General features: G+C 32.4%; 2 protein-coding genes across 2 annotated transcripts; both read left to right on the top strand.

Annotated features, from left to right (window-relative positions):
- Positions 1 to 15,719: 15,719 nt before the first annotated feature.
- On the top strand, positions 15,720 to 19,915 carry LOC131176666 (tetrahydroberberine oxidase-like). The gene is made up of 2 exons (XM_058141737.1): positions 15,720 to 16,210; positions 18,226 to 19,915. The coding sequence occupies exons 1-2, from the start codon at positions 16,113 to 16,115 to the stop codon at positions 19,721 to 19,723; spliced, it is 1,596 nt and encodes a 531-aa protein (XP_057997720.1). The 5' UTR covers positions 15,720 to 16,112; the 3' UTR covers positions 19,724 to 19,915.
- A 25,549-nt stretch (positions 19,916 to 45,464) lies between these two features.
- Positions 45,465 to 47,002, top strand: LOC110669687 (protein ALP1-like). The gene has a single exon (XM_058141735.1). It carries the CDS (start codon positions 45,576 to 45,578, stop codon positions 46,863 to 46,865), a length of 1,290 nt encoding a protein of 429 aa, XP_057997718.1. The 5' UTR covers positions 45,465 to 45,575; the 3' UTR covers positions 46,866 to 47,002.
- The last annotated feature ends 6,375 nt before the right edge of the window (positions 47,003 to 53,377 follow it).

Raw genomic sequence — 53,377 nt, 5'->3', positions numbered from 1 at the left:
ATGATAATGTTACGATAGTTAAGTTGGAAAAAAGGGGATACAAGAAAAAAAATTTTTCTATGGGTAATTATAAGTGTTACATAAGGTGAAGAATGTCTTTGGTAGGAGTAAATCATAGGGTTAGAATTCTTGAAGTAATGAAACTAGTATTCAAGATAAGACTAAGAAATAAAAGAAAGTTAAAGTTGATGATGGGATAGACATCTTTGAAGGAAAAGGTGTAAGGATGAGATAGGACTAAAATTAAGGAATAAGTACAGCAGGTTGTAATGATACCAAAAATAGGAAAAGGGAAGTGGATAAGATGCAAAGGATAGGAAGAGAGCTCGATAGAGTCAGTTATAATGATGAGGATAAGGAGTGTCTAACCACTGCCCCTGTGTTAACACTACCTATGAGCGGTGAAGGATACACCGTGTACTGTGACGCATCCAGAGTTGGCCTAGGGTGTGTTTTGATGCAGAATGGAAAAGTAGTGGCTTATGCTTCAAGGCGGTGAAGAGGCATGAGCGTAACTATCCCACCCATGATTTGGAAATGGCCATTGTAGTCTTTGCACTAAAGATCTGGAGACACTACCTATATGGTGAAGTGTGTTAGATATACACCGACCATAAGAGTTTGAAGTACATCTTCCAACAGAGGGATTTAAACTTGAGACAGAGGAGATGGATGGAGCTTCTGAAAGACTATGATTGCACCATCCAGTACCACCCTGGGAAGGCCAATGTAGTAGCAGATGCTTTAAGCAGAAAATCTTACAGCGATTTGGCGCACATTTCACAGAGAAGAGACGTTGATTCAGAGGTACATGAGTTGATGGATCAAGGTTTAATCCTAGATCTTTCGGATGAGGGTATTGTTGGCTCACTTTTGGTGAGGCGGACTTGAGGGACGAGTTAGAATTTCCCAAAGACAGAGACCAACAATTGATGAAAATCATAGAAAGAGTACTGACAAGGTGAAGGTGGTAAGTTTGGATTTGCCAATGATGGCGCCTTTAGTGCAAGGTTCTAGGATATGTGTGCCCGATGTGGACAACCTCAGAATGAAATCATGCGAGGCACACTACACATAATCAGACAGATTCACCTGTGTTCCACCAAGATGTACCATGATGTGAAAGATAGCTATTGGTGGAATGGCATGAAGAGAGACATAGCAGACTTTGTGTCCAAGTGCTTGACTTGTCAGAAGGTGAAGTTTGAACACTGAGACCGTCGTGAAGTCGCAAGAGCTCCCTATCCCGTAATGGAAGTGGGAAATGATCACTATGGATTTTGTGATCAAGGTTGCCTCGCATCACGCGAGGATATGATTCGATATGGGTAATTGTAGACCGCTTAACCAAATCAGCTCACTTCACCCGTGAAGACTACATATTCTGGGCACAAGATGCCCGCCTACATTCGAGAAATAGTCGATTGCATGGAGTTCCGGCTTCCATAATATCTGACAGAGGGCCCCAGTTCACTTCTCGATTTTGGAGAAAGTTGCAGGAGGCACTTGGCACACAGTTGAACTTCAGTACGGCTTTCCACCCTCAGACCGACGGACAGTCCGAAAAGACGATCCAAACACTGGAAGACATACTTTGCATGAGTGTCTTGGATTTTGGAGGTCAATGGGATGAGCAGCTAGCTTTGGTGGAGTTTGCCTACAACAACAGTTATCACTCCAGCATAGGGATGGCACCCTATGAGGCACTATATGGAAGAAAGTGTAGGTCTCCTCTGTGTTGGGCGTAAATGGGGAAGCAAGGGTGCATGATGTAGACCTAGTGCAAGACACTTGAGAGGTAGTTCCTTTAATCGGGAACGATCGAGGACACTTTTAGTAGATGTAAGAGTTATGCACCCAGACGGAGGGATGGAGTTTGCAATGGCTTACTATGTATTCCTGAAGGTATCTCCAATGAAGGGAGTCATGAGATTCAGAAAGAAGGGCAAGTTGGCACCTCGGTATATCGGACCTTTTGAGGTTACTGATAGAGTTGGAGCAGTTGCCTATCGGTTGGAGCTACCACCCAACCTTTCTCACGTTCATCCCGTGTTTCACATCTCCATGCTCAGAAATACATTCCCGATCCTTCTCATGCATCGCAATGGATGTGATAGAGCAAAAATAGAACTAGACATAATAGGATCAGACTGTAGCCATAGTGGACTACCAATAGAGACAGCTAAGATCCAAACAGATCCCTATGGTTAAGGTTTTGTGGATGAGTCAGTCAGTGGAAGAGTGCACCTGGGAGTCAGAGCGGGACATGCGTAGCAAGTACCCTTACTTGTTCAATGCATAATCATGTGTTTTATTCTGCCTTGTGTAAAAATTCGAGGACGAATTTTCTGTAAGGGGGGGAGAATGTAACACCCCAAATTTTATTATTTATGAGTATTTTTGATATTTTAATTTTATTTAAATTTTAGGAATTTTTGAGATTTTTCTGATTTTAAAAATCGTGTTCGATTTTCAAAATATAAACTTTGATGATTTTAAAAATTAATTTAAAGACCACGTGGCAAAACTAAAAATATATTTGGAGTCTACGATTTTTCTCGAGTTTTACTAATTTTTGAATTTTGGACCTCGTTTATTCCCGAGGCAGTAAAAATTCAAAATTTTGTATTTCGAATCGAACCGGCCGAATCGAATCGACCGGATCGACCGGTCGAATCGAACCGGCTCCCTTTCCTTTTTCTTCTCCCGCGCCGTCCTCTCTCTTTCTCTTTCTTTTCTCTCTCCTCCTCGCGCTGCCGCTCCAGCTTTCTCGCCAACCGCCGATCCGCCACCGATTGGACCGGGTCTTGTGTCTAAAATCATCTACTCGGCGAGAGCTTTCCATAGACACCAAGAACGCCAAATCCATCGAGCGGTTTGTCCGATTTTGCTCGGGAAGATTTTAGCCCATTTCGACTTTTGGGCTAGATTTCAAAACCGTGAATCCACGAGGAAACCGAGGCCACCAAAGACGCTCCATTCGTCGAGAGCTTCGCAAACGACATAAATTTCGAATTTTTCGGACACCGCTTTTTGGTGGGTCCCACTAACTTCGCAGTGTAATTTCGAGCATTAAATGAGCTTAGAAAATTCTGAAAATTTATGTGCTAACCACCGTGTTATGGGCTTCGTGGAGGTATCCTCTATTCGCAGAAATTCGGCTTGACCGATCCGCAAATTTCGGGCGAACGGACTGCGGACCTAAAAGTCTCCGAATTGGGCCGAGGTTTTGGCTAGCCCCATTGTCGACGCCCCGAGCGTCCTCAAGTCGGAATCGCAAAGGTAAACCCAACCTAGTTTTTACGTAATTTTCTAGTGCTTAAATAGGATTAAAATCCATAAAATATTCGTGGTAGCTTAGAAAATTACGATTCTTTTGCAATAGCTTAGTAATATTGCTAAGGACCGTGGGCAAAGTTTTATAATTTTTAGAGCTTGTTTGGGCATTTTTTTGCAAAAATGATCAATAATAAGGACTAAATTGAAATTTTGCGTATTGTGATGGATGATTGATTTGATGGGCCCAGGAGGGGCTGTGTGATATGATTGAACTGTTGATGTATGGATTGTGAGTATAGAAGTGCATTTTTAGCCCTTTTTCAGGTTGGGTAGGTCCTAGGTATAGGGGAGACTGCGGATTTTCGCACGACTTAGGACGTAATTGGTCTTTTTCTTTATTTGTATTGAGTCAGATTGTATTAAATAAATGTAATATGATTGTCAGGTGAGCCGGGACAGCCTTCTTCCTCCGCCCAGCCGCCACAGTAATTTATCGTCAAGTCTGTGAGTAAAATATTAATTTTAATTATAATTTCGATATTATTATATGTTCGATGCCCATGCATCACTTATATGCATATATTTATGTAGTTAAACTCTAGGCACGATTTATGTTGCATTCATAACTGTTGATGTACCATGGATGTTGTTGTGGTAATTTGGAGCAGTGTGCGTGCGTTGGCGTGCGTGTGATGTGGTGTGGACTATGGATAGACGGGGTAGTCACGCTTGAGTAATTGGCCGACCCGCCTTCGAGGGGTAGTCACGCTTGAGTAATTCTTGGGACCCTCGATTTGGTTATTAAGTGGAAGTCCGAGCTTGAGTAATTACCGGCACCAGTTGGATTTAAGAGAGTCAGATAGGGATCACTCCCATATGTTATGATTGATACTACAGGGTGTGTGAGTGCTCCAAATTACCTTTTTGATGTTATGATGTGAAAATGTTGTGTATGTTGCATTTCACTCTATAGGTTGCATTAGTTTCAGATAGTTATAGAGATTATAGTTAAGATTGATATTTTACTCTCTGAGTCGAACGCTCACTCCTGTTCAAAAATTTTTACAGGCCACAGGAGGATATTTTGTTCTGGGTTAACTTGCCTTTTTACCTCGCAGGTTGTTTATCAATATTGTGTAATTTTAATTACTCCTAGAATTTCCGCATGTGTTAGCAGTAATTATTTGAAATTGGTCTGTAATATTGTATTCATGTTGGACCTGTAAACTTAATATTTAAAGTCTGTTTGATGGATTGGATGAGGGAGCTGAGCTCCCATTTATTATTATGTTGATGAGTATGTGGAGGGTGAGCTGAGCTCCCCAATGGATTGTTTATTGTGTTTACATGTCGGGTGAGTCGAAAACTCCCCGTTGGAAAGTCCATTTTATGGCCGGACTCTGTCCGTTTGTTTTCTTGATATTGGGCCCAAATGGGCCTTAGAGTTGGGTTAATGAATAGTTAAGGCTTACTACGGGCCTCGGAGGCTTTAGGCTGGCCCAGGTCCTAGTGCCGGTTTGGCCCATAGGTTGGGTCGTGACATAAAAAATTTTTATCAGGCTTTCAACATTACAAATTTAATTTATATCTTTAATTCATATAGGCATACAAACACATTAATTAAATGATAAATACATTTCAAAATTGTTAACATCTTCAATGATAACAATTTAATTAATAAATAAAATAAAAACATTTTATAAATAAATAATTCTTTTATAAATAATTATCGTGTATTAATTATATACATTAAAAAAATAAATTAAAAAATTAAAGAAAAAGATGGATATTAGGAGGTATTTAGGTAATTTTAACTTTTAATAAACTGAAAAACCTACCATAACAGATAAAACAAGTATCAATGGATTTTTGTGATACTAAACTTTAAGTTTTAGGATTTTTTTTAATTATTATTATTATTATTATTATTATTATTTTACAAATTGAAATTAGATGACTGACATTAAACATCCCCTAAAATTTGAGGATAACAAGTGTAAATTATCCCCAAATGCTATTATTTTCCACAAGAAGCAAAACAAATTGCTAACTTGTTTAATTAAAGTCAGTATATTTACTAAGCATATGATCTGGTTTTAAAGCTCATTTTAAACCACAAAATCTTTCGCTTTTTTCATTCCGTATTCATTATTAAATATTATTATTTTTCATAAGAAGCATCACTTCTCTTGTATTTTTTTAACAATTTTAAATGATGATATCTTAAACATAGTAATAGACAAATAATAATATAAATAAATAAAATTCAATATTTTCATAATTCATTTTCAAATCGAATCGGCATTAAGACTTGGAAAAGTTTAATTAAGGTTATTGAAATTCATAGTAAATTTATTTTTATCATAAAGTTTAATTGAAAATTTTCTGTTCATAATGTTAAATAATAACAATAATAATATTTAAGTTAAATAAGTATTCAATTATCAAATCAATCACATCTAGGAGCGTGTTGCATTTATTTTGAGGGTAATGGGGGGAAAAATTGCTTGTGTAATGAGTTGCCTCTCGTTACCCTTATTTGATACGTCAAGGTTAACCGTTAACTCCCATTAATCATTCACTCATTTATACACAAATTTTGTAACAACCGGAAAAAAAAAAATGAAATGATTTGATCACATGCGTGACAAAGGTAAACCCACCACATCGCAACATTTAAAAAAAAAAAAAAACTGCAGAAACAAAGAAAAAACGCGGACTCCCCATTTCTCTCTCCCCGACTCTACTCTCCCCCTCACTCTCTCCCTCCCATTTTCGCCCGCCGGCGTCCAAGGTTTCTGAAGTACCGCGCCTCCCCGTGCGGAGCAACCACCAGCGGCTGCAAAGAATGAGCAGGGACAGCAGAAGGAGAGAGAAGGAGAGAGGAAAGAGAGGAGAGAGGGAGAACGCGCGACCGGGGGCCCGACTTCGCGGCGTCGCCCCGGCCAACTCCGACGACCATTTCTGGTGATTTCAAGTGCCACGGACTCCCAAGATGATGAACTTTCAGATGAGACCAGTGGCACCCCGTTTGATGGCCGGAGGAAAGAGAACCGGTGAGGGAAAGTTGGAAGAAAATCATATGGGTTTCTCAGTTTCCGGTCACTTTTCCGGCGATACGACCATCGGATCGGAAATCCGAGGCCACCGATGGATTCAGGACGACGAGATCTTCGAGATAGGACTGGTCCCGCTCCAATCGGACACTGTTTGAAAAAGGCGATAATCGGACGGTCCAGATCGCTTGGTGAGATTTTTGAACTTTTTCGATTTCTAAAATTTAAAAATAATTTTATGATAATTATTAACAAAATTTAGACTTAAATTAGGAGCGATCGGATCGAGGATAGCTCACCGGCGTCGGGACTGCATTTTCAGCCATATCTGGCTGCCTGATGGCCCGTCTCAGAACATGGTCGATATTATAGTCAATCCTAGCATTTTCAGACGTTCTGGACGCGTTCCAAGTGTCAGAATTGGCATAGGCAAACCCGAACTCCAAGTTGCTCATTTTCGACGAATATCGATTTAGAATAAAATTCATAAAATATTCGTGGATGATCGAAAAATTATAATTCCTTTTGCAATAGTCTTATAATATTATTAGGGACCGCGGAGCAAAATTTCAGAATTTTTAGAGCTTGTTTGAGTAGATTTTTGCAAAATGTTAATTATAGGGACTAAAACGTAATTTTTAAGATTTTGAGTATTGTCTGATTTGGAGGGCCCAGGAGGGGCCACGTGATATTGATGAGATGTGATTGTAGAAATTGAGAATTTAGAAGTGTTATTTGAGCCTTTTTGTAGGTTGGGTAGGTTCCAGGTATAGGGAAAACTCACTGGATTTAGGCATGAATTAGCCGTCTATTGCCTCTTTAGAGTTTTATATTAACTTAGTACTAATAAATTTATAATTTAATTATTAGGTGATCGAGGTCACCATTTTTCTCGCATCCAAAGCACCACAATAGTCATCTGTAATCGTGAGTAAAATATAAATTTAAAGTGTAATTTAGATATTCTTATATGATCACGCATGTCCATGCATCACTAATATGCATATATTTATGGATATAAACTCTAGGCACGATTTATGATGCATTCATAATCATAAAGTGCCATGGATGTTGTTGTGGTAATTTGGAGCAGCAGCGTATGCGTGGCGCGTGCGTGATGTGGTGTGGACTATGGACAGACGGTAGTCACGGCTTGAGATCTTCGCTGGGACTCGATCCTTCGGGGGTAGTCACGGCTTGAGTTCTTCGCTGGGACCCCGATTTGGTTTATTAAGCGAAAGTCCGGCTTGAGTTCTTCGCTGGCACCAAGTTGGATTTAAGAGAGCTGTATAGGGGATCAGCTCCCATATATTACGATTGATATTACTGGGTGTGTGAGTGCTCCAAATTACCTTTTTGATGTTATTATGTGAAATTATTGCTGGTGTTGCATTTCACTCTACAGGGTGCATTAGTTTTAGATAGTTATAGAGATTATGGTTAAAATTGATATTTTACTCTCTGAGTCGAACGCTCACTCCTGTTCAATATTTTTCCAGGCCATAGGAGGAGTTATTTTACAGAGCAACCTGTTTTCTTCCTCGCAGGTTTAACGTCGATTATTTAATTGTTTTACTATCTTTTCTAAATTTAAAATCTAGAACTCCGCATGTGTTTGTAATAGTGTGGACCTTGTTAGAAATTGTGTTAATTTAAATTTTTGAAATTAATAAATGAAGATTTGTACGGTACTTAAACGGTACTTAAACAGTTTGTAAATGAGATAACAGGGTTGAGCTGGGCTCCCCTGATTTTAGTTTCTGAAAATTTCTGGGTTAAGTTGGCTCAAAATATTATTATAACAGTTTAATTTAAATTATTTTATATGCATATTGGGCCTAAGTTGTGGGCCTGGTTATGGATTTGAGGAATAGTTAGGTTTACTATGGGCCTCGGGGGCTTTAAGCTGGCTCAGGTCCTAGTGCCGGTCCGGCCCATAGGTTGGGTCGTGACAAATTTGTTAGCCTAGAGAAGAGTGAAGTAATGGCTTGTAATAAAAAATCCCTTAGGGAGATGTTACTCTTATTACTGCTATAAATAATATATTATTTTAATAAACATATTATTATAAAAAATTATTATAATAAAAAATATTTTTTAAATATTATTGTAATAAAAAAATTTTATAAAGCTGTCAAAATTACAAATTTAATTTACATCTTTAATTCATATAGGCATACAAACACATTAATTAAATATGATAAATGCATTTCAAAATTGTTACCATCTTCAATGAAAGTGTATGTTTATTGAGCGTATTTTTTTGATTTTATAGCTATCATTTTGTGCCAAATATCTTTCTCTTCTTCTACTCTATATTTATTATCAAATGTTATTATTTTCTATAAAAACCAACACTTCTCTTTTACTTTATATTAATATTATTTATGAAATTAATTATAATTTTTTTCCCTTTTATGAGAGACCTTGACTTGAAGTTTATCAATTCATAATATATATTTTCTGTGTGTAAATTAAATATATAAATTACTTCTTAATTAAAAAAAGAATTAAAAAAGAAATAGACTATTCACTAAAATTCTCTTAAATAATTTTATATAAGTTAGTTCTTTGCATTAAGATTTTGAGAGTATAAATTCATTTGTAAAGCAAATTAATGATGGTCAATTGTATTAAATTGTGATACCACAAATTGATTTTTTTTTTAAATAAAAAAATTTTCATAATAAAAAATTATATAAAGTCTCGATTAAAAATTAATTGTATAAGGCGTGCTAAATGGTTTTGGTAGTCCATTCCACAAAATTATTCTTTCTTTTTCCGTAATAATCACAATGCAAGAAAAGTCTCCACGCGCCAAGATGACATTACTGAATCACAAATCATATTCATCATTTTAAGGGAGACTTCACTTGCCATTGTGTTGTTTGTTTTTTCTCTCATAACTATCATAATCAAAATATATAATTTTCTAATATTCATAATCATATATTTCATTATTTTTCACGAGTTGCAAGACTTCTCTTCCACGTAAATGAAATAATTTCATATCTATGAACCGTGTTATTTGGTTTTGAATGCTATCAAATATTAATCAAATGGCATACTTTCTCTTTCCTATTCCCTTGTCACAAATTGGAGAAGTCTTTATAACATTCACATTTCATTTTCCAACGGATTACTTGAATTTATGCAATAAGAAAATAACTATCACCAAATAATAAATAAGATTTACTTAACAATAATAACATCCCCTTAGAATACAATATTGAGCTGCGACTTCTCTTCTACTCAGATTAACATGATACATTAAGTAATCATATCAATTAGAGCTATAATGAATTATCCTATTCATTTATATTTTTAAGCTTCTATTGGCCAAACTGTACGTGTTGGATCTAAACTCTCTTCTCATGCTTTATCATTTCTTTTTGGGAATTCAAAAAGAAGGTTACTGCTACATACATAAATAATAAATCCTGCTCGATAATTAATTTTTGCTCAGAATAAAAATTTTTTACAAAATAGACCAAAAAAAAAAGGGTTCACCTTCCAAAGTTATAGAAGCATCTGCAGGTTCTAAGATTTTTATTATTATTATTTTAACATTTTGTTTGTGCTTTTTGTATGCATAACTATAATTATATATGACTTAAAATTTTAAATTTGCAACTATAATTACTTAATTTTTAACAAAATTTTATAGTTTATAATTGTTTTTTAAAATATTTTAAAAAACACAAAAGAAATCATTGTGAATTGCATTTTTTATGGTTAAAAATTTGAAAGAAATTAAATTATATATTTACAAAACGTAATTTTATTACATTGATAATTCAAAATTATAATTTAACAGATTAAATTAAGTGAAGTGGTAAAGTTTGAGAAATTTATTGCATAAAACTCTATTTGAATTTTAAAGTAATGAATAGAGACTTGAGATTTGTGATCCATATTTTACTAATATTTTATATTTTTATTTATTAATTAAGTTTTATTTTAATTTTTCAACTAATATTATTAATATATTTTTCTTGAAAGTAATATTATTAATATTCTATTGGGTCTTGGCTTTTCATGCATTTGCATCAAGTGGCTGCCGTGCTGTTTGTCTCAGTTTACATTTCATGATCATTCCATCCATTGATACAAACCTATAAGGAGGCTTTGGCTTTAAATATTCATAATTCATTTTGGAATTGATTTGGCATTAAGACTTGAAAAAATTTAATTTGATAGAGATATAAAATAATTCCCTTATCTATAAGTTTAAACTTTTAGGTTGATTAAGGCTATTGAAATTCATATCAAATCTATTTTTAACACAAAATTTAATTGAAAATTTTTTATACATATTGTTAAATAATAAAATAATATAAATTAAATTAAGGTCTTCTTAATTAAATGATGAGTACATCTCATCATTATTAACATCTTCAATAAAAGTCGTGGTGTATGTTTGTAAGCGTCTTATTTGGTTTTAACTTTTATAATAAATTAAAGCCATCATTTTCTATCACAAGTCTTCCTCTTATTCCACTCTATATTCATTATCAAATGAAGCAATATTTATTGGACTTGGCTCTCCCTTGATTGTCACTTGAATTACACGGTGGTCCATCTAGAGTTGTGGCACTGCTACCATACTTTTTTTTTTTTTTATCTTGGATTGTGGCCTATTTTGATTTTATGTGAAATTCTCTAATTCATATAGTACTAAAGACTATAAGTGAGGTCTAGTTGTTAAACTTTAGGTTATTTTTATCAAAATGACTTAAGTCAATTAGACTTAATTTCTCTTTTTTATATTCTATTTCAATTTTTTTGTAACTAACTAATGTGAGACTCCAAAACACTTCTTTTTTTACTTTACTTTCTTATTATTTATTTATTTATTTATTTTTATAATACTTGACTTGAAGTTAATCCATTGATTACCATATATATTTTCTGTGTAAATTAAATAATTTCATATAGATTACTTCTTAATTTAAAAAAAATTAAAAAAAGGTTATTCACTAAATTTCTCTTACAAAAATATCTATTAACAATAATATAAATTACTCAGTCAATTTCTCTAAAATAATTTCATATAAGTTAATTCACAGTATGTGGGATAACATTTTGAGAGTTTAAATTTATTTAATAAAATAATTTAATGATGATAAATTATATCAAATTGTGATATCACAATTGATTTATTTTTTAAAGTAAAAAATTTTCGTAATAAAAAAAATTATCTAAAGTCTGATTAAGAGGGATAAAAATAAAAAAAAAACAAATAAAAAATTCTACAAAATAGAGAGAAACTAAAGAAATTGGTTCACGTTTCAAATTTTTTTTCCTCTCACACTACTAAAACTGTAATTCAGCTTCACTTTGAAATCATAAAAATTGTTCAAATAAAGTTACATCAATTTATATATCATTGCTAATATTTAGGTATTTTTTAAGTAAAAAATAATTTTCATTCGTAGATTGTCATATAAAATCTACAATCAAATTCAATTTTTTCTCTCATACTATACTAAAACTGTAATTTAGCTTCACTTTGAAATCATAAAAATTGCTCAAATAACGTTACATCAATTTTTGTCTGGTTTAAAGCTCTATTATATTTCTGTATTTATTTGAAAAGTTTAATTTTACTTATTTTTAATTTTTTATCTAATTTAACTTAAAAGTTTTAATTTAAGTTCAATTTAGCTCAAAAATCAAGGAATTTGATAATGGTCAATTGTATCAAATTGTGACACCACAAATTGATTTATTTTTTAAAATAAAAAAATTTTCATAAAAAAAAATTATATAAAGTCTCATTAAAAATTAACTGTGTAAAGCGTGCTAGATGGTTTTGGTAGTCCATTCCACAAAGCTATTCCTTCTTTTTGCCCAATAATCACACGCAAGAAAAGTCTTCACGCACCAAGATGACATTTCTGAATCACAAATCATATTCATCATTTTAAGGGAGACTTGACTTGCCATTGTGTATTTTTTTTCCTCACTCATAACTATCATAATCAAAATCTATAATTTCTAATATTTATAATCATATATTTCATTATTTTCCACAAGTTGTAAGACTTCCCTTCTACGTAAATGAAATAATTTCATATCTATGAACCCCGTTATTGGTTTTGAAAGCTATCAAATATTAATCAAACTGCATACTTTTTCTTTCTTGTTCCCTTGTCACAAGTTGGAGTAGTCTTTACAACATTCACACTTCATTTTTCAAAAGATTACTTGAATTTATGCAATTCTGTCAACAAGAAAAAAATAATTATCACCAAATAATAAATAAAATTTACCAAACAATAACATCTCATTAGAATACAATATTGAGCTGCAACTTCTCTTCTACCAAGATTAACTTGATATACTGTGTAATTAAGCTGATTAGAGCTATAATGAATTATTCTATTCATTTACATTTTTAAGCTTCTGTTGTCCAAACTGTAAGTGCAAGATATAAACTCTCTTCCCATACTTTTATCATTTCTTTCTGGGAATTCGAAAAGAAGGCTACTGCTGCATATATAAATTATATGTTATTCTTTATTGTACAACGAAGCATTAAGAAAGAACCTGATGATAACATTAAAACTTTGAATAATTATATGCCAATAAATTGAAATTAAAATTTTTATTTTTAAATATTTATTAACTAGATTTTTAAATTTTTATAAGAATATAACAATATATTATCTTATATTTTTAATAACAGCTTATACAACTTTATATTTGATATATAGTATAAAATATGTATTATTTAATTTTAAATTTTCAAATAAGTTGATTAATATAAAAAATGTACCAGTTTATTATTTTTCAGGTGGGTGTGAGTCATGTCATTTTGAATTGCATTTTGCTTAAGAATTTCATGTCATATTTGGATGAATATATAAAGTATAGACCACTTTGAGTGAAAATGTTAACTTTATTCAGAAAAATTAACTCTTAATTTTGTTTTGAGCCTAAATTCAAATTTTTTTTTATTAATAATAACAATGTAATGTAAATTCAACTAAATAATTATTCAGTTCTATCTCAAGATATTAATGTTTTTTTTTCAATTATGAGTGCATTTTCACAATTGTTAACTTATTCAATCAAAGTCTATCGATGATGTTAGTGAGAGTGTTATTTGGTTTTAACTTTTATAATAAATTAAAGCTATCATTTTCTATCACAAGTCTTCCTCTTCTTTCGGTCTATATTCATTATCAAATGCCATTATTTTCCACCGCAAGCAAAACTTCTCTTTTATTTTGTTATGTCTATATTATTTATGAAAACTGTTATGAGAGAACCATTTCGATAATCTAAATTTAGTTGATAAAATAGATTAACGATAATAATTGTATATACAATAATTAATTTATTTCTCAAAATAAAAAATTTTTACAATAAAAAACTCTTATATAAAGTTTCATTAACAGAGATAAAAATTAAAAAATAAAATAAAAACTTCACGAAAAAGTTACAAAAAAATCAACCATGCATGTATAGGTTGTAAGATTTTTTTTTATTATTATAATTTTAGCATTTTTTTTTGTGCTTTTTGTATGCATAAATATAATAATATATGACTTAAAATTTTGAATTTGCAACTGTAATTACTAAATTTTGAACAAAATTTTATAGTTTATAATTGTTTTTTTAATATTTTAAATAAACACATTTTTATGGTTAAAAATTGTGAAAGAAATTAAATTATACATTTATTAAACGTCATATTATTAGATGGATTATTTAAAATCATAAATTAACAGATAAATAAAGTGAATTTATAAAATTTGAGAATTTTATTATATAAAACTCTATTTGAAATTTAAAATGAACAGAGAGATTTGAGTTACTAATATTTTATATTTTAATTTATTAATTAAGTATTTTTTAATTTTTAATTTATATTATTTTTAATGTTCTATTGGATGTTGGCTTTTTCCATGCATTGCATCAAGTGGCTGCCGTGCTGTTTGGTTCAGTTTACATATCATCATATTATCGATATGGATTGATCATTTCCTCTATTGATACAAAATACAAACCTAAAAGGAGACTTTGACTTTAAGTCAACTATATAAATTTTTAAATTTTTTATATCATTTTCCATAATAATTATGATATAATTTTTTTTTCTATTTTTTAGCAATTTAAAATGAAGATCTCTTTTTTTAGCAATTTCTGTGGTGCGTGTTGTTTGGTTTCTATCACAAGTCTTCCTTTTTTTCAGTCTATATTCATTATCAAATGCCATTATTTTCCACCACAAGCAAGACTTCTCTTTTATTTTATTATATCTTATTATTTAAGAAAACTGTTATGGGAGACCTTGAATTAAAAGTCAATCCCATCATCAATCATTTTAATAATAATAAAATATTAAAAATGGAAACATATACAATGAATATAGTTATATTTCTAATGTAATAATTAATAATTATATAAAAATATTAAATTAAAATTTCAAAAATATGTTAATTGGTTCAATCAAAACATAAAAATATAGGGAAAAAAATTTAAATAAAAAAAAATAAATAGAAATACTAAATAAAGAGTGGTTCATGTCCCCTTTACTCTTTATATATATATATATATATAATTTTCTATTAGCATTATTGATATTTTACTAGATCTTGGATTTTCGTGCATTGCATTAAATGACTGTCATGCTATTTGGCTTAGTTTACTTGACTATTAGTTTAATATGTTTCTTAAAAAAAAAATCTACTATCAAATAAATAAATAAATAAATAAAAATTAAATTTTATCACATTTTGTTCATTTTATTTAATCCTTTTAATTTTATTAGAATTGACTAAAATTTTTAAAGTAATTAAAATTTTATCTAATTTTCATTATTTGAATTTAAAATTTTATTTTTTAACTTTTTTATAATTATCATTGAAAATCCAATATTATTGTATTTATCCTTCTTCCATAATTTTTATTTTGATAATTATCTTTTCAATAAGCCTAAAAAAATATTAGTTGACATAATGGAGGAGAGTATATATATATATATTCAATGGAGGCATGAGGGATCAAATAATAACTAGCGGATTAATTTCAATCTTGTGTTGTATGTGTTGTATTCTAAAATTTCTCCCTACTACTACTATACTCATTTGACTACTAGCCAATGAGGTTGGCTGTTGTTTGTCATGTGATTTTGTCGAACGGCAAATATATGTGTACGTATCTGCATCAGAACAATCCGACGTATATTGGAGCTTTTTACAAAGAAGGGATTGAATATCTCTATAATTTTTATAACGTGAATTGGGTATAATATTCCACATGCTTAATTTTTAATTTTCAAGTTATTTTCAAAAACCATCGAGCTAGGCCTTTTCAATGTCACAAAACATCATCAAATAGCCTCAGAAATATTCCTCTCCTCACTCATGAAATACTAAATTTGCTCTCCATTATTAAAGCTGCATTACTAACAAAGAAACATATGCGTTGCTTTGCAATCAAATCAAACCTGAAGCTGCTGGTTGATTCTTGAATGGCACAAGGACCACCGCCTAAAGACATTTATCCTTATACCGACGATTACCCGAAGCATATTGTCAATGATTCCTGTTCCAACCATGGAGGAATTGAAATATTTGCTGATGATCTCAACAAGAAAATGTGTATATGCCAGTGGTTATCTAAGAATCTTTTCTAGATTTTCAACTTTGAATTTTCCATTCTTTCAATGTATAGAGATCATTCTTCAAACGGAAACTGGGTGTCTAATCGCTATAAAATATCAAACGTCTCTCATTGATCTCTCAGAAAGGAGACAGAGCAAAAATGGCAATGTCAATCTCTGTTATTCTTTCGTTACTTCTTACCCTTTTAGTCTCCTTTTCATCTGTGACTTCAGAATCAGTTGATGATAGCTGTTGTGTGTTGCAAAAATCTGATATGATTTTATGATTATCCATTATCCATTATATTTTTTTTTAGTTGTTGTTTGTGTTTGTTTTTTTATTTTTAAGAAGTTTTTTTTTTATCATCAATCTATATCATGATAATCAAGCCCTTGTTTTTTTTTTTTTTTTTTAATAGTTTTGTATTTAAACAAGTTGCTTTAATAATAAAAAAAATGACATTTGCGTACAAGTATTTTGTTTTCTTCATCGCTTTTACTGCCTAAAAACTACAATTATTGAGAGTCTGAGAGCTGAACCTCTCTCACTAAAATCAACCTTCAACCTTAACTGGCTGATGGAAATAATAGGTTCTCTCAAATTTCTCCACCACCTTTGATGGGGAAATTATCAAATATCCCCCTGGCCAACTCCATCACAAAGAAAGAAAAAAAAGAAAAGACAAAGGCAAAGGCCATTCTAGGCCATTCTCGTCTTCTCTTCTTTTTTTCACTAGAATCATGATAGAGAATCAAGAAATGCTATCCGAATTATACAAAGAAGGCTTATACGACAAGAAGGAATGAAAGAGCTTTATAAAGCAAGCACCAAACCAATGGAAAGGGAAAGAAAAAGAATAAGAAGAAGATGTGAGACAGTGAGACCCCGACCTGCTCTAATAAAAGCAACAACTTCAAAATGGGAAAATTTCCACCTTGTCAACATTGTGTCTCAAATGTTGGAGTATGCTAAATAAAATGTCAAGTGCCAACAAATGGGGGAGGCATGTAATAATATGCAAAAACTCAAAAACAAGCAAAGCAGAGGCACAAAATGCCGAGCAAGAGTACCAACCACATGACCTAACGACAAATCTGCTCAAAAAGAATGACGAGACCGAGGTCAAAAGGGTCAAACTGTGAAGGGAAAAGCACCGTAGTTTTAACAAGTTACTCAGTACAAAAACTCTCATTTCCATCATCGAAAATGATTACATGCAAGCAAAATCAACTAGTTCATGGTAAAAGTTGGAGAGGGCCACAAAAAAACTCAGCTTAGTTCACACCGATAAATACAAGTCGGTGGGGTACAAATGTTCCGATCAAAGGGCGTAACTCGAATATAAAGATTCAAAGGAGATTCAAAATCTCAATCCCCAACTAATACTAAGAAACGATGGATGATCCAGAGGAGGCCAAGAAGAACACAAAATGGATGGTCGCAATGCAAGAGGAGCTGTCCATGATTGAAATGATAGAAATGTCATAGGTATCAATTCGTAACCAAGTTAAATCACGATGGTTCCACAAAGCAAGGCTTGTAGTAAAAGGTTATGCACAAATATTTGGAGTTGATTAGATGGCAAGTGTTCCAAATGGATGTCACTTTGTAATCAAATGGTCAGCAGGCACCAAGAGTGTGATGATCATCTACTGACTTTAGGCTTTTTTAATTATTTCTTTATATGTTGATGATCTTTATTGAAGATTTAAATGATGAATGTCTTTCTTATGTCTTATTTCCTTGGAATGGAAATCATTCAAAAATTCTCAAAAGTTTCAACTTAATTACACTAAAAGCTGCAAAAGAATTGTAAGATACATGAACAAAATTTCAATTTATATGGTTATGTGTTCCAAAAGGTGAAGTTGTTGCTCAATCAACACAATGAAAGAGTTTAGTTAAACAAAATCGTAGTCACAACCAAGCTATTTGGTTGAAGAAAATTTTATCGAGCAAGGCACAAAATCTCCAAACATTTCAACATCAAATTGTTTTTCTAAGAGAAGTGCGTAAGAATGGAGATGGCATTTGAGGAAGAAACTTGGGTTTGCAGCTTCTAAATCCAAGGAGGAGGTTGGAATATGATTTCGTAAGATTATCCACCATATTTTTAGGACTTTGGTTGTTATCACTTTGTTTTAGATTTTCAATAAGAAGTTTAGTTTATCATGGTAATCTATCATGATAATCATAAATTTTTGTTTAATAGTTTTGTATTTAAACAAGTTGCTGCTGAATAAAATAAAATGACATTTTAAAAACTACAATAGCTTTTTGCGGTGCATTTCTTCTCATTCACAGAATCATTCCAAGCCAATTTCAGAATTTGTCCTCGCCAAAAATACCTCTGCTTACTCATCTGTCTTTCAATCCTCTGTTCGAAACCTCAGATTCTTGAACACTTCAACTACGAAACCTGAATTTATTATCACCCCATTTAATGAATCTCATATCCAGGCTGCCATTGTTTGTGCCAAGGCATATGATATGCAGATAAGGATACGAAGTCGAGGTCATGATTATGAGGGCCTGTCTTATGTTTCTGAAGAAAAATTTGTGCTGATTGATCTTGTCAATCTGAGATCCATCAGTATTGACATAGAAAAGGAGAGTGCATGGGTTGAATCTGGTGCAACTCTAGGAGAGTTCTATTATAAAATTGCAGAGAAAAGCAATGTCTATGGCTTCCCAGCTGGTAGCTGTCCGACTGTAGGTGTTGGGGGACACATTAGTGGAGGAGGATTCGGGACCATATTCCGAAAGTACGGATTAGCAGCTGATACTGTTATTGATGCGAAGATAGTTGATGTTAATGGAAGAATTCTGGACAGAAAATCCATGGGAGAAGATCTTTTCTGGGCCATTAGAGGAGGAGGAGGAGCGAGCTTTGGAGTCATTTTTTCATGGAAAGTGAGGTTGGTTCAAATTCCTCCATCCGTAACAGTTTTTAAAGTTGCAAAAACCTTGGAACAAGGTGCAAGCAAGCTTCTTCAGAAGTGGCAAAGAATAGGAGATAAGCTTCCTGAAGACCTTTTCCTCCATGCAGCTACAGAAGTTGTGAATGCTAGCTCCAACAACAATAAAACTATTCGAGTCTCATTCGATTCATTGTATCTTGGAGAGGCAGGAAAACTTGTTCCCGTGATGCAAGATAATTTCCCAGAACTGGGTTTAAAGCTCGAAAACTGCACTGAAATGAGTTGGATTCAATCTGTCCTCTACTTTGCAGGTTTCTCAACAAGCGAATCCTCAGAACTTCTGCTTAACAGGACAGCTCAATTCAAGGGCTTCTTCAAAGCAAAATCAGATTATGTTAAGGAACCCATTTCAGAAACCGGATTGGAAGGGCTATACAAAAAGCTTCTTGAAGCAGAGACATCAGAACTGATCTTGACACCTTATGGAGGAAAGATGAGCGAGATTCAGGACTCAGAAACACCATTCCCTCACAGAAGAGGAAATATATACAAAATCCAATACATGGTAACTTGGGATAAGGAAGAGGAAACGGAGCAGCACCTGCGGTGGATGAGAAGTCTGTACTCGTACATGGCACCATATGTGTCGAAGTCACCCAGAGCTGCCTACTTAAACTATAGGGATCTTGATCTTGGAAGGAACAAAAATGGCAACACCAGCTTTGCACAAGCCAGTGTTTGGGGTTTGAAGTATTTCAAGAACAACTTTAAGAGATTAGTAAAAGTAAAGACTGAAACAGATCCTTCCAATTTCTTCAGGAATGAACAAAGCATTCCTGTGTTTCCATAAAAGGAACTAATTTCACATCAGTGACTACTTCTAGTTGTGTATGACATATACATCCCCTCCCCAAACTGCAAGTTCTATCTTCCATGTGTTAGTATATGTGCATTGTAGTTAATGTGTTAGTTACAAGTATTATCACTTAATACGTGTATATATTTTGTTATTAATAAAGGCGGCTTTATCTTTAATGTTCAATTTAATTTTAATGAATATTAATTAATAAAGATAAAGTCCATTAGACCTATATGCATAGTAGTGAAAATTATAATATTGTTATCATTATAAGATTTTGACTGTATTATAACATTGTTCAAAAAATATTCCTAGTCAATGTTATATCGAGACTGAATATTGATATAACTATTGAAATCAGTATACGTTGCATTCTTTTTTTTTTTATGAAAGGAAGCAGTAATCCTCATTAAGCTGAGGTATATAAAATACCTAGAACCAATGTGTAGGTGTTTGTGATGATAAGTTTACTGAACTGACCCGCACTAGGATTCCATATGAAAGTTTACCTGTGTCTATCGAAAGACTCGCATGATAGTCGTGTAAGTGATCTTTAGACTTGAAATATTAAGTTATCTTATATAGGAATTATTATATTTTGATACTGCTTACATGTCATTCTACATAAGGAAAACAAATGTAGTAGCTGTTGGATACAGTATGAACTATATGGAGATATTTAATTGTCAAAATAGAATTCATCACCTTAGGTAATTAAGGAAAATATTTCAATTGTCCTTGGCCAGTATGGATTGTTAAATCCTTGTGCAAGGAAAAATAAGATTGAGATCTTATTTAATTAATCATTCACACTGGGAGGACATAAATGATTCATACATAGCAGACACATTCCATGCATCAATGTATAAATCAGAATATTATGATGAAGGGATATTATTACATTGACAAACTGATCACAGAAAGGTTAGTCAAACCACTTTGACAAATTTTAATATTTGAGTGGTCATTACACATTACTGGATATTAATAATGATATACAAATATAATTAATCAATTATAAATTGATGATAAAATTAAAGTGTTAATTTTATCTAATTATGTTTGTTGCCAACATATTAGGAACCTAATGGGCTATACGTATAAAGATTGTAAATGATGAATTAAATTAGGTTATGAAGTTGGACTTGATAAAAATAAAATAAAATAATTCTAGAGACCTATGGATTAAAGTATAAATTTTATTTTGACTGCTTAATGTCCTAATAATTAAGTATGGACTTAATTTAACAATTCAAGAATTGTAAAAATTAATTATATAAATTTTAATTCTTATAGGGGTCAATTTATAATTAATAAATTTAAAAGGTTAAATTTATAATTATAAAAAGTTACTACCTATAAAACGAAGCTTGTCTTCTATTCTCATTTAAGAGAGCTTCCTTTTAGCTAGCACTTATAATTTCAAATTCTCTAAAAAGAGTTTTGGAGAATTTTCTCGCAACAGGTCTGTATGAATGCCATCAGAGACCGGATATCTAGACGACTGATGGTTTGCTACAACTTGATTCGGTGGTTAGCAAATTCTCAAATTAATTAGAGTTAATTATCTAAGCAATAAAAAAAAATTCCACCATTCCATAATTTAATTAAAGTTAATTTTGAGTTTTATTTTTTACTCAAATAATTTGAGAATTAATGCTTCCTAACACTATGCATGCACAATTAATTGCAAATGATTAATAAAATTTATGTTAAAATCAGTCATTTTCTAACCATGCCATATATTTGTTAAATTAATTAATCAACCAATTATATTGTTTACACTGACTCTTAATAATACGTCTTTTTTTTAAGCCTTCCAATTATTTGTTTTTGGCCTTTTAAATTTTATTTAACGAGAACTTCAGCTAGGCTTAGGTATTGAGAAAAAGTTTTAAAATACAATTATTGTATATAAAATTATTTTATTATAATTATTGATTATTGATTATGTTACATCTAAGTCCCATCATAATTAACAATTAAATTTTATTTATTATATATACAATAATTATATAAAATAATTCCTCTGGACTGATATTTATCACCAATATCCAAATCTTTTCCTCTAATGAAAGGGGAAAATTTTTAAAAAATAATTAGGATTTTTTTTTAATTTCTGTCCAGTATTTATTAAGGAAAGGAAAAAAAATTATCTAGGTGAAATTTTATTTTATTTTATTATATTTTCTTAAAAAATATTTTATGTTAAACGTTATGGATTCTATTTTTATCAATGGTAGTTTCTTTACTATATACGTTTAGCTATGATTGATATGACATAATCATCAATCATAATTATATAGTATAGTTAATTATATTATTTGGTAATACAAAAAGATTTTAATGCAATGAAATGAAAATTAAATAATGTAACCAATTATTTTTAAAATAACGTAATGATAATTATATACAAAAATGAATATTATTACAAAATGAATAACGTGGAAATTGTGATTTATTTATCGAATCGTGTAAGCTAGTTTTTATATACATCGAGTAGCTAGGCGGAAAGAAAAGAAGAATTAGTTACAACAGTCAAAGTCAACAAAAGTTTGATAACGAATAAATAAAACTAATTTCTTAATTCTGCAGTAAGACCCCATAAGTCGGAGAATGTATATCTAACATTCTACTTGAGCACCAATGTTTGAAAGGGTGAGACTGCAAGAACCTTGGTGAAGATGTTAGCCAATTGAGTAGAAGAGGCCACAGGAAGCAAGTGAATCAATCCGGAAAGAACCTTCTCTCTAACAATATGACACCAAGTTCTATGTGTTTAGTTCTTTCATGAAAGGTGGGGTTAATGCAATATGAAGAGCTTATTGGTTGTCACAATAAATGCTAGCAGGCATAGGATGAGAGACATGAAGATCTTTTAATAAGTAAACAATCCACTGAATTTCACAAGTAGTAGCTGCAAGAGCTCTATACTCTACTCAAAATGATTTAGAGACAGTGGTTTGCTTTTTAGATTTCCAAGCGATGAGAGAATCACCAAGGTAAATCTGAATCAGAATAAACCTCCTCGTATCCACGCAACTCGCCTAATCTGAGTCACTAAAGGCTTTGAGATGGATAGTTGAAGCGAAGGAAAGAACAAGCCTTTACCAGAGAGAACTTTTAATGTACCTCAAGACCTGTAGAGCTTGAAGGTGTATCTCAAGAGGTTTAGAAAGAAATTGACCGAGTTCTGAATGGCAAAAGTAATATCAGTCCGATTGTAGTGAGATAAAGCAACTTGCCTACCAATCTCCTATAAGAGGAAGAGTCGTAATGGATCTCCTAAATTATTGCTAAGTTTAAGATGAGAATCCATTGGTGTTGTAGCGAGTTTGGCGACAAGTACCTGTATCAAAGAGAATTTCCAATGCATATTTTCTTTGATGATGGAAATTCCTACTTTAGATCTTGCAATATCTAATCCTAAGAAAAATTTTAAGTCACTTTAGTCCTTGATTTTGAAAGATTCATCAAGAAACTGCTTGATTCTATTAATTTCATCAATATCATTGCCTGCCAAGATAACATCATCAACATAAACTAAAATGGCAGTAAAAGAGCTGTCATGTTTATTAACAAAGAGAGAATAGTTTGATTTGGATTGACTATAACCACAGTTGATCAGCTTTTGAGATAACTTAGAATACCATTGTCTACTAGCCTGTTTAAGACCATATAAAGACTTTCAGAGCTTGCAGACTTGATTTGACTTTGAAGAATTGAGACCAGGAGGGACAACCATATAAACCTCCTCATCAAGCTCCCCATGTAGAAATGCATTATTGACATCTAGCTGTTGAAGATGCCAATGGTTAATAGAAGCTAAGGCAAGCAACAATCTGATAGTAGTGAGTTTAGCAACTGGGGAGAAAGTGTCAAAATAATCCAGCCCTTCTATTTGAGTATATCCTTTAGCCACAAGTCTGGCTTTATACCTCTCAATAGAGCCATCTGACTTGTAATTTATCCTATAAACCCATTTGCATCCAATTGGATTTTTCCTAGCAGGTAGATCAACAAGAGACCATGTATTATTTTGCTTAAGAGCAGCAATTTCATTAGCCATTGCCTCTCTCTAGTATTCACTCTTAACAGCTTGGTTATAGGTCTTAGGTTCAATATGAGAAGTTATATTGGGATTAAAATGAGAATGAGAAGGAGATAAATGTTCATATGAAAGAACAGAGGATAAAGGATACTTGATACTTGTAAATGAATGAGTTGATGTAGCTAATTGGGAAAGATTGCAATGGTAATCTTGAAGATAAGTAGGTTGTCTTCTCTGTCTAGTGGATTGTCTAGTGGAAACAGGAATTAAAGTGGATGAAAAGGAAAAAAGTATTTTCATGAAAAGAAGGAAAAGAATAATCTGTAAATGATGTATCATTAACCTGAGAAAATGGTTGAACAGACTGAGGTTGAGAAAATGGAAAAACAGATTCATGAAATTGAACATGTCTAGATATAAAAATTTCCCTAGAATTAATATCCACTAAAACATAGCCCTTAGTACCAGATTTGTAGCCCAAAAACACAGACTTTCGAGCCCTTGGATCCAATTTGGACTTGTGAGCAGAGATAGTAGAAGCAAAACAAAGAGAGCCAAAAACTTTAAAATTGGTATAATTAGGGATTTCATTATAAAGAATTTGGAAGGGGGATTTTTCTTGAAGAAGTGGAGTGGGAAGTCTGTTTATCAAGAATACTGAATGAAGAACAGCATAATTCCAAAAAGTTTTAGGCAACTTGGATTGAAAAATTAAATCTCTAGCTATGTTAAGGATATGTTGATGTTTTCTTTCAACAATTCCATTCTGTTGGGGTGTTTCTACACAACTAGTTTGATGAAGAATACCTTTGGAAGCATAAAAATAATTCATAAGAAATTCAGGACCATTATCACTTCTTATGGTCTTGACTTTAACATTGAATTGTGTTTCAATCATTTGAACAAAGGATTGTAGAAGAGACCTAACTTTAGATTTGGCTTTCATCAAGAAAATCCATGTATGTCTAGAAAAGTCATCAACTACAGTTAGAAAGAATTTGTGTCCATTTATTGAAGATATGGAGCAAGGACCCCAAATGTCTACATGAATGAGTTGAAACAAAGTAGTATTATGTTTCTCACTATGTGGAAAGGACAATTTTCTTTGCTTAGAAAAATGACAAATGTCATAAATTGTAACACCCCTCTGCCGTCTATAGTGTAGTCGAGTAAGGCGTGCTACATTCAGTGCCGGAACACCCTATCCTGTCTTATCATTTATAATATTAATTTAATGTCCATTTAATTTTATTATCTCACTTGTAGAAATTTTTTTTTATCCCATTTCATTTTTATGGAGACCCAGACAGAGTCCTCTCTGTTCTATTAGTACATGGTGGGTTTCATGTTACCTGTTAAAACAATTCATATCATTTACATCTATTCATTCATCATATTATTCCTCATGCTCATATCAATTTTCAAGAAAATAAAATACTACATTTCATTCATATAGAGTCAAGTACAATATTTACAATTTATATACAATCCAAAATTATTTACATCATTTAATTGCATACAATATAAAAATGCAAAATCTAATATGTACATGAGCCCTACCAAAAATAACTGATGAGGTGACAACCCACACTGTAGCAGATCTGGTCCAAGTCCGGTCTAGGCCCTACTGCTGCTGTTGCTCTCCAGTACCTACGCGTGGTAAGAACCAACGCGCTAAGCATATTGCTTAGTGGTGCATAAATTGAAATAAAAATATCAAAATAATTGAAATAATTATCCTGCGTATAACATTATAAAGAAATATACAATTATATGAATTTACAGTCTTTTACATGTTTATAAAACTTTGGAAGCAATTAAGTTAATCGGGATTTTTTTATTCATGTATATTATATTCGGTCTTATATAATTTATATTAATGGTTCTCTCATGTACTTGTTTGCCCAAGTAACCTATGACAGACTATAAAGACTGAATACTCAGGAGTATACTAGTTAGACATACAGAGTATACAACGGTCATATCAGGCATAAGGCCAGCGGGTAGGCATAAGCCAGTAATAATGAAAATTGGCACTATGGCCATCGGGCAGGCATAAAGCCAGTAAAACAATCATCTTAGACATATGTTGTCTGTCAATGATTATCCCTGTAGGCAGTACTGCAATATGTAGTCCCTAATTGGTATACCAATTGATCCAAGCTATATAATTGTTACACTCATTTCATATAGGCATTTTAGGGTAGTTTTGCATCCATTTTGCCCTTATATTTTAGTATATTTTATGTTTTTAGCTTTATTTTAGCTTATTTGTTAACTTTAGATACTTTATATTTGATTTTTGTAATTTTGTTGTTTTTGATAGGATTTTGTGGCAAATCGAAGATCAATGAGTGCATTAGGAAGTGATTTGAAGAAATTTGGAGTTCTTTAAGCATGGAGGAAGGCTGAAGAAATCAACCTTGAAAGAGCAAGTTAGCCGAAATTTGCTTGAAACTTTGCTTATGATGTTGCTTGGGGTATGTCATTTAAGCTTAACCTTAAGCCTGTTCAAGCTGAAAGTCAAGCATGGCTTAAATCCTACATATTCAAGCTTTTACTCCACAATCTGTCGAGAATTGCTTAGGATCCTGCTTAGGGTAAAGTGGCAATACTTAAGGTGCAGCACAAGTCAAGCTGGAAGTCAAGTATGAGCAGAAAAGTCCATTTTACTCCAAGTCTGTCGAGATTTGCTGAGGGCCGCAACCTTAAGCATAAAGGCAACCAGAGGCTGAAATTTGCTGAAGAAGCTTCTTAGGGTTAAGCAATACCCTAAGCAAACTGCCCAGAACGTGAATAATGCTGCTGACTTAGATAATTTTACAACTCATTTCCTATCCACTCCTTGACTCTTATTCACTTTTAGGGCAACTTTTTGGGACCATATAAACTCATCATTTCCTAGTTTTTGCCACAAGAGGAAACGGAAAGAAACAAAAGAAAAAAAATTATAAACAGAAAGTTGAGGAGGACGCCATTTTTCTAAGGGAGGAGCTGTTGCAACCATCTTTGGGAGCTCCAGAAATCAGAGTTTTGGGTTCTTCTACCTGGGTTTTTCTATTTTTAGTCATCTTATCATGTTTTTCTTTACTTTTCCATCAATCTTTCTTGCAAATACCAACATGAGTGAGTAAACTCTTTGGATTTCAGAGTTGGGAAATATGTTTTAGATTAATCTGTGGATTTGGACTGAGTATTTCCTTATTTTACATAAATATGAGTTTTGATTCCTTCCTTGTGTGCTTGATTTTCTTACCTAATATTGGTACCCATTGGGTATTGTGTTAATCTTTGATTGAAAGACCGAAAGGTAAAAGTCATTGATAGATAATCAAGGATTGGAACTTAAAATTACCTAGATTTAGAAATAAACTAGGATTTTAAGAGGAATTAATGATTGGTTACAAAACTTAATGGGTTTTAAAGTAATCAAATAACATACGAAAGTAGGTTTGGTTATTTTAGAACACGCTTTGGTTTGCTTGAAAAATATATCAAAGGAATTTAGAATCAATCGCCTTCAAACTCTATTTTTCCCTAAAAATTGGAATGCCCAAGATAAATTCCAATTAATTTATGCATAAACCCCCAACTCTGGAATCACTTTTAACATAATTAGACTTTGATTTAAATTACCCGTTATTAATTTAGTTTAATTGCAAACTCTGGGATTTCAGCTGCTGAACATGAAAAATTTTTAGATTCTCTGAGAAAATGCAAGCTTTGGCTGCTAAATGTCTAGCTTTCAGCAGCCAAGCCTGGGAATTTCTAAAATTTTTAAGTCTAAAACCTGCAAATTCATTCACCCCAAAAGCCTCAAAACTCATTTCAAGGTTCCAAAACATAATCTTATCATATATACACATTTCTATGGCCTAGAATAACTAGAAAACATGCTTAATACACACATACATTCATCAAAACTAAAATCCTAGGTTTTCCCTAAACCCAACATAGCATAAACTTTCAAAAACTTAACTTAAAACAACTTTTCATGAAATTAAAGCTTTAGAAATCTAATTCCTCATTAACTCTCTTAGATCTATCTATTAGATCAAAAAGAAAAGAAGGTTACCTTTTTTCTTGGAGCTTAGAGGCAGGAGAACCAAAGCTTTAAAACTTGAATCTACTCGTTCATACTTCTAAATGGAAGAATCTACCTCTAGATCTTTAAAATCTCAACTTCAAAGAGCCCTTTGTATGCCCTAAAGTTGAGAGAAAGAGAGAGGAAAGAAGAAAACCCTGAGTGTTTTGAGTAGGAAATGAACTAAGTTCCCTTTTATACCCTCTCTGTCAAGGGACTTTTGGCTGCTAGAGTTGGTTCTGCCCAAATGGACATTTGAACCATAAAAGGGACTTTAGTTGCCGAAAGTATGTCTTTCGATTACCGAAACTTCTTCTGCCCAAAACAACCATTTTAAAACTTTTAAGAAACAAAACCTTAAAACATTTTTTTCATTATTAAATATATTTTGAACATTTTAAACATACATATATGAACATATTTTTATATCTTACTGCCACTCTCTTATCAGTGAAGTATCAATTTTTATCAGAATATTCTATTAAGGACAAATATTTCAACATTGAAAAGTGGTAGATATTACACTAGTGGTCGTAGAATTGATGGATTTTGATGTCATTCTGGGGATGGATTGGCTTTCAGCCAATTATGCTACCTTAGACTGCAGGAATAAGGTGGTAAAATTTAAGGGACAGAATTAGTCAGAGGTAGCATTCTAAGGAGATCAAGTACCAGCTGTGAAGGGGATGATCTCTGCTATGTAAGCCAGAAGAATGCTCCGAAAGGGATGTAAAGGGTTTCTAACACATGTTAAAGAAGTTATTGAGAACAAAAGTGGACTGAGATTAGTTCCTGTTATAAGAGAGTTTCTAGATGTTTTTCCAAAGGTGCAACCTAGGTTGCCACCTGAGAAAGAGATAGATTTTAAAATTGATCTAGTGCCTAGTACTAGACCCATATCTATCCCTCCTTATAGGATGGTTCCTGCAAAGTTGATAAAGGAACAACTATAGGATCTAGTGGATAGGGGGTTCATTAGATCGAATACCTCTCTTTGGGGTGCTCTTATGTTATTTATGAAGAAGAAATATGGATCCTTGAGGTTGTTCATCGACTATAGATAGTTGAATAAAGTAACTATAAGGAATAATTACCCTTTGCCTTGCATTAATGACTTATTTGATCAACTAGCCGGAGCTAGTTGTTTTTCTAAGATAGGCTTGAGGTTTGGATACCACTAGTTGAGGATTAAGGAGTTAGACATTCTAGAGACTACCTTCTAGATTAAATATGGGCATTATGAGTTATTGATGATGCCATTTGAGTCAACCAATGCTCTAGCAACATTCATGGATCTCATGAATAGGGTATTTAGGCCTTATCTGAGTCGCCTTATGATTGTCTTTATTGATAACATATTAGTGTATTCCAGAGTTCCCAAAGAACATGCACAGCATCTAAGAGTAATCCTTTAGACCCTAAGAGAGCATTAGTTGTAAGCCAAGTTTTCGAAGTATGAGTTTTAGCTGAAGAGTATATCTTTCTTGGGGTATGTGGTATCCGAAAATGGTATTGAAGTGGACCCCAAAAAGGTGGAAGCTATAGCAGATTGGTTAAGGCAAACCATAATGATGAATATCAAGAGTTTCCTAAGCTTGGCTGATTATTATAGGAGATTTTTCCCTTATTTCTCTAAGATAGTTAATCCAATGACTAGGCTAACTTAGAAGAATAAGAAGTTTAAATGAAATGATCAATGTGAGGAGAGCTTCCAGAAGCTTAACGAATGTCTAATTACAACACTAATGCTAACTTTGCCTTCAGATAATGAAGATTTCACCATTTACTGCTATTCCTCTAGAGTGGGTTTAGGGTGTGCTCTCATGTAGATTGCGAGACTAATAGCTTATGCTTTGAGGCAATTAAAGAAGTATGAAGCTAGTTATGCCACTTATAACTTAGAGATAGCGACTGTAGTCTTTGCCTTAAAGATGGGGAAACACTATTTATATAAGGCTAAATGTGAAATCTTTATGGACCACAAGAGTCTCCAGTACACCTTCAATTAGAAAAAGCTAAATCTCAGACAGAAAAGATGGGTAGAATTATTCAATGATTATGATTGTACCAACCAGTACCATTCCGGGAAGGCAAATGTTGTTGTAGATGCCCTCAGTCGAAAATATTTGGCAATTTGGATTATATATCTATAGAAAGTTGGCCTATCTTGAAGGAGTTGTACCAGTTGACTAGAGAGGGGTAACAGCTAGAGTTATCAACTAAGAGTGCCTGAATAGCTCAGATGAAGTGCCACTAGTGCATTTAAGACAAGTGGCAGAGAGACAGCATGAAGACCTTGAGTTGGTAGATAGCTAAAGCAGTGCAGATGGGTGAGAACCCTAAGTTTCAATTTGATGGAAAAGGAGTGTTAAGATATGATAGTAGGTTATGTGTACCAAATGACATCGGGCTCAAGGGAGACATTATGAGAGAAGCTCATAATGCTAGGTATAGCATACATTTTGGTGCCACCAAAATGTTTTAATATCTAAAGAAGGTGTATTAGTGGCAAGAGATTGCATAGTTTGTGTCTGCTTGTGAAGTCTGTCAAAGAGTGAAGCTAAAACATTAGAGGCCGATAGGAATGGTTAACCCACTACCCATTCCAGAATTGAAATGGGAAAATATAGCAATGGACTTTATTATGGGATTACCAGTAGCCTCCAGCCTCCAATAGACATGACTCAATATGAGTTATAGTGGATAGGTTGACCAAGACTGCTCACTTCATTCCTGTTAGAGCTAACTATTCTATGGATAAGTTAGCTCAGGTGTACATGGTAGAGATAGTAAGGTTGCATGGAGCTCTAGTAATGATAGTCTCTGATAGAGGACTGCAGTTCACATTAAGGTTTTGGCATTATCTTCAGAATGAGTTAGGCACCAGGTTAAACTTTAGCACAACTTTCCATCCTTAGACAGATGGACAGTCAGAAAGGACCATACAGACCTTAGAAGATATGCTAAGAATGTGTGTACTTGACTTTGGAGGGTCATGAAAAAAGTACCTTCCTCTAGTTGAGTTCGCATACAACAACAACTATCACTCTAGCATTAGAATGGCATCATATAAAGCTCTGTATGGAAGGAAGTGTAGATCTCTTGTGTGTTGGGAAGAAGTAGGTGAAAGGGCCTTAACGGGGATGGAGTTGGTGGAAATCACCAATCAAGTTATGCCTCTAATCAAGGCAAGGTTAAAAATAGTAGTCAGTAGATAGAAGAGCTATGCAGATCTCCATAGAAGAGAAGTAGTTTTCCAAAAGAGAGATATGGTGCTTCTAAAGGTATCTCTAATGAAAGGTGTTATTCAATTTGGAAGGAGAAGCAAATTGGCTCCAAGATATATTAGACCATTTAAAGTACTGCAAAGGGTCAGAAATGTATCTTATAAGCTAGCTTTGCCACCATATATGGAGAGGATCCATTCGGTTTTTCATGTTTTTATATTATGAAAGTTTGTGTCAGATCCGAACAAGGTTATAAATGAACCAGACATGTAAATTTTAGAGGATCTTTCCCATGTCAAACAACCTATTAGGATTGTAGACACATAAATAAGGAGGCTGAGGAATAAGGAGATGCCTATGATCAAAGTTCTGTGGAATCACCATAACATGGAATAGTGCATGTGCGAGACTCGTGATTCTATGTTACAACAAAATGCTCACCTATTCTAGGTATGTTTTGCTATCTTTGTCTATGTTATGGTATATCTGTTCAAGTTGTTATGTGAGTGTTTTAACATTTGAGGACGTATGTTCCTAAGGGGGAGAGAATGTAACACTCACAATTTTCTAGTATCATAATTTCTATCATTGATGGAATATTCTGGCAAAATTCAAGATTTCACAAATAAGGGAATAGTGGTGGAAAGTGTATATATATGCATATATATGTATCTATGATGTGTTAAAAAAATGTATTTAAGAAATAAAATGTTTTAAATGATTTAACCAAGAAAAGTTTTAAGTGCTATTTTGGGCAGAAGGAAATTTGGCTGTTCAAATACCCTTTTGGATAGAATGGATTCCAACAGCTGAAAGTCTCCTCAACAGCAGGGGTATAAAACCCATTTTAGTAACAACAGGAGGAGCTTTAGGATTGCTTTTGTATATTTGATGTTGTTATATTGGACATGTAAAATGCTAATGGATGGATACTGTACTTGGTTATAAAAGTTTTGTATTAAGATGTTTAAGTAAAGCATGTATGTATGTTACCATAATTTTAAGCATACTTGTGTTTCCAAAGAATGAATGTAAAAGTCATACTTTGTTTCTTTTTGGAAGGTTCAAATTCAGAACCATTTTCCAAAGATTATGTGAGATGTTATGATGTAAGTTGCAGAATGTATATGACATGGGTTGCTTAGATTATGGTTATTATGAAAAATGTTGTATGTTTAACAGGTTTTTTAGCTTGCTATGGGTTTCAAAAGTTTTAAGCCGACCCCGATCCTTAGAGCTGGTAACGGCCTCTTGTTTGGGTCATTATAGTTCATTCACATCCCTCTACACCAAATGACTGTATTCTAGGCCTTCCCTATACAATTCATAACCACTTTCTCTACTTCTACCCTCTTTTAACCAAGTTAATCTCACTGTTACACTAAGCAGCTTGCCTATACCTCTATCCTCTCATGATGCCACATCATCATGCTCAAATCTATCCTCACCCATTGTAACTTGTAGTCCTCGACCAACACTCAATTCCTCTTCTGCCGACACTACTGTCTCCCTTTAGTTATTCATCTTACATCTTCTCCTCCATAGTTAACTCGTACTCACCCCATGACAACAAGGTCCCAAACTGGTAATCTTAAGTGGAAAGTTTATCTAGTCGTTACCTTTCTTCCCATAGTTCTTACAATTTATACTCAAGCTATAAAAATCAAAAAATGGAGGGAAGCTATGCAAGATGAATTTAATGCTCTTATCACAATAGGAATTTAGGACTTAGTCCTTCCCGCTTAAGCTCAAAATGTCATAGGCTGTAAATGGGTGTTTTGCATAAAACAAAAGCAAGATGGCCCTATTGATCGTTATAAAGCACATCTTGTTGCTAAGGGTTTTCATCAACGCCCTGACATAGATTTTGTGGAGACCTTTTCCCCAGTTGTCAAACCCACTACTATTAGACTTATTCTTTCCATTACAGTGCCAAAAGGATAGGATATACGGCAACTTGATGTTTCTAACGCCTTTCTACATGGTGATCTTGATCATGATGTGTACGTGATATAGCCCCATGGCTTTTTTGATATTGACAAATAGAATTATGTTTGTAAACTTCGCAGGTCACTATATGGACTTTGCCAAGCACCATAGCAATGGTACACATAACTTACTTCTAAATTGTTGCATATTGGCTTTAAAATGTCCAATTCTAATTCTTTAATATTTTACTACACCACGCCAACTTGTCAGGCTTACTACTTAGTGTATGTGGACGATATCATCTTAACTGGAAACTTTAGTTCACATTTGCAATAAGTCATTCATCTCCTCTAAAATGAGTTTATGTTAAAGGATTTAGGTGTTATGGATTACTTTCTTAGTATTAAAGCTACACACATATCTAATGGTTTGCTTCTAACTCAATCCAAGTATATTCTTGATATGTTAACTAACGCTAATATGGCACAATGCAATACTATCTCTATTCCAACAAACACCAATAAGAAACCAAGCCAGACAATCGATAAACCAGCTAAAGATCCACACTTATACAGAACAATAGTTAAAGGTTTGCAATACTTATCACTTACACATCCTAATATATCCTTCTCAGTATACAAAGTGTCCCAATTTGTTCATAGTCATATTGGAACTCACTAGCCAGCGATAAAAATGATTCTTTGCTATCTCAAAGCAATAATGCACCATAGGGATCTTCTTTCCAAGTCGGTTAGTTTCGTTTTAAATGTATATAGTGATGCTAATTGGGCATCCAACTTAAATGACTGGAGGTCTGCATCCGAATATGATATCTTTAAGGGCAGAAATCCTGTCTCTTGGTCCATCAGAAAGTAGAACATTAACGCCCATTCTTCTATTAAAGTTGAATATTGAGCAGTTGTACAACTACGACAGAAGTGATTTGGATCCAATCTTTACTTCAAGAGATATCACGAGTCTCTCCAAATGTTCCTATTTTGTGGTGTGACAACATTAGAGTGACATCCCTTTCTACCAACCCTTTATTTCATTCACGCATGAAACATATTGAAGTGCAGTTTCATTATGTTCATAATTTAGTCACCTCAAAATAACTTCAAGTCAGCTTCTCATCCTCGAAAGACTAGCTAGCTGATGTTCTTACCAAGTCTCTCACTTCACATCTAACAATTCAACCTAAACCAGGGTAGAATTGTGGGGCGTATTAGAGATAGTATGTAGATATTGCATTTATCATGTATAGTTATCTGATGTGTAGTTTAGTAGTTGTAATTGTACCAAACTCTCTCTCTCTCTCTCTCTCTCTCTCTCTGTGTGTGTGACATCCTTGTTTTAGGTAGTTCTGTACATTCTACTGTTCTGATGACTAATGTCTGATCGGATAGCCAGAATGTCTAGAACTATGCTTAAAATAGAGTGAAAAGCCATAAATAAGCTAAACAATAATTAAGCAAAGTTAAAGAGAAATCAAAGAATGAAATGCAAAGAGGTTAAGGAGCACAAGGTTCCGGCGATGGGTAACCCTAACAGGAAGCAACTGTGAGTTCAGATGCTAACCCCAGACTAATGAGGAACCTTGTGAAATAATTATTTGGGACTTAATTGAAGGATTAATGAGGATTAATGACAATAAAAATGTCAAGAAAATGTAAGAAACTTTAATGCTAATCGGTAAAGGCAATTATGATGTGATGAAAACTATGAAGGGCATTTTGGTCATTTCACCTTTAGAGATGAATTTTGACCTAAATGTCAATCAAAATGAGTGAGAAAAAAATTTAAAATAATTAAAAATCATGAATTGTGTAATAGAAAGAGGAAAAGAAAGAAAAGAAAATATAATTGAATTATGACATAAGCCTTACCACATGATGATATCATTAAAAATTAAAAATCTAATTAAAAGAACATAAATATGTAAATAAAGAGAAAATCCTTCATCTTCTTCCTTGGGTCTTCTTGGCCGAACTCCTCCATAACTTTTCTTCCTCCATTTTCTTTCATTTTCATCTCCAAATTTTTGCTTTTCTCACCATATTTTCCCAACCTCCAAACACAAAAACTTGATATTTAACCTAGCTAGAGAGATTAGAAGCAAAAGTAAGCTAAGAAATTGAAGTTTGGGAAGCTTGGAAATTGACATAAGAGAGGTAGGTACAAAGTAGCTTTAAATTTTTAAAGATTTCTTGAACTTAAGTTAGGATGTATAGAAATTTTGAAGAAAATGATGAAATATGTGTATGGAGGGTTAAGCATAAAATTTTGGCCAGCTTGCATGAAGGAGATTTGATGTGCTTAATTCAATTTAAACTTGAATCCTAGCTTAGTTATGGTGATATATATATAAAGTATACTTTAAATTGCATGAGTTGGGTGATATGGTGGATTGGGATGGTTAGGGTTTTGAATTTTGGGGGTTTTGGTGCTATGATACACAAATGATATTGTTGATGCCAAATAATGATCAATTTATATATTTTGATAGTGAATTGATGTTGTTGGTTGAGTTGAATTAAAGAATTGGAAGTATTGATTGTGTGCTGAAATTCTAGACCCTTGAGTCCAGTGGATTTATATTGCTATAAGTAGAGCTAGACAACTCCAATTGGTGTGAGGCCAATTGGAGATGAAACTTAAGACCTAATGTCACAATCTTCATGAAGAAACCTTGCCTAGAAACTGACCACAAATTGCCTTAAAATTTGCTTGAATCTGGAATAACTTAATCTGGACCTGTAGAAATGATCATATGAACAGTAAATGTTCAAATAGGCATAACTCATTGTAAAAAGCTCCAAATGACCTAATTTTTGAACCTATGGAAAGTTTAGACATAGTAGAACATTTTTTTTATTGGGATTAGGAACCTTAATTCTGATCCTAACCCAATCAATTTGCTAAGTAAAGTTATTTCAACAAACTTATCAGGACCAAACCTGACCTAGAAATTCTGGAATTTAGGCCATCTGACTAGTTGTGGCAAAAATGCCATAACTCAGCCTACAAAACTGCAAATGTAGTGATTCAAAAGCCAAAATCTTCATAAGATCTAGAACTACAACTTTGATGTTTTGACCAAAACCCAAAACCAACTGCAACTTAGGAAATTTGCTAGGAGAATTCAGGAATTCCCAATCTGGAAATTCCTACACCTGGATAGATTAGCCCTTTGATACCCGAGTAGTAAATGAGCCACAACTTCCAGTAGAAAACTCCAATTGGGATGAGCCCAATTGATCTAAAAACTTAAGAAATAGAGCTACAATTTTGGTTTAGAAACCTTACTCAAATTTTGAGTGTAAGGACCTCAAATATGAGTTGCAAATATTGACCTGAACCTGAAATCCTGCATGGACAGGGTTAGGAGTCCAGGTTGGTTAATTAGCCATAACTCACCCTATACAACCCCAAATTTAGTGATTCTTGAGCCTGTGTAACCATGAGACACAGGGGAACAACTCATATGAAGAACATTAGGCCAAATTATGGCTGTAACTAGTCCAAATAGCTTGACAAAGTTGAGTTTCAGAATCTGCCTTGTTCTGGAACAGTATTAGTCACTGGACTAGTACTTGGTAAATTGTCCATAACTAGAGCTAGAAAACTCCAAATTAGATGATTCAAAAAGGAAATTAAACTTAAGATAATAAGGAACAACTTTTATGAAGAAAGTATGGTCAAATTACTACTGTAGCTTGACCTAAAATGAGAGTGAAAACAAGACTGAAATTTTGGAATTTATGAAACATCACATAAATGACTTTGGAAATAGTTGGTATTCAATACCATTAGCTCATTGAGCTAATGGTATTGAGCTTGAATGTGAGAAGAATATGTATTTGGGACCCATGTTCCCAACATGATTAAAACCAAAAATGCTATGAAGCATGAAAATAAAATGTGATGAGAATATATGACCTATGAATGCTTAGAAACACTAAGTGCCCATGTAGGCCTAGACATATGTGCTTGGTTGGATAGATTGGCATGCCAAGAAGGGACCGATATGTTTAGCAGTATTGCTTATGGCTTTTATGTCATTCTGTTATATATGACTTGTGTGCCATTCTGTTACATTCGGCTTTATGCTGCTCGTTTATGACTTTTAAGTCATTCTGTTGATATTATGGCTTCTAGCCATTCTGCATACATGGTTGACATTCTGTGTCCCATGGTATGATGGCCCGAGACATTGCGATGTCCAGTGCTCAGTAACCCGTGTATCCAGTCCAGTCAGTCTGTTATAAGTTACTTGGGCATTGAAAAGTATTAATGAAATTAATTATGTATTGAAATGAAGTAAGGAAATTAAATATCAAGATAAAAGAAAAAGAAAGATCTCAATAGAATAAATGTTCCCAAAGATCAGCAAAATGAAAAATGATGTCTAAAGTCATTATAGGATCAACCAATAAAATACTAGAAAGAGTTGATATCATAAATTTTAATTAGCCTTCAACTAATCCATAATTTATTAAATATGCATTTTTCATTATAGGCACTACAACCATGAAATTATTATTTTTATTTGTATATTATATTTTCATTATATTATTGCACCACTAAGCAAAAATACTTAGTGCGTTGGATTATTTTCCACGCGTAGGGGCACTGGAGATAAGGATAAAGCCCATTAAACATCCGACTAGCATTTTGGGAGTTCAGATCTGCACTTGTGTCCAGTCTCACCTCCTTATTGCAGTGCATTTTGGTAGGGCTCGCATGTATCATATTAGTGTAGTTTGTTTTTGTTCATTGTAATGAATTTTGAAATTGTAATATGAATTATAAGTTTGTATAATTAATTTGTACATCATGTAAATTAATAAATTTGTAAATTCCATGTATAATATGAGTTGAAATTTGATATGGATGAATATGGAAATTTCATGGAAATGGATATGGATGAAAATGGATGATGTTATTTGATATTATGGAATGATGAAAATTGATATTGAGATGAGATATGAAATTATTTTAAACAGGTGAATAGTATAATGCGCCAAATATGAATAAAACGAGGGAAACTCCATCAGTTTTCCCAATGAAAATAAATCGAATAATTAATTAAAATGACAATAAAATTAATATGGAATAAAATAATATAAGAGAAGGTGCTCCAGCATAGAATGTGGCATACCTTGCTCGGCTACACTGTAGATCGAGTAAGGGTGTTATTCTCTCTCTCTCTCTCTCTCTCTCTCTCTCTCTCTCTCTCTCTCTCTCTCTATATATATATATATATATATATATATATATATATATATATATATATATATATATATATATATATATATATATATATATAAAAGCTTTATAACAGTCCAATCTAAGATTGGTTTTACCATATCAAGGTCAAGCGAATTGGGATTGGAAGCAAAAATGCTCATGTACTGGATGCCGACATGTTAGAGATTGAATTAAGGCTTCTTAGGCTTGACGACGAGAATAATGATAAGGAAGATGGTAAGAACAAGAAGAGTGAGGAAGGAGAAGAGGAGCAAGAGATAGCAACAACAACCTTTGAAGGAGGTTGAGTTGGAAGACGATGCCATTGTTGGTTATAATTAGTGATAAAGCTTTTATCCCCAATTGGAAAAGTATGAAGACTGAAAAGTGTTTAAAAATTCAGGAAAATTTGGAGGAAACTTCAAAATTGCCAAATAGAATTAGGCTTGACTATTAAGTAAATAATATGGTCAAAAGATGGCATTTGGGATTAATTCAAAAAATTAAATTAGTTTTTCCTTTTAATTTTTGTTTTATTAATTAATGGTTATTATTACAAAAAGCTGGGTTTTTTTTTTTTAATTTTAAGAATATTTCTATTTTGCTTAAAATATATTAATGTTCAAAAAACAATTAAATTTAATTCTTCATTATCATATTACCAAATTTAAACAATAATCATTTTTTATCTTATAAAATTTTTACATATAAAATATAAATTTTACAAAATATTATTAATTTTTCCGGCACGTATATAGGTTTGTACATATACGAAAATTTTTTTTATTGTTTGCCCATTTTAGCTCTTTAATATTAAATGAATTAGAATTTTTCTTGATATTTAAATAATTTTAATTAAACCTTTTGTATATTTAACTTTAGATAATAATCATATTCCGCACATGATATAAATTAATTTTTTAACTTTTAAACACTATTCAATTACATTTACAAATTAAATTTTGTAAAAGTAGATAGTAAAAAAATATTCAATTACTTTATTTAATCATAAGAGACATCACAAATGGAGTATTTATTATAATTAAGTTATAAATTTAATTATACAACTTTTTGTTCAATTCTTTTATATATATAAAAGTTGAGCCTTCTAAATGGTTTCAGCATATTGTGCCACCTATGTTAATGAGAAAGCTTAAAAAATTGCATGTGGCAAAGTCTCTCTTTTTTTATATTTTTTTATATAAATATTACTTTATCATATTAAATATCAATTTTTTTACTTAAATTTTTTAAACTTTAACTACTAAAATCTTATTTTATATAAAAAAATAATTTTCTAAAATTTGTTACCTCAAAAATCGTCATAGCATGGCATTTTTTCCTACTTTATTTACCATTTTATTAATATATGACTATATTAATTAATTTAAAAATAATACATTAATAACTTATTTATTTATCAACACTTGAAATAAAATTATAATTAATTAAAAATTTCATCAATAATAAAATTTTATAATATGATTATAAAAATAAAAAATTATGCTACGAAAATAAAATAATAAATAATTCATGTAATGTGCGGACAAAATGACTATTGTGAAATTAAAGCGCACTCCAACCCTTTTTTTTTTAAACAATAAAAAAAAACTTTTCTATTTTATATAATACTAATTCCTTTATTTTAATTGTCGCTAATTCATATTAATTTGTGACTAATTCCCTTTAACGACAAAATATATATTGTTGATACTTCAGTAAGGGAACTTTATCTATAAAACTTCGTCGCTAATAATGTTTAGTGACGACTTATCTATCACCAAATCCATAAGTAATTTTGATTTTTAATATTAATATAATTAGCATATACCAAATTTTAATATTATTTTAATAATAATGCTGTTTATATAAAAAATCCTATTGCAACTCTATATTCTTAATTATATAAGAATTATTAGTTTATTAAAAATTATTTAATTTATTTTAATAAAATTAATAAGAGAAATTGGAACACCAAATCTCACTTTCATTTTTTTTTAATTTTTCTAAATGTTTACAAACTTATAATATTAAATTATAAAACAACTATTGAAAAATTAACTATTTAACAATTTCGCAAAAAATACAAACTATAAAATAAGTAAAGACATAAACTTGTCAACCGGTGCAGCATCAAAAGCAACCCACCATAACATAAAGTTTGAGAGAAATTGTAGATTTAAGAAAAAAAAAATTAAAAGATGCCATAATTAATGTAGGGAGACTAAGAATGATGAGAATAAAAAATATATCTAAAGTTAATGATATTAGTACCTAAAAGAATGTTTGAGATTTACATTCTTTAACCAAACAATACAGAAGCCACTTTCTGATAATAGGATAAAGTGAAAAACTACACAAAACACCCCTCAATTTCTCTAGTCAAGAGGATCCAGTGCTTCTATTATATTTACTAAGAGTATGTGTGCATATAATTTCTTTAGGCGGCATGAGAATTGCCCTAATTACATGGCTAATACTCGATCTTCCAAGGCTAGAAGTAAGGTAACATAGTGCTCCAAAGCAAAGGTCAAAGAAGAGGATGAGTAGCATAGTATATATAACTGCAACTACTTTTAAGTAATTAAGTCCATGTAAGAGTTCAATTCAATGAATATTAGGATTACTCAAACGCTTGGAACTAAGCATATACAATGAAGAATTTTCATGGGTTTATGTTATTGACCAGGATAAGTATAAAACGTCAATAGAAAATGGGTTATTTATGAAGACTTGATTTAAAAAATTAAAAAAAAAATCTTGGAATAATTATCTAATTAAAAAATTAATGTTAATAATTTAAATAACTAATAGCAAAAATTTATAATAAAATTTATGGATTATGGTGACCTATGTTTTATTAAAAGTTTCAATAATGTTCATGATAATTATTTTTTGTAACATGAATTTCTTTTTTAATTACTTCCCATAATTTTTATTTGATTAACTACTATTCTTAGAAAAATCAATAATTTATTAAAAACATATTATTAGCTGAAAAATAACATTATTAGGTTTAATCTGATATATAAATATTATTTTATTTTTTTTAAAAAAATAAAATATTATTTTAGTTATTAAGTAGTTCTTCATGTTTAGAATCATAATTATATATATTTTTAAAATGATCTAACTAATTTACTTTTTATTAAACTATTGTCGTTGATTTACTCTTCAAACACAATTACTATCTTTTAATTGTATTGAAATGTTATTAAGTGCCCCATTATAATAAAATTCTTTATTTTCATACATAAGCTAAAAATCTCTAATTTAAATAGAAAGAATAAATTAAATTAATAAAAATTATTTACAAAAGTTAAAACACACAAATTTAAATGTAAAAAAAAAATAAATTGATAAAATTTATTTGAAAATAAAATTTTTATTTTATTTAAAATCACTTATCAAGTTAGAATAAAATTATAATAAAAGAACTTCTATTAATAATTATAAATTATCAAAATTTTTAATATTAACCAAGAGTGCTGGGATGGACGAAATTTTAGAACATTTAGAGTTATAACATAATAAAACTTTTTAAAATTAATAATTTTTTATTAATAATTATAAATTATTAAAATTTAATTGATATTAAAATTTTTTGTATTATAAGGATTATATATATTTTTGGTAAACTAAATGTGCCTGTAACATTCCAAATTTTTAAATTTATTATTTTGTGAGTAATATTAATATTTTATTTTATTTAAATTTTAGGAAATTATTTGAAACTTTTCGGATTTTAGAAATCAGGTTTGATTTTATGAAAATATAAAACTTTGATGATTTTTTAAAAATTAATTTAAAGACCACGTGGTAAAACTAAAAATATATTTGGACTCTACGAATTTTTCTGAGTTTTCTATAATTTTTTCGAAATTTTTGAGCCTCGTTTTTTGTCCCAAGGCAGAGTAAAAATTCAAAAATTTTGTATCCTGAATCGAACCGGCCGAATCAAACCAGATCGGATCGGATCGATTGAATCGGATCGGCCTCCCTCATTCTTTTCTTCTCTTCCCTGCGCGTCCCGACCCTTCTTCCTCTCCCTCCCGTTTTCTCTCTCCTCCCTCCTCCTCACGCCGGCCAGCCACCACCCCAGCCTCCTCACCTTGCCGGCGCGCCGCCTCGCCCTTCCCTCCTCGTCGGCCGCCGCTGGAACGCCGGGAAAGCGCGCGCAAAGACACCGATGCGCAGCGCCCCCCTTCAGCTTCTCAGCCAGAATCAGGTCGATCCGGTCACCGATTGGGCCGGGTCTTGTGTCAAACACTATCTTCACCTCGAGAGCTTTCCATAGACACCAAGAACACCAAAATCCATCGAGCGGTTTGTCCAATTTTTATCTGGGAAGTTTTAGCCCATTTCGACTTTTGAGCTAGATTTCTCGCAAATCGTGAACCCCACGAGAAAACCGAGAGTACCAGAGCACTCCACTCGTCAAGAGCTTCGCGGCAATATAAATTTCAAAATTTTCCGACACCATTTTTCGATGGATCCCATGAAATTTCGTAGTATTTTTTCGAGCATTAAATGAGCTTAGAAAATTCCGTAAAAATTATATACTAACCCTCGTGTTGTAGGCTTCGTGTAGGTACCTTCAATTCGCGACAATTCGACGATTGCCCAGGTCTGTGAATTTCCAGCAAGACAGACTGGCTACCGAAAAAGTCTTGGAATTGAATCGAGATTTTGGCTACCCCACCATTGTCAGATGCTCCGAGCGCGTTTCCGAGATCAGAATCGGCATAGGTAAACCCGAACCTCACTTTTTATTAATTTTCTAGTACTTGAATGGGATTAAAAATCCATAAAATATTCATGGTAGCTCAAAAAATTATGATTCTTTTTGCAATAGCTTAGTAATATTGCTAAGGACAACGGGGCAAAGTTTTAGAATTTTTAGAACTCATTTGGGTAGTTTTTGCAAGAGGGTTAAATTATGAGGACTAAACTGTAATTTTACATGTTGTGATTGATGACTGTTTGGATGGGCCTAGGAGGGGCTGTGTGATGTGATTGAGTTGTAGATATATGATTTGTGGATATGGAAGTGTGTTTTAAGCCTTTTTGCTGGTTGGGTAGGTTCTAGGTATAGAGGAGACTCTGCCGGATTTTCGGCATGACTTAGGACATCTTTAGTCTTTTTCTTAGTTTGTATTGAGTCAAATTTATTAAATAATTATAATAAAATTATCAGGTGAGCCGGGACAACCTTCCTCCTCCGCCCAGCCGCCACAGTGACTGCGGTTAAGTCTGTGAGTAAAATATTAATTTTAATTGTAATTTCGATATTATTATATGTTCAAGCATGCCCATGCATCACTTATAAATATGTATCTATATAGTTAAACTCTAGGCACGTTTTATGTTACATTCATAATTGTTAAAGTGCCATGGATGTTATTGTGGTAATTTGGAGTAGTGTGCATGAGTTGGCGTGCGTGTGGTATAGTGTTGGCTATGGACAAGACGAGTAGACACGGCTTGAGATATTCACTGGGACCCGGTCCTTCAGGGTAGACACTGCTTGAGTTCTTGGCTGGGATCCCGACTTGGTTTATTAAGCGAAAGTTCGACTTGAGTTCTTCGCTGGCACAGGTTAGATTAAGAGGGTTGTATAGGAGATCAGCTCTCATATATGTATTGTTTGACATTATCGGGTGTGAGAGTACTCCAAATTGCCTTTTTGATGTGATTTGTATGAAATTTATGATGGTGTTGCATTTCACTTCACATGGTGCATTAGTTTTAGATAGCTATAGATATTATGGTTAAAATTGATATTTTACTCTTTGAGTCGAACGCTCACTCCTGTTCATTATTTTTCCAGGCTACAGGAGGATTATTGTTGTGGTTAACCTGCTTTTCTTTTTCGCAGGTCGTTTATTTATGTTTGTGTAATTCTGTTAACTCCTAGAATTTTTGCATGTGTTAGAAATATTTATTTGATTTGAGTCTATAATATAATTACCATGTTGGACCTGTAAACTTACTATATGCATGTATGTTGGACTGGACGAGGGAGCTGAGCTCCCATTTATTTTTATGATATTTGAGTATGTGGAGGGTGAGCTGAGCTCCTCAATTGATTATATATTGTGTTTACATGTCGAGTGAGTCAAAAACTCCCTGTTATAAGGTCCATTTTATGGTCGGACTCCGTCCGGTTGAATTCTTAAAATTGGGCCCAAATGGGCCATAGAGTTGGGTTGATGAATAATTAGGCTTACTACGGGCCTCGGAGGCTTTAGCCTAGCCCAAGTCCTAGTGCCGGTCCGGCCCATAGGTTGGGTCGTGACAGTGCCCTTTTCATACATCTATATTTATACATACATTGATAAGTATCTTTATAAATATATTAAAGCTGAAACAAAGAGAAAGATTTATATATTTACAATATCTTCTCCCTAAACAACTTCTTGATTTATCTTTTTTAATAGAATTTTGAAGTTTTATGAATTTTTCTTAATATTTTTTGCTTTAATAATAATAATAATAATAATAATAATAATAAAGAGATATTCAATAAATTTTTAAATAATTAAATATAAAAGAGAGATATTTAATGAATTTTGAAATAATTAATAAATGACTATCAATTAAAAAAAATTAAAAAGTTATTTTTAACAAAATAATTTGTATAAAAAATAATTATAAAAGAGAAAAATTCAATGAATTTTAAAATAATTAGTAAATTAATATTAAATATTAAATTAAATTAAATTAAATATTTTTATGAATTATTAATAAAAAAAGATTCAATGAATTTTCATATCTCCACATCTTCTCACTCTTACAATTTCGAATTTTTTATGAAATTTTTAAATTTTCGTTTACCTTAATAATAACAGAAGATGAATATTCAATTAAGCTGAAACAGAGAAAAAGATTTATATATTTACAAGATCCTCTCCCCAAGCAACTTCTTGACCTATCTTCTTCCCTTTTTTTTTCAAATATAAAATTTTGAACTTTTATGATTTTTTTTTTTGATATTTTTACTTTAACAATAATCTATCCTCTCTTTGTTTAGGATTTTTTTTTTTACAAAATTTTAAATTTTTATTATTAATTTTTTAAATTTTTTGATATATTATTAATTTTTTATTAATAATAAAATTAATTGTTTTATTATTAATTTTAAATTTTTTAAGTAAAAACACCTATTTATTATTTTTTTTTTTAAGAAAGAAAAGATGCAGTTACGCGTGCCATCACCGTCTGTTTTCTCGCCAACACACTGAGCTTCACTATCAGAAATCACAAATGTGATCACTCAGTTGAGCTTCACGGCCCATCTCTATGGCTGCCGCCGGCGGATCCTCCAAATCTACTGCCCAGAAAGCTCCTATAATCCCCAAATCAGCCCCAAAATGCAAACCCGGAAGACCAAGAAATCAAAACAAGCACTTTACCAAACAACTCATTTCTCTGCTCTCCTCAGCTACCTCCGCCGCCCACTCTTTCCTCACCCAAAATGACCTCCTCCTACTTCCCTCCCAATCTCTCTCCCTCGAATACTTCCTCTCTTCTATCCCTTTTTCTCCCTCTCCTTCCCTTTCTCCTCCTTCTCAGTCCTTCTTCTATCGCCTCCTTTCCTCCGCGTCGGACTTCGACCCTCGCTGGTGTCAAATTTTTCGCATGTCCAAGCAAACCTTTACAAGTCTTCTTTCTCTTCTCTCACCCTCCCTTCTCTCTTTCCTTCCCTCCTCCATTCCTCCCGATTCTGCCATTGCAGCCACCCTCTTCCGCCTCGCCCACGGCGCGTCTTACGAATCAGTAGCGCCTAGATTTGGACTTGATTCACCTGCCGCCGCGTGCCTAGCGTTTTACTCTGTTTGTAAAACAGTGAACGAGAAATTGGGGGACTTGGTGGACTTTGGGAGGGATTTGGAGCGCATAGTGATGGGATTTGAATGGATTTCTCTCCCTAATTGTTGTGGGGTTTTGGGGTTTGGGAAATTTGGGGTTGATAGTGAGCTGCTGGGGAAAAATGGGTCCTTGTTAGTTCAGGCGTTGGTGGATTCTGAGGGCAGGTTCTTGGACATCTCTGCTGGGTGGCCTTGCACAATGAAGCCGGAATCCATCTTCACCCAAACAAAGCTCTATTCTCGTGTGGAAGGATCAAGGGAGTTACTAAACGGGGCTTGTTATCAGCTTAGTGAAAGCAATTCAATTCCCCAATACATATTGGGGGATTCATGTTTCCCATTGTTGCCGTGGCTATTAACTCCTTTTATTAGGCCCAATGAGGAAGATAGTTTCGGTTCAGCAGAAAGGGAGTTCAATGCTGCACATAGCAGAGCAATGGGGTTGGTTGGCAATGCGTTTGGGAGAGTTAAAGCTCGGTGGCAGCTGTTGGCGAGGAGGTGGAAAGAGGATTGCGTTGAAATTTTCCCATTCGTGATTGTGATGGGTTGTTTGCTGCATAATTTTCTAATAAAGTATAGTGAGCCATTGCCAGAGGAGAGCGTAGGACGCATTCTACGGGAGGAGGAACTGCCAGTTTTCGAAGGAGAGGCAGATGAGAGAGGGGAGAGGACCAGGTATGCGCTTGCTAAGCACTTGAGTTGGGTAAGCATGAGACGGTAAATAATGCTAGTAACTACGCTGGTCTTAGCGGTAGTAGTATAGGTAGTTTGCTTTGCTTTCTTTTCTGTAAATAAAAGGCAGCTGTTGGCTTCTTGCTGGAATTAGAAATTTGATGTTGTAGGAACAATTATCTGTGATTCTGGATTGTGCCTTGTTTACATTTTCACTTAGGAAAGTTACCCAACTACGGGTGGTGGTAAAAATGTCAGGGAGTTTTACCAGTGGATTTCTCAGATTAAATTCATTTCCTATCAATCACTTGCCTGACATGGCAGGATAGGAAGTTTGAGAACCCTGAATTTAACAAATGGAAAAAGTTAAACCAGGGTTCATTATTTAGGAGCAACAAATTGTTCTGTTTTCATAAGCCATGGATGGAAACAAACTGATGGATAGGCGTAAAAGTTTAGGCCCTCAAGAATGTAGCAGCCCATCTCGGGCTGGAACCAACGGTTTTGAGTCGAGAAAGAGGATGAATCGAAGCTGGATTGGTTTCAAGTAGTTTTAGTTGGTCTCGATTCAAGATGATTTAAAGCAGTTATCAATTGGGTTCAATCATGTTTCTGGTTTTTGAGAGTTTTAGTCTAGTTTAGTTCACCTGAACTGCCAGTTTTTATTTGATATTTATTTTAGTTTGGGTAGGAAGGAGGGGATTGCAATCAGGACCTATACAAGGTTCATGATCGGTTTGGATCCTTAAATTTTTTTTTACCATAGTTAATTCAAATTTTTAACCATAGTTAATTCTAGGTTTGACCTGGGTTGATACCATTCCAATTCAGAGGTTGAATCGCCCCAGCTAGGCCTACTCTAGAACACATAATAGTGCAAATCTGATCACTAAAAGCTTTTGAATTTCTCCATTAATTTGAACCATAACCAAAAAAAAAAAAAAATGGTCAGTGGGCAATTTTAAAAATGTATTTCGTAAGATTTGGCGATCGGTCGATTCCTGCCCGATACCATTAGTTTGGTCGGCCTATTGATTTGAGTTAGTTTCAATTTGAAGATTTTGATTCCGCTCAAGATATTAATTAAAGAGATATAAATATAAACTTAATATAATTTAAAAAAAAAATTTAATCGAATTATTTTAGGTTGGTTTTAGTTAAGATTCAAGCAAGTAGGGGTGAATATTGGGTTCAAACTAAATCAAACCGAACTGAATTAAATTATGAAAATCGAATTACATATTTTAGAAACCGAACAGAATTAAAATGGATGAAAAACTGAATCGAATCAAATCGTTTTATTTCGGTTTAGTTCAGTTCAAACCAATCGGTTTTATTTTTTATTGATTTTTTAATTTAAACTTAATTTTCAAGTTATTTTGTCTGATTTTGACCTTAATTTGAACCTAATAAACATTAATCAAGGAAATTAAACAATTTATAAATATAAAATTATATATAATTCATAAATTCTCCATAAAAATAAATTAATTCAAAAATCAATAAAACTATTTGGTTCAGTTCAATTTAATAGATTTTTTTCTTTTTAAAATCGAATCAAATTGAAATAATTGAAATTTTTATAATATAAAATTAAATTAAATTGAATTATTTTAAAAATCGAATAGAATTACCAAATTAAAACGATTCGATTTAATTTATTCGATTTGAACCGAATAACGTTCACCTCTGCAAGCAAGGAGGGATTGGAACTGGCCTTCTTACAATTGAGTTTTGGGCCCATATACGATTTGACCCGAGTTGGTCTAAATCTAATTCACAGTTCGAATTAGCTCATGGCTAAATCTATATTCCATGAAGATTTGATGCATCTTAAAATATCTTTGACACTTTTAGTGACACGATGATGTGATATTTTCATATGTATCTTATATCAGCATTTCATTTCAACAACGCTATTTGAAATTGATTCATTTGATCGATCCAAATTGTAAGTCAAAAATTAAATAAGAATGAATTATTATGAAAAAAATTATCATTTTTATTTGAAATTGACATGTGATGCATTAAACTAGTCGTATTTCTGTGTGGCGTTAATTGTTTATTATTTTATTTTAATGACATAACTTAATATTGTTTTATATTTTATAATTTTAAAATCATATTAAATTTTGTTAACGTTAGAATTTTTAATTTATTATGTTAAATATAATTTAGATTTATATTAAAATTTTGAACAATTATATGCCTATTAAAATCAATTAAAATTTTATTTTCTAAATGATTATTAATTATTTTTTGTAATTTTGTATAAGAATATAATAATATAATATATTATATTTTAATAGTAATTAATATAATTTTGTATTTAATAAATGGTATAAAGATAAATATCATTAATTTTAGATTTTAAAATAGCTTGATAAGTTGATTAAAATATAATTTTATTATGTTTTAAATTATATTAAATTAAGTCTTTTAATATATACCCGGTAATTTTTAAAGAAACCAAATAACTTATTTTTATAAGCTAATTTTTAAGGTTTAGCTTTTGTGGACTTAGCATTCAAGCGTGGGTCCACGCATGAAAGCTGAGTCCACCCATATATGAAAGCTAAACTTTAGCGAAAAGTTGAGTCCACACATACAAAAGCTAAACCTTAAACAATGGCTTGCAAAAATAATTTAATTTAGTTTCTTTAAAAATCATGAGGTACGTAGTAAAAGATGTGTGTGGTGGCTTATTTTTATAATTTGAATCCAGATGATTCAAATCAGCACTTGCCCAGTTTGTTTGCTACTCTAATTTGTTCTTTTTTTTTTTTTTTTTAATTTATAGGAATGCTACTCTAATTTTGTTATTATCATTTTTTTCATCAAAGACATATAGAAAAGACAATCAAAGTGGCAATCTGTTTGGCCTTGCACAATGGAGCCGGAATCCATCTTCACCCAAACAAAGCTCTATTCTCGTGTGGAAGGATCAAGGAAGTAACTAAACGGGGCTTGTTATCAGCTTACTGAAAGCAATTCCATTCCCCAATACATACTAGGGGATTTCTGTTAGTAGTATGCCCTAGAGCATATCATTTAGTGTGTATCTTGTACATCTTTTATTAATAAAATGCATTTTCACTTTTTCATTTACATAATATATTTATGTGTAATAGAAAAGGTCCATTGATATTTTGTTAGAAATTCTATTCTTAAATTGTTAAGAATATGAGTGACAGTATCTCTAGCACAAAGTATCATAAATAGGTTCACAATCGAGGATACTTCACAATAAGGATTTGACTAATCCAGAAAGATTGTATTCATGTTTGTTTCCAAGTTATTTATATGAGATATAAATAAGATGGAATGGTGAGTCTCATGCCATATAACAAACATGATAGACACTTATACATGATAAGTAGGCCGAACCAGTGACGTTTATGATAAGTATATGGAGTTTACTCTTGTCAATGCGTTGTCATAAATCATATCAGTGCATATAATCTTTAGACCTGAGATAGCACAGTTATCTTGTATATAGGTGGTTTGAGTTTGATACTGCTTTCATACTTGTACTATGTATGAGTATATGGGCATGTGTTGGCTCCTACTAGTTATATATGGAGGTAGGTGTTGATCAATATGGAATCTGTTCCTTTAAGTAAATAGGGATAAAATCCTATGTTCATTTAATTGTTCTTGATGTTTCAAGTTCCTGGTCAGGACAGATAGATTTATTCAGAAAAGAGTTTCTGATGAGAAAAATCTTTTAATCAAGAACTAGAATTAAAAGAGAATATAATATTCATAACAAATGGGGTTTGACATAAACCATGACTCCAGTTCGATTTGGGATTTTGTAACAGAGAGATTCTAGTGCATGGTAACATATGATTATAGGTTCATTTAAAGTAAACCTTATTACTGATTGGGTGGCCATGGCATGCTATGCTAGGTGTTAACCATGGTCTATGAGGTGCATAAAATGATTTGGAGAAATCACTTATGGTAAGAAAGAGTTCTGATGATATTAAGGGTTGATATCATGTCTCATTGCCAATTAGTAATGAGACTAGTAAGTCACACACATACACAAGTAATCACCAAATTAAATATGATATAATTAATTAATTAAAGAATTTAATTGATTAATTAAATAGGTTTGATTTGCAATTAGATTGCAAAGTCCCTAGCATGACTTGAAACCAAATCTAGGTTATAGGATGTATAGTATAAGTTAAATTTATATTTAAAGTATTTAAATATGAATTTAATTAATGAAAAATTAATTAATAGAGATTAATTAATTAATTTATATTTGATATAAATTGATTAGAAGAAGAGAAATAATTATTTTGGGTTAAGAACTCAAAATTAAGACACAGGGGCATTTTGGCCATTTCACAGTGTGACATGTGGCACCATGAGATGGTGACACATGGCACTACACATAAGCTTGCCAAATGTCTTTTAATCATGTAAGATGATTAAAATCAAGATTAAATATAGGTTTGACACTTGGTACAATGTGATTGGGTCAATTAAACCTAGAACCAATCAGAGGGTGACATGTGGCAAGGGTTTAAGTGGTGACCTAGCTGTTTAAGTGGTGACCTAGCTATTTAAGTGTTGTTATGAGAAGAAAAAATAACACAAGCTGCTGCTCCCAAAAGGTGCCGCCACCCAAAGGCTCCTCTCCCTTCTCTTCATCTTCATCTCTCATCTATTCCAAGAGATTAGCAAACAATCTCTTGAATTAAAAATACTAGAAATTATTTATAGTGTTCTGTTTACATCTTTAATATCTTAAAAGGCAAAACTTGATTTTCTAATTAATAGAAAAAGCTTTAGAAGCTGTTCAAGGGCTGCCATAGGTGAACTTGGTGTGGACAAGCTAGAGGGACAACATCTGGTGTCCTAAAGACGCATCCCAAAGGTGCAAATATGCTGCAGTGCATCAAGAGGTTAGTGTATTTATTTTTGTTCTAACCTAGAGTTCTAAAATTAATCTGATTAATTCTAAAATCTTAAATGCAAATACAGATCCAAAAACATATTAAAAGAGTTTTAATATGTTGTTTATCATTGAAATCAAATAGATAAAAATAAATCTTGCATGATGCATGTGACCCTAGGTGAAAATTTTGAATTCAATGATATTAACTGCCCAGAGTATCTTGCTTCTCTGAAGGACAAGGAGGATAGACCTTTGGAAGGTATGTCTATATCTTGTTATCTAGATTCTGATGATACTCATAGTTCATCTACAACTTGGGTTTTAGATACTGATGTCAGTTCTCACATTTCTTGTGATATGCAGGAACTAGCAAATAGTAGCAGCTTGCGTTCTCGAGATGTTAGACTCCGGATTGGCAATGGCTCAACTGTTGAAGCTTTAGCCATAGGATCTAAATCTTTTTACATGTCTGGACATGTTTTGTGTTTGGATAATATTTTATATGTACTTGATGCTTTTAAGAACATCATTTCTATATCTAGTTTGACTGGAAATGGCTATGAATTTCAGTTCACAGATGATGTTTGCAATATTTATTTTGGAAATAAATATGTTGGTTCGGGTTATATGAATGATGGTCTTTATTATTTGGATAATAATGACAAACACAAAATAAATGCAAGTGATCTAAATGAATGCAATGCCATGGTGAAAATCAACTCAAGTTCAAAATATATTTGGCACTGAAGGTTATGTCATGTTGCAGAAGATAGGATTGCAAAACTGGAGAAAATGGGGATTCTATCCTTATTGGGCTCTGAGCCTACTCCAACTTGTGAATCTTGCCTTCAGGGTAAAATGACTAGATCACCCTTTGTTGGACAAGGGCTAAGAGCTGAAAATATTTTGGAGCTAATACATAGTGATGTATGTGGTCCATTTAAGAAAATGGCTAGAGGCGGTTTTCATTACTTTATTACCTTTACTAATGATAAATCAAGGTTTGGGTATTTGTATTTGATGAAATACAAACATGAATCCTTTGAAAAGTTCAAAGAATTTAAATCTAAATTAGAAAATCAAACAGGAAAGAGTATTAAAGCTTTTCGATCAGATCGTAAAGGTGAAAATTTGAGTACTGAATTTGATGAATACTTGAGAGAGCATGACATTATTTCCCAACTGACTCCTCAAGGAACACCACAGCTGAATGGTGTATCTGAAAGGAGAAATCGTACCCTATTGAATATGGTATGTAGCATGATGAGCTATATTGATATGCCAATCTCTTTTTGGGGATTTGCATTAGAATCAGCTTTGTATATTCTAAATAGGATTCCATCAAAATCAGTTTCTTCCACACCTTATGAGATATGGCATGGAAGAAAACCAAGTCTTAAGCATGTTAAGATTTGGGATTGTCCAGCTTATATCAAAAAGCTGAACACTGATAAATTGGAAACCAGATCAGAAAAGGGTCGATTTGTTGGATATCCAAAAGATAGTTTTGGATATTATTTTTATTTGCCTACATCACAAAAGGTTATGATAAGTAGAGATGCCACATTTCTTGAACAACAGTTTGTTCAAGAAGGAGGCAAAGGAAGGCAAATAGAGTTAGAATTGGAGAATTCTGACCAACCAAC

Source organism: Hevea brasiliensis, unplaced genomic scaffold (assembly GCF_030052815.1).
Source record: "Hevea brasiliensis isolate MT/VB/25A 57/8 unplaced genomic scaffold, ASM3005281v1 Scaf213, whole genome shotgun sequence".
Classification (NCBI taxonomy): Eukaryota; Viridiplantae; Streptophyta; class Magnoliopsida; order Malpighiales; family Euphorbiaceae; genus Hevea; species Hevea brasiliensis.
This window is presented reverse-complemented; position numbering and strand designations above follow the sequence as displayed.

Bases quoted from the DNA above. Each gene is read 5' to 3' on its own strand.
- LOC131176666 (XM_058141737.1), top strand. From the start codon at position 16,113: ATGGCAATGTCAATCTCTGTTATTCTTTCGTTACTTCTTACCCTTTTA. The intron at 16,211-18,225 runs GTTGCAAAAATC...AAACTACAATAG, and splicing joins GTTGATGATAGCTGTTGTGT to CTTTTTGCGGTGCATTTCTT.
- LOC110669687 (XM_058141735.1), top strand. From the start codon at position 45,576: ATGGCTGCCGCCGGCGGATCCTCCAAATCTACTGCCCAGAAAGCTCCT.